We start from the raw sequence: 71,198 nt of genomic DNA on the forward strand, positions 1-71,198 counted from the left end.
CCATCACATGAATTGCACGTGCTCCATTTAATTTTTAAGAAGAAAAGAACATCTAAGTCAACATACATTTTATCAATCCAAGTTAGTGTATGGACTTCTCTTACGTAGTTAATAGTATAGATACATATTTAATTTATTTAAGTGAATTATTATAATTTATTTAAATATTACTTGTTATTTTGTTGTCTGTCTTTTTTATAAAAACACTGTTAATACGTGCCCAAAAATCAATTAATATGATTGAAAGATATAATTGAGTGAGCATATCTGCATTTTAGGATCAAAGTTTTTTCTCTCATTCAAGAGGCTCAGTTTCACTTGAATGAGAGCCACTATAAAGCATGAATAATCACTCTTCTGACGGGACCACTAACATCTCAATAGTCACCCCTTTTTAAAAAAAATAATATTTTGAGTATTTATAGTAAAATCGAGAATATTAGGTATGATAAGGTGTATATATTTATAATTTATCTCAAATACAAAAAATTACTTTCATACCACTATAAATAATTTACAACTATAGATATATCCATCATATAGGTCCCCCACTCTCAGATGAGTTACTAGAACTAGGATGAGTGAGTTGTCCGAGAGTAAGAAGTCACAAGATGTATTTAGGGTCTTGAGTTAATGTATTTAGGGTCTTGAGTTAAGTTGAAGAGCTATTTGGATTAATATTGAACAAGTAAATATGTCCAAAATTTATGACCCAAGCCTAATACTATTGTTGAAGGTAGTCCAAAGCGTTGGCACGAACAATGGGGAGGAGGTGGTCATGACCGCGACTAGTTGGGGTCCATGAGCACGCATGAGGGTGGAAAAAGGAGAGTTCAACCACTCCAACACTAAGTATTTTTTATTTTTTTTTTACTGTCACTCTCTATTAGTAGAGGTTATCTAGAGTTATGACATTTATTTTAGTCATTTTACTTCAAAAAATTTCATGTGTTTTGAGGGGTTTCGACGTTGTTTTCAAGAGATAAGGCTCCCCCACACACTAGAGGATTTTCATATGCTGTGGAACATGCGATGGGTGGCAAAGTTGATCTTCCTCTATCAATGATGGGAGATATTTTTATTTCTATCCCTACTAGGGTGTAAATTTTTTTAAAGGGGTTCGCTTCTTCTTGGCTTCGAGGTGGATGGAAAAAGAATAGACAACTCTTAGTTGTGGTGATGGAGCCCCCCAAAATCTTGATGAAGGTGGAGGGGCGTAGCGTTTTTTCTTTCTTTTTTTTTTTAAATAAATTTTTCTTAGTTTTGGGACTATATTTTTTTCGACTTTATATATTCAGTTTTCACATGTATTCGGAGTGATTAAATACTTTGAATAGCCTTTTTTTTTTTGACTTACATTATCGTAATAATGATAAAAAAACACAAACGGTTAGAATTTAGATTCATGTAAATAGTATTTCTACTCGAGGTACAAAAAATCAATTATACGCATAGTAAAAGTGAATATTAACAAAATAATAAAGGATTTATCGCCCTGCCAAAATTAAAGACTTTAAAAGATCTTCCCAAAAGAAAAAGATTGGTTGAGCTTATTGATCACAAAAATTTCGAGTTTACAAAAATAATTGCAGCTAGAAAATATGGACAAATAAAATTTATAAATTTCTATTGTCGATCCACAGATTTGAAGTGTTCTTGGATGTGGATGCATAATATACTCTGACTTTATGGAGCAAAAATATATCACCTTGAAATATGGTATTGAGACTTCCAGGGTTCAATGCCAAACAAGATGTAGGAACCTTTGTGGTTGTTGAGCTTCATTATGATAAAAAGCTTTTGGACACGGTCCTTTAGATTTACTGTTTGTACTCTGTACTTGTAGTAGTATGGTAAGGCCTTTCTTTTATAGGTGTGAGTGGGCTTAGGTAGCTTGGATTAATTTCTATTAAACTTGAACATCGTAAATTTTTTATATGAATCAATTTTTTAATGAGGCCCAAATTTATTATGAACTTTAGTTTGGACCACATTTTAATTGAATTATGAATTAATAATTTATTCTAAAATTTTGATTACAACAATTATTATTATCTTTTAAAGAATTTATAAAATTCCAAATATGGTATTAATAAAGCTTATAAATTAAAAAAAAATGTTATAAATTATTTTAAAATACTGATAATCTCATCGAAAATGCCCTCTAAGTCAAACTCATGGGGTCCTAAATCACTTTTGCCACCACAACTTCAACTCAATCAGATGCTGATATTTTATATTTTGTTATTTATTATATTTTATATTTTGTTAAGTATTCTTAATTAAATGGAAAAACAGTGAATTGCGTGGTCAAATTCCCTAGTAAAGCAATAGAAAGAGCCAATACACCTCATTTCACAAGTTGCCCCAACTGATCAATCACATGCTGATATATATATGGCATCATGAAAAGGAGATGGGCTCAGCTATATGTTGCTGTCCCCGCCACTTCCCGCAGAGTGCTTCTAATGATGCACCAAACATCTCCATCGGGATTTGGGCTTCAATCTAATATATTTTAATATGTACAAAAATCATAAATGAAACCAACAACATGCAAAATTAATAAAAAGTTTGGGGTGGGGAATTGTTGTTAGAAATTCTCTTTTTCTTGGTTTTATTTTTGTATTAATTGTTCTTCTCTCCATTTCCGTGGAACAAACGGATGAATTAAGGTGAATTCCTGAAATAAAGGCGGAGGTTAATGGACAGCAACTGAAGCTGATTGTGAGCAGTCCCGAGAGCATCGTCCATCCATTCACATTCCTTTTCCCCTACTTCAAATATTCATCCAACCAACTGCCTTTCACGTATTCAAACCCATCTAAAAAAACAATCATCCATCACAGTTTTTCCTTGTCTCTGTCTTTCTGTAATTTGTAGAAGAAAATAACAATGTCGTGGCAAACATATGTTGATGAACACTTGATGTGTGACATCGATGGGCAGGCGGGCCTCCGCCTTTCCGCCTCCGCCATCCTTGGTCACGATGGCGTTGTCTGGGCTCAGAGCTCCTCCTTCCCTCAGGTTCATCTTTTTCTTTTTGCTTATTTCATCTCAGCGTTCTGATCGTGATCGGGTTATTGTTCGTGTAAAATTTTATAGTTTAACCGAACCCTTTATGAATCTTTATGTGCAGCTGAAATTAATGAGATAATTAGTATGTTTCTGGTGTTGTATAGATGCATGATTTGGATTCATTTTATTTCCTAGGAGTGCTTTCTTATTGTTTGATTTATTGATCCTTAGGGTCCTGTAAATGCTGCATCTAACGTTGAATACAATCGGTAGTTAGATTATTGACGCATGCTCTATTTTCTTAAAAATGAGGGTTATGCGACAATCATTCATGCACCTTAAACATGAACCTCGGAGTGGCTTATGAATTTAACCCTTTTGCAATGTATTGCATTTACTTGTATAAAAATATTGTAATTTGTTGATCTTGTTTTAACATGTGGAAATACTTGTGCATTTTCTTGATTAATGCAAGTCCAATTTCCATGGATTTTCTGTCAATATCTCTCGCGGAACAACTGTTTGATCCTACATGACTGTGTTGTTAGCTATGTGTGGATGTGTCACACAATCGACAAATTAATACTAAAGGGTTCTATGAGATGATTTAACATGTTATTACTACCTGTTTTTCTAATATGCGGTGATTAAATCTATGTATATGCTTTATAATCTTACATCTTTTTCTTATTTATTGTGTGGTTGCAGTTCAAGCCAGATGAGATCAACGGCATTCTGACTGATTTCAACGAACCAGGTCATCTCGCCCCAACTGGTCTCTTCCTTGGAGGAACTAAGTACATGGTGATTCAAGGAGAGCCTGGAGCAGTCATTCGTGGCAAAAAGGTATTTCATTATCCGATTTATTGCTTGTCTAAGATTTCAATGTTGTATCTGCTTGATGTTTGTATATTTTCCCAGAACTCGACTGTCACGTTTTAAATTGATCTATGAAACTGTAGTTCAGAATTAACAATACTGTTGTTAGTGATAGGAGTAGACAATGGAGATTATGTCTGTTTCAAATGCATTGGCAATTATTTTTGGTTGGTACACTGCTGTGATTTGAGAAAATAAATTCCGTTCCTTAGAAAGTTTTCAATTAAACACTAGATACTAATCATGTATCATTTGCTTGATGTATAGTTCTGTTTTCAGCTACATTGTTTGTTAAACTCTGCTTTTATAACTCTATTATTACTTGCCTCCACATATCTTGAAATTCAAATCATGTCATCTATGATTTATGTGTAACTACATTAGCAGAACATTTTCTTACGTGCGCTTTGCACATTTCATGTGGTTAAATGATAAATTTGGATGATCGGGGCAGGGATCTGGAGGCATAACTATTAAGAAGACAGGTCAAGCACTAGTCTTTGGTCTATATGAGGAGCCTGTGACACCAGGACAATGCAACATGGTTGTTGAGAGGTTGGCAGATTATCTCATTGATCAGGGCCTCTAGGCTAAGATTACTATCAATTTAATTCTTCATCGATCTGCGATGATTAGTAGAGTATATTTCTTACGTATCCACTTTCTTGAAGCCGGCTGCGTGTTCTTCTGAGGTACGAATTAGGTGGAGTGGACAATAAGAGGAACGCGCGTTTTCAGTCATTTTGAAACTTAGAATTATTTCTATTGTCATGTACTTTACTTCTATGTTTTCTGTAGTGTTATCAGCTGATGAAGTTTCTCTCAGCTTATTTCCAGTCTGAACTAATCTCCATGATTCTGGTGAAGGCCTGAACCTTTGTAGCATTTTAATATTCTCATCATTGAAGGGCCATGAATGTAATGGACTTCTTTCTGATTTGTGTTAATTTTGTTCCTAATAGAACTTGGGATATTATTTTTTGAATTCATCCAGAAACTTTCCTTATGTTTGGTTTAACTTTTGAGTTGGACAAGTTCGTTTATATGTTTTGATGTAAAAATTTGGGTCAATGATGGAATACTCAAAAATATTATAAATTGGGTCATTTACACTTTATATATACTTTTTTTATGAGTATTTCTATACATTTATATAGATAAAAAAGTTCATTTTAAATTATGAATTTCAAAATTTGAAATGCAAATTGAATATTCTGCATTTTGGATTTTAATTTTAATTGTAGTTAGTCACTAAATAATTACATATTTGATAAATATTGTTAGTTGAAATAACAAAAGAATTACAATCTCTTTTTTATGTGTTCTCCCTTCCCTAAGGGCTTCCAACACCACCATATTCATCTCATACATCAACATCAAACCTTACCGCTAATCCCACTGTCATAAGGAGGTTATGGCAAGAATGATTTCTGAAGGTGTCATTAAAGCCAGCACTAGTCCCTTTTTCTCTCTGGTGTTACTCGTCGAGAAGAAGGATGATTCTGGGTGTTTTTGTGTAGAGTATAGGGCCTTAAATGCTGTCAATTGTTGGAGACCGGTTTCCTATTCCCACAGTCGATGAGCTTCTTGACCAGTTGTCCGGCGCCACTATTTTCTCTAAACTTTATCTTTGTGCAGGTTATTCTCACAAGACTGCATTCCGGATAATCCATGAGCACTTCAAATTTTTTCTCATGCCATTTGGTCTTACTAATGCGTCTTCTACTTTTCAGTCCGTTACGAATGATAACTTTCGTCCTTTTCTTTGGCAACTTGTGCTCGTTTTTTTTTTTTTTTTTTGACAACATACTAATGTATAGCTCCGAATGGACCTCCCATTTATCTCATTTGTTAGCATAGGGGGCAACAGCAACAGCTCATGTGTGTGCGGAATGCCTATAAAAGACTGCTCTAATTTTCATATCGAACACACTATTCATCCGAGTACTCTCTTTTCTCTCTATCTCTTGTGTGTTCTCTAACATTATTAGGTTTGAGCTCTAGTTTCGCTAAAAGACTATTAAGTATTGTTCAATGTGTTTGTGAATATAAGTGCAATACTAAACAAATAATAACCATCTTTTTTTGTAAGGAATTGCGTGGTACTCGGTGCACTTTTAGATGAGGCGTACAATTTTCAAGGCAATTAATTTTTCTGCAATTCGATTGGTGTGCAATTTTCATTGGAGCAAGAATTGCTACAGTACAACTCGTTTTGTAAATTATCTTTTAATTTATCGTAAAACAACAAATCTAACTGTTGCAGTTATTATTTTATTCCAACGTGGGTATTTGCATTCTAATTTCAAAACTAATTGATATATTCGATTATCAATTTCAAAATGAAATTATAATTATTTATGCAATTTTCCCAACAACCAGTACTTATTGGGCCGCAAATTTTGTATCTTTACTGATCAGAAAAGCCTTGGTGGCATGCTGACTCAAACAATTCAGACTCCCACCCAATGGAAGTGACTTATGAAGCTACTGAGTTACGATTATGAAATTCAGTACATCGATCGATCGAGAAAATTATGCGACTGACGCTCTTTCCAGCTTTTCTGCAGCCTTGGCCTTATTATTCAATTTTGTCCCATCAGCCACCCCAGCCATCCTCAATGAGTTACGCAACCACCCTCTATTCTCCAACTCGTTCAACCAATCCCTCATTTCTCACCTTAGCAGCACCCCAACATCACCAGCGTCCTTCTCTCCCCAATACGATTTGGTATTCTTTTGGGACAAGCTCTTTGTTTTCGAAGTTTCTCGTTGGTGGATGTTGGGATCACAAAAAATAATTCCTACAACACTTGTAAAAGTGGGAGTATGGTCGAATCCACATGGATTGGTATAAGTTGATTTCTTTAAGAAAAAAAAATAATGGGGGGAGATTTGATGATAAAAAGAAATAACTATGTAAGCTAGAAAACAATTGAAATTACCTGATGAAGATACGAGAGAGAGATTTTCTGGTTAAGGCCAGGATCATGCTTGATTTAACAAATGTAAATAGCAGATTAGATCTCACAACATATTAAGAATCAAACAATCACCATACCTTAACTAGAAAATAAGAAATTTAGCCGGACATGTTAATGGAAGAACACACTCAAAAGTGGAATTCCATTAACTCCGGTTATAAATTAAAAATAAAAGAGAGAGTGAATTAAGCAAATAAGGTATTCTATTGAATTCCACGAACAACGAACAACCTTCAAATGAAGAGACCCCCCTATTTATAATAAAAGTCTCCTACGAATCTAAACGTAGGGGGATAAGTACATAATTAATTTTAAAAAGATAAATAAATTATAAATAACATGTTTTAAGGAATCCTTTCCAAATTTAAGCATATCATTCCTTTTTCTCTTGTGGAAATCACTCATTTTCTTTTTTCACCCGAGTTGACCACTCTACTGAGCGTGGGCACGTTTAGTCAATCTTGCAGAAATTGTCTTATAATCTCCTTTTTCCTTTTTTTGATGCCTTCAATTCCGGTTTTAGCTTGATTTTTACCATCTTTGTCTCATATCTTCCCTTTTAGCTGAATGTGCAATAAAATCACATGATTACGAATGTTTTGGCTTAAAAAAAAAATTAAATTACTATAAAATCGTGACAATTGCAGAGTTATCACTGGCCTTCAAGAATAGTTTCTTATCGAGTTTCATGCCTCAGCTGTGGCATCCGAGCCACGTTTGCACGCCTAGCCACTTCGTTTTATTGGCCCAAAATGCTCAAAGATATCCAACAATTCATGGCCTCGGCTCTTCGTCTCAGAGCTTCCTTGCTATTTAGTGTCAACTTGTCCGCAGAATGGAAATAAGGTGGCTCATGTATTGGCTAAAAGAGTTGTTGGCTTTGCTGAGGGTTTATCCTTTCCCCTCGCTGTATCGTCGAGGTAAAATTATATTTTTGGTCCTGTAATTTAAAGTTGTTAGCACTTTTGTTACTGTAACTTATTTTATTTTATTTTTTTATGAATTTAATACTGAATATTTGATATTTGGTTCTTTTTTGGCAAATTTAGTCATGTATATTAATAAGTTTGGTCTTTTTCACACTATAATAGATCTTATTTTTTGTCCTGTAACTGTAGGGCATTGGACCAAAATTGTCAACCGGACTAAATTTGTTAAAAAAATGACCAAATATGATATGTTCAAAACTAAATTCGTCAAAAAGGACTAAATATTTTAATAGAGTAAATTACATAATCAAAAGTACTAATGACCTATAGTTACAGAATAAAAAATATAATTTTGCCAATTGTTGATTTATAATGTAAGGATTTGCAAATATAATAATATTAATAATAAATTCTTTTATATCCCCCCCCCCCAAAAAAAAAAACAAAACAAAACTACTACTATAAAAATAAATAATAAACCACAATCTATTGAGACTTGAATCCAAAATTAAAACAGTTAATTCATATTGCAAAAATTCAAAATGAGAATTCAATCAGCAATTGAATATGTTTCAATGGACAAAATGTATCTTTAATCCCATAAAATAAGGGTAATTTTTTTTTTGGTACCACAACTATGGTGGGTGACGCTTTTAGTCTTATAAAACACAAAATCACGTTTTTTAAGTCTTAGAAAAGGTGATTTTGGAACTTTTTAGTCCAAAAATCACATTTCTTTTAAATCCCAAACAACATTTTTTTAGTTCCAAAAGTACAACGCACATGACTTGTTGGGATTAAAAAGACGTGATTTTGAATTATATAAAACTAAAAGCGTCATCTATCATAATTATGACATGAAAAAAAATTCTATCCGTATTTTATGAAACTAAAAAAACATTTTGTCATATTTGAATCACTAAACTTTCCAACCAAAAAATGAGCAGTGAATCAACATTCCATCATAATAAAAAATTGAGAGATGGAGGGCATTGTGAATAAGATGGGATGCCAGATATCTGCCAGACTACACGTTTACTAATTTTTACCAACCTATTTTTTGTATCAGTAGTGCATGCATGTCTGTATGTATACATAGAATTTGGGTGTGACCAAATAATTGGATGGTATGGGATACAAATATTCCGCCACACTTCCATCCATCATTAATGCAAATTGCAACCACCATAACGTAGCCAGTGCGATAATAAGAATATAAAACCACAAACTGAATCATTTGCTGACCCAACCAATTAAAATTCATAGGATCCCATTCCTTACCTCATCAGCTTCTGTCACTACCTTTCGTACCTCAGCCTTCCTTAAAATTTCAGCTGTTTCGAAAGGGACAAGGAATCGGTGAAGTTGGGAAAAGGGTGTCGGAAAGAAAGGGCCTTGTTAGAGTACTGTTGTGAATGATGGTGTTATAATCTGACCATTCGTGGTTGTAACGTATAGGTATTTATCTCATTTTATGTGGATTATTAAATTATTATAATTTGTTACTTTTCTTAGTTATATATTGATGTATTGATTCAATTGATATAATTTATCATTATCTTTACTTGTATTAAAAGTGAGCATACGCTTGTTGGTATAATTAGAGACTAATTTAGTAACGGATACAAATTTTAAAGTTTTGTAATTTCAGAATATTTAACACTAGAAACGAAATATTTCCTTACTATATTAGAAAGGAACTAATATTGAAGACTTTGTAAATAATCTTGGCATAAAATTTGAAAAGTTCCCCTCAAAATTATACTAACAAATTTTTTTGTTAGTAAAAATTTTATCAAAATCAACAGCAAAAAAAATTTGATTTTAAAATCAACAACGTGTTAATTATCAAATAAATATTGTTCTTGATAAATTTGTTGTTATAGTAAATTAACAACGCATTCCACTATTTTATCAAAAAATTATATTATTGTTAATGATATTATTTCTTTGATCAGAAACACTATCCAGAAAATTTGTAAACAATTTGGAGCAAAGAAAAAAAATCATAAAACTAATTAAAAAATAAATTATAAATATTTAGAAACATGAGGGCATATTAATATTTTGTATCAAGGAGTCGGCGTGCATTATTTTTAAAAACATAAGGAGGTTTAATTGTCTTGTTTTTCTATTTTACGGGATTTTTTTTATGTCAAAAATTATTATATGAATTTTCTAAATAAATTGGAAAAGTTAGTTGGGAGATTCGTATAATTTTTTATTTTGATAAATTCAATTTAATAAATTCAGAAATATAAAATATTAATAAAAAATCACTAGTCAACTTACTGTTAATAAATAAAAAAATTAATATATTTTTAAGTTATTTAATGAGTCGCGGATTATTAAACCTAAGTTATTTCAAACACGCACGAAACCCACTCATCATATTAATTAATGCTAGATTTATTTTTTTTATTATTAGTTGTGAATAATTAAATCATGTTCATCTCATTTTATGATACTTATTTAACAACTAGTGCTCAAAATTATTAATTAAATAAAACTCACATTATCAAACTAGTTTGGAATTTATTAGCATATACTTAATTCAGTGTCGTTCCGCACTGTAACGACACGTATTATTTTTACCTTACATAAAAAAAATAAAAAATATCAAATACTCCACCATAAGAATATATATATATCTGTACTAATATAAAAAAGAACGAATTTCCACAGTCTCTAACGACGGTTAAAGTGCACCTAAAAAATGTCCTTTCAATAAAATAATTAATTTATTTAATTTTTTGAATTTTTTATTCACTGATAAATTATTTTTTTTAATATGATGTATCAATTTATACATTTTACTCTTATTTATGTATTTTTTAAAATGTGAAAATTTATTTATTGTATACACATAAAAACGATGTACCGTAATAATTAATATATATAAATGAAAAATACAGCTAGAAATGCATGCATGGTGACGTGGTGACAGTCGCAGTCTACCTGTATTGGGACCTCATGTGGACCATCTTTTATTTATGTTCCAACCCCCCCAAACCCAATATATCGCCATTTTCCCCTTATGATAATGTTTAAATAAACTCTAAAAAAAAATAATGTTTAAATAAAGAAAAAAATGAAAGGGAATATTTGAACTAAGATAAAACTTTTCTCTTAAATTTAAATTAAAGAATCAGCTTGTCAGCGTTCAGGAGCAGGGTTGAAAAATTAATCAAATTATTTATTTTTCGATTTGAGATCGAAAAATAAATGCTAGTTTTAGTTTAATTCGTTAATTTAGCAAATTAAATTCGAGCTTGATTGAATTATTAAAGATGTAATTGAACTATTCGAGCTCGATTCGGTTTTAATTCATTTGAACCCCGTTGGAACTCGATTTTGTTAATCAAATCAATTACCCAAACATAATTCTTGAACCCGAATAGATATATATTTAAACAAGCTTGAAAAATAATGTGTTCGACTTAATTCGATATTTTATTGATATAAGGGGGTGTTTGTAATAATTTTTTTTCTTTTATTTTAGTAGGAATGAATTGTCAAAAAATTGTTGTTATGAAAATTAGATATACTTGAAAACAAAAGTATAATAATGAAAAACGAGTTGAGGTTGGAATATTTAGAAAAAAAGAAGAAATTTAACATTTATTACAATTTACAATGACGGAAAAAAAATTGTGAAGAGAAGTTTTAACTTTCGACTTAAATGAACTTAATTTAAATTGTTCAAAAGCATAGATTTAAGTACAAAACATTTATTTTTCTGTAAAAAAAATTGTACATATACACTAAAATTTTCTATGCATAATTTTGTACTCATTCACATTTTAAGATGATTTATTTTATCCGTCTTATTAATTATTCATATTCTATCCTCTCTATCTTATTTTTTTTAATTAAATAAATATAATAAAAAATTTAAATTAATGACGCACATTAAATATATTTGGAGTATAGTACATACGAAAAAAGAGGTGCATGAAATATCGGGGCAAGAGAATTCACGAGAAGAGAAGCTGCAAAAAAACCTTCCTCGCAGTGCAGATCAGACAGACAAAAACAAGAAAACAGCTTTCCTCCATCACTACTCCCTCATTGAATTTTCCGCAATACCTCACAGTTCTACTCTCTCTCTCTCTCTCTCTCTCCCCCATAAACATTCATTCTTCTCCACAAGCAACATTTCTCAGAAGATGGATCCATGCCCGTTTGTTCGTCTGATCGTCGAATCATTAGCCCTCAAACTCCCTTCCGCCACAAAGCCCGCGGGCTCAGGAGTCCACCCCTCTACCACCCCCTGCTACGCCAAACTCAAAATTAAGAACTTCCCTTCCCAAACAGCCCTCCTCCCACTCTGCGTTGCTGGAGAGACGCCGGAGTCTTCAACTTCCCCCGCCGTATTCCACCTCGACCCCGACGCCCTCCGCCGCCTCGCGTGCAAGCCCATCGTTACTCTTAAGATCTCGGTCTTCACGGGCCGCATGGGCCGGACTTGTGGGGTCACGAGCGGAAAGCTTTTGGGCTCCGTCCAGGTGTGTGTCAATCTGGGTAATGCTCAGTCGAAGGGCTGCGTTTATCAGAACGGGTGGATGAAGCTTGGAGGCAGCGGCGGGGAGCAGGCGGCGACGCTGCATTTGACAGTCCGGTCAGAACCGGACCCCCGGTTCGTTTTCCAGTTCGGGGGTGAGCCGGAGTGCAGCCCAGTTGTTTTCCAGATTCAGGGGAATATAAGGCAGCCGGTTTTCAGCTGTAAGTTCAGCGCCGAACGGAGTAATAGGTCACGGTGAGTTTATCGTGCACTCGGCTTCCGCATTTTGAGCTAATGATTTGCAGCATGTGCTAAAGTAGGCCATGGTGGTTAAGTTTTGCTCCACCAGCAGGACAATAGGACCCACGTCACCCACCACCCCACCCCACCCCTGTCCATGAATGCAATCCTCTCTGGAATTCCTGGATTTTGATTTTCTTTCTCCTCGAAATGGATAAAATTTAATTAATTGAAACTCTCTACGTCACACACCAAAATATAAAAATTTCCAACTCAGTATTTTTTTATAGCTGGTAATTTATTTATTTACAATATCACTTAAAGTTGCTTGTATTTTTACACCCACCACGCGATATGTGTTTGTTAGTTAATTATTTGAGATTTGACTTTACACTTATCGGGTGAGTAGTTTAGCTGCAATCAAATTTGAATTTCCCATAGGAGGGATATAGAGAATTGCTTTTGTTTGGGATATTGTTTTTTGCATTTTATGTGATTGCATGATTTGATAAAAACAGGTTCCTCTTAGTAGCAAATAAACATATGTTGGTTGTCTGTTCACATTCTTGATATATTACATGCTATGTTGTGAAATAAAACGGAAATTTGACCGAAAAGATAGACAACTCTTCTCACTATCTGGTTAAATAGTTATGAAAGGACTAATGTGCAACATGTTTTAGAATCAATGAAGGATACAAAGAATTAAGACTTTTTCAATATATCTTTATCAAGTTTATAAGCTTGCTCAAAGTTACCTCCATCTTTTTTCTTGATATTTTTTGGGGTAATTACATTTATATTCTGGATATATGATCTATTTATATAAAGTATTCATATTTTTTAAGTAACTATAGAAACCATATCTGACAGCTAAAAAGTAGGAATGATTTGTATAATGATGTTGACGTTTATGGAGGGTGTTTGTGTAACTTTTTAGAAAAAGTATGGGTGGTTTATACAAATAATGTCGACTTTCTGGTGAATGAACGTGTAATTTTTCAAAAAATAACAATAATTTGTGTAAATAGACTATAAATTAAGGGGTGTAGATGTAATTATCCCCCGTTTTTTTCTGGGTTGGGGGTTGGGGAGGGTTTAATATATATATGCCGTATGTATAAACAAATTTTCCTAAATAAAATCATAATATGTTTTTCATAAAAGATTCCAAGTGCCGATGATGATTTGGTCAAAGAAGCAAGTATTAAGCTTTCAACTTCATCATCTCTAACGGCAACCACCATTGATTCCCTTAGCATGTGCAGATTGCAGAGTTTGTTTGCATCCTTAACTTTTTCTTATGCAAACACTGTCCATCTTTGCATACTTAAACCAATTGTCTTCCATGTAAAAATTCAGGTCTCTTCCTTCAGATTTCAACCTCAACAATAAAGGGTGGGTGAGAACGTTCTCTGGGGAGCGAGACAGAGTCGGAAGGGAGCGAAAGGGATGGATGGTAGTCATTTACGATCTATCCGGCTCTCCAGTTGCTGCAGCCTCTATGGTCACACCGTTTGTCCCTTCACCAGGATCCGACCGCGTCTCTCGCTCTAACCCCGGTGCTTGGCTCATCCTCAGCCCTAATGGAGTCTCCATTAGCAGCTGGAAGCCCTGGGGACGTCTCGAGGCTTGGCGAGAGAGAGGGCCCGTTGATGGCCTAGGTTACAAGTTCGAGCTCATAACCCATGCTGGCCTTACCAGTGGAATCCCCATTGCGGAAGGAACAATGAGTGTAAAAAAGGGTGGAAAATTTTGCATTGATAACTCAAGGAAAGACTCGGCGTTGAGCTTAGTGTTGCCAAGTCGAGGGTTCGTGATGGGATCGAGTGTCGAAGGTGAAGGAAAGTGTAGTAAACCGGTGGTTCAAGTTGGAGTGCAGCATGTTACCTGCATGGCCGACGCTGCCCTTTTTGTTGCGCTTGCGGCTGCCATAGACCTCAGCATGGATGCCTGTCGCCTGTTTTCTCATAAACTCAGGAGGGAGTTTAGCCTTGATGAGAAAGAGCTTTTCCTCTGAGATTTTATCAGAAGCTCTTGGAGAAGTCCTCTTTTTGCAGTGAAAACCATTGGCTTGAGGACCCTTTGGTTTGAGCTTGAAAGATGTGTTTTTCCCCTCAACGATTATGACAGTGAGCAACTGCAAGTCCTGATGCTGATTCTTCTTGTAATTAAACATCTCATTTTTGTGCATTTTCTACCTTTGGTGGGATCTGATTTTGTGAGCAATTTGTATTTGTTGTAAGCGTACTGAGGGCTGAAATTGTACATAGAGACAAACCGGATTTTTGGTTGCGAGTATTTATCATATATATTTTCAATTTGTTCAAATTGTGTTTTAGGTATGGAGCCCTTTCTTTATGGCTTCAGTTTATTTTGTTGTATGGTATAAATAGGTGATAACATAAATTGGTATTAAATGTAGGATCAAATTAAGTATGGATAATTTGGAGTCTGTTTACTTGATTGCGGTGGTGGGATTAAAAAGAAACTGGTGTTTATGTGGTAACCATTTTGTACGTGGCATATTCGATTATTGTGCATAAAAAATTTAAATAAATTAAATATCATTTATTAATTTTTTTATTATAGGAAAAATAATTATGATAATAATAAATAATTTTGAAATATAATATTTGAAGCAGGAGAAAGAGAAAATAAAATATTAACTAAAAATAAATAATTATTTAAAAAATAGTTTTTTTACCACAATAGATAGTGAGAAAAATGTCGAAGTTAATGGGTGGGAAAAAAAAAAAAGAAAAAAGAAAAAAAGCAAATTAGAAAAAGAAAGACACCAAAATGGTGCTCTCTTTTAATATACAATATATATATGGGATTCCTCTTATGTATGACCAATTGCCTGACAACAACGTTTATCCTTTCCTACAAATGCCATCAAAAGGAAACACATTTGTTAGTTAATACCTGTTGACGTTTGGGGCACGTATAAAACTCCTACTTTGTCTAATTGTTATTATTTTCTCACTATTATGGATGATTTTAGTAGAGTACTGTGGGTGTTCCTCTTTGATGTGGTTGAGATTTTTCTACTTAGGGATAAAATCGAGAGTTTTACATCGTCACAATTGCGCACCAGGTGAATTGCAATTTTCGAAAGAGGTGTTGTTTTCAAGAAAATGAATTCTCAATCAATGAATAGTAACCTCCCTTAAAAAATTAATATTTTGGTATTTATAGTAGTGTTGGAAGTTATATGGTGTGGTGGGTTGCATTTGCTTAATGTGTGTCTTATACATATCAAATTACATTTTTACCCTTATAATTTAATATATTTTTTTATTAATGCACATCACTCTTGCAACATAAATCTCAGGTTACTTCCAAGATTTCTTCCTTTCTTAAATCCATCAAAACACAATTTGGCATTACATAAATATAGTCAGATCAAACAATGGCTCTGAATTTGTTAATACTTGTTGCCATGATCTCTTTTAATCTCTAGGCATCACTCATCAACGTTTTTATCCCTACACACCTCAGCAGAATGGTGTTGTAGAACGTAAGCACAAACATTTACTTCTATCACCAAATCTCTCCTACACCAAGCCTCTTTACCCAGACATATTTAGGGGGATTGTATCCCACCTACTGCCTACCTTATCAATCGACTCCCATCCTCTTTATTACACTGGAATTCACCTTATGAACTTGTTTATCACAAACTGCCTTCTCTTGATCATATCCAAGTTTATTGGTGCCTTTGCTATGCCACTAACACATCTCCCCATAAGGATAAGTTTGACCCCATGGCTACTAAATGTGTTTTCCTTCAATTACACAAAGGTTACAGATTCTATCACTTGGGGGATAAGACCATTTTTTCATCTCGAGATGTTATATCCAAGGAAAACATTTTTCCCTTTGCCACTTCTTCTCCTATTCTTGGTCCCTATTTACCCCTTCCCGTCATCGATTCCCAGCCATCTTCCCCTACTGTCACCCTGCCACCTGCTTCTCCTATCCTCCACGAGCCTTCCACGAATTATTTCTCTCAATTGTTATGAGTTAGTTAGAGTTAGTTGAACAAGCTCTAAGTAATTTCCCACACATATCCAAAGTGGTACTAAGGATCAAGTTTGGAGGGAGAGGAATAAATCTGTACGAGAGATATTAGAGAAATATAAACATAAATGTATACGAGTTTGAGAGGTTTTAATATATTTGATTTTTCTATTTATATTAGTGCATGCAATATCTATATAATCGTATCGATGATGAAACTATGAAGTCAAAGGGTTGGAGCATACAATATATCGTCGCATTAGTATGCTTGATTGTGTCACGCATTTTAGTATATTTGTTGCCGTTTCTGGTAACAATACTATATGTCCTCAAACTTTTCGCTTGAAAGACTAATGCCAGCATGCATCCTACATCAGTTGTACACGAGAAACTTGCACGATTTATAGGCTCGAATGCCTTATCTTTCAAAATAAACAATACCTATTGATTATGTCGCATATCACTTCTTTAATCTGTGTCTATATTTATTTTTGAAAGTTTGATATTCGACGTAATCCGTTTTTAACTAATGTGGCATACAACTGGATTGATGTCTCACTACACCAGCTACTGTTCGCTTTGGCTTTGTACATCCCCGCCATCTTCAGTGCGCGAGATACATTCACTTTGATTTTGTATGTCCCTCGACGTCTCTACTTTAGGTGTATTTTTAAAATAAAATTGTGAGGTTCATACGAATTCAAAACGGACATATGTCCCCCATTTTTACTCGAGATATTTTTTTATGATAAGACAACACCGACACAATAAGACACCTATCGGATTACAAGCCTCGTCGTAAATGAATCACGGTTCTTGCATAACAAGAATCCAGCAATTGTTGTAATAAGGTGAAAGCGTGGACCTTTCTATCATACGTAAAAACATGAATGCAAAAGTTAATACATTGACAAATAACGTTCGTCTTATATTTCGAATTGCCCATCAAATTGAAGTTTCCGCGACGTAAACATATGAAAGGCATATTGGAGCATGTGCAATTTCTGGATACTTGTGATTGTCTGACGTTGAAACCCTTCGTGGTCGGCACGATGCATCTGAAACTATTCTGTCTCAAATGGAGGGCAATTTCGTACTTTTATATTTATTTTATTTCACGTTCACAGCATCTAAATCAACCTATCATACAACTTTGCTTTAAATGTTGCTATAATCAGATCTCATTGGAATTAAGGAAATTCTCATCAAGTGAATTATATGTTGTTGTTTATTGTTAAGGATATTTTGGACCATTTATTTTGAATGCAAACGATTATTTGAATGAGATTTGATATAATATCGTTGTTTGAAAAATTATAATTATTTTTTTATGTTTGATAAAATTATATTATTTTTATATAAATGTCTAGAATTGTCAATTTTCCTCCAGTTATATGATTTTTATTTTTTAAAAAATTATAAAAAAAATTAGATGAGATGCATGAATGAAGATTTTTTAAAATATGTAAAAGAATTATCCACTTAATGCTTAAAAAAGTTCAAAATATTTAAAAAATAAATAAAATTATTATTCATAGTTCACAAGGATTTTGGTCAGTTCACTATAAAAAAAAATGAATGAGAACCTGACGGGGACTAATGGATTGAGCTAATTGTTAGACGATTATTAAAATCAAATGGGTATTGGTAATTTACAGATAATGAGAGAGTAATTTACATAAAAGTTTTTACCACTAAATAAATATTAAAATTATCACTTAATTATTTGTAGGGTAATTTACATTTTATCATGTGAATTATGCTCGTTTTTACACTTTTCACTCGAAACCTTTTTTGTGTCAATTTACCATTTCAACTTTACGAAATTTTACACTTTGCTATATATGACCTTTTCTAATTGATTTTTGTGTTGAAAAAACATCACATGCTGTACATATATAAAAACATCACATCACATTACCTTTAAATATCATATGTTCACTGGATATGATGTTTTTTCGAGAAAAATCTTGATTGAAAAATAATTATAAATGACAAAGTACAAAATTTCATTAAATTAAGATGGTAAGTTGATAAAAAAAATTAAATATAAAAAATATAAAAATAATCATAATTCAAATCACAAAATATAATTGATCGTTTTTTAAAAGTATTTGGGGGAGTCATCAATTATTATACGCTTCATTATATTTAAACTCAAGAACTTATAATCTTAAAACCTACGTATACCAATATGATAATAGCTAGTTGGCAAGTAAACTTAAATTTTAGTGTTAATTACATTGACATTTATTGATATTATTAAAAATATTTTGCAAACTACAAAGTGTTTGGTAAACTATTTACGATAAAATCTTATAAGTTCTAAAAAAATAGATATTAAAAAGAAAAAGAGTTGCCAATTTATTTATAGTATCTTAATAAATTCCTTTAATTTGTAAAAAGATTAAAAAAAATATTTTATTTAATTTAGCATAAGTGTTATTTGAATGAATGATTTGGGAGAGGCAGGCAGCAATAATGGAACCCACGTATACAACCATAATGTATTGATAAAAAGGCCAAAAACTTAGGAGAATTAGATTAAGGAATCACAATCAATCATACCTAATATGCATTCATTACAAGATTAATAACTATTAGGTCCATTTCATTTACACATTATAAAATTACATGCTTATCCCTTCACTACCTCAACATCATTATCATTCTTATTCTACATATTTCTCATTAGAACAAAAAGTCAATCAGGCAGCGCTGGTCCGATCGGAGAAGTCGGAGGCCAGCCTCGAAGCTATGGCGGAATGGTACATGGCGTCGTGGAACGACGACGCATCATAAGTCATCCTCCGTAGCCGCTTTGCTTTCTCGTCCGTGAAAGATCCCGGGGCGAACCGGGTTTTCCCCGGCTTCGGCCCTCCAGCTCCGTCCCTCTTCTTCTCGTCTGGGTTCATGTAGTCCGGGTCGGAGGAGAACCCGAAGAGTGGGGCCCACCACTTCGGAGATGAGGTCCTTCTGGTCTGATCGGGTTTCCGCTCGTCGGCGGCGTTGATGCCAGCTCTCGCCACCAGTACCGGCCGAAACGGTAGGATTGCGGACGTCATTTTCGTAGGATGCGGGGATACCTATACGTATGTATGGGTAAGGTGGTGATGTATTTGTACTGAGGTAGCTGGGTAGAGTGTGTGTGTGTGTGGAGTGTGAGAATTTCAAGAGAAAGGATTTAGAGGGAATGGGGGAGGGCGTGGGCGAGTATGGAGATCTGTCTGGGGTTATGGGTTTTAACGAGGGAGATGAGGGGGGAGAAGGGCATTTTCGTAACTCGCCACCTACCATAGGGGGTAAGGGCAAAATCGTAAATGCTGGCAGTCACGTGACAACGAGAAGGTCTCCGTTGACTGGTGGAGACAGGGGGGATGGCCGGTCCGAATTTGGATTTTATCGAGGAGGTGTTTGTTATTTTAAACATTTATTGATTTTTTAGTTGAAAATAAATTTTAAAGTTTTTCTTTTTCTTTTAATTTTATTATTTTTAAATTATTAGATTAACTGAATTTAAACAAAAAAATAAAAATATAAACAATTTGTTATCTATTTTTATAACTTATTAATAAAATTATAACTATTAAAATTATTCTTACCACACACTACGAGAAAATGATTCAATAACTACGAAAGATTTGATTCTAAAATCTGTTTCGAATTAATTGACAAGTAAAACTTTCGTTATTAATCTATAATATAGTAAATAATGTATTTTAAATAATTTATTACTAAATTTACTAGCAAGTACATTTTTGTTGCTAAATTCATTAGTAAAAAAATTTCTCATAGTAAATAATGTAAATTAGTAATGAAAATTTTACTTGCAAACTAGCTCGACTAGCTCGACGGTAATTTTTTTTTTTATTTCTACTGACCAATTTTCTTATAGTGACACTCCAATTTCAGTTACATTTTATATTGGGATAGCTACACTATCCTCCCCTGAAGTTTAGTTTAATTATATGTAGATCTCCTGTGGTCTGAAAAATTACATACTGCACCACTTAAATTTGCATTTGTCTAACAAATAAGTCCTTATGTTAGTCAAAATTCATTGAATTTGCTGATATTAACAAAAATAAACTGCATGAAAATTGATATTTATGTGATTGACTTAAAACTGACTTATTGCAGGTCAAACAATTTTTTTCAGATTAAATTATTCTTATAACCGTGAAAATATACCTTCTTACATGCATTAATGCGTGAAGATGTATGAGGGTAATTTGGTTATAAAAGATTTATTTAACCTGCTATGAGTCAGTACTAATTTTTTTTGTTAATATCAACAAATTCAGTAATTATGACAACACAAAGACTTATTTGTTAAATAAGAGCAAAACTCAAGAGTACTAGATGTAATTTCTCAAATTAGAGGAAATTCACATGTAATTACACCAAATCTTAAGAGGGAGAAATATAATTATCCTTTTTATATTTTTCTCTGTGTATCTATACCACATTGAATCTATACTGTAGTTTATGTCTATCTATCTTTATCTATATTTTTTAGCTTTTCTACAGCGGTTTGGGAGAGTGTGAAGGGGAACCTCAGCAAGTGCCAGATTTTTCCTGCCCCTTCGACTCAGGCTTCTTATGGTACCCTACGTCCAGTGATTCAAAGGGGAAGATTCTGCATAGGGGCCTCTAAGAGGGCCAGATGGATCACCAGGCAACCTATCACCATTATGCTACACGCTGCACTTGTATTACCCTTCCTTTTCTAAGGGATACAGGGAACTCCCCTTCCTACCTTTGCGATATCTCTGTGACTGGGATGTGTACACGACTAGCTCTCTAATGTGAGAGTGGGAGGAGAATTTTCTCTTCCTCGAGATCTTTTTCGAGGTACGATATTGCCAGTGGACAGGCAACACTTATCTTCCTCCTCCTTTCAAGAGTTAACAGGGCACTTGGCAAGCCATCTTTCTTGGGTAAATATTTTCAAATCATTTGACTGACTCTCATCCGCCTCCTCTCCTAAAAAAACATAAAAGGGGTTGGACAACCATGTCGCATGCTTAAAATATGAACTAGCCTGGGAAAGGAATGCTAAGGAGGAGGCCGCCACAAAGCTTTCGTCAGGTGGAGAAAGAGCTGAAGCTCCAAAACAAGCAGATGTTGACCTTCTACAAGGAGCAAGAGGTAGTCATTCGTGAGGCTACAGAGGCGACGCATCTGTGGTTTCCTGACACAAAGCAAGTGAAGGCCTACATGGAGTCCTTCTTGGAGAGCTGATTGATAGTTTACAAGAAGTCTCCGGCTTCAGGATGGAGCTAGTCACAAAGTTGGTCCCTACTACTTGCATGGGTTCTCTACCTGCAAGAGGCAGTTTAGGGGTTAGAGGCATTCTAGATTCGAAAGCAAAGAAAAACTTGATTAATTTAACAATTTTATAAACTAAAATTGATTATTTTATTCTCAATAAAATCAAAATCCAGCCACATTTTTTGGAATAAATAGGTCTTTCATTAATCAAAATAGGTTTTTTATCAATTAAAATTAATTGAATTTATTATATTAAAAAACTGAGTAAAATATTTGATTTTATCATTTTGTGGACTACATTTATGACTAATTCATGACCTCATTATCTCCACCATTTTGGCGAAAACAATTAACTCACAATTATTGCATCACCAAGCCAAAATTCTTCCATCTTCTCCACCTGAAAACTCGGAAAAGCATTTCGTGGAACAAGCAACTCTTTTCGTCCGCTTTTCCGGCATGGCCTTCACTCAATGGGGCGTCGTTTTACTCCTCATAATCGTCTCCGTTGAGCCCACTTCATCTTCCCCATCAATAATCCAAATCACGCCGGAAACGGGGACCCTTTTGGCCAACGATGGAGTGTCCGGGAGCCGGAGAAGCTTGGACTTGTACTGCGAGAGCTGGAGATTCACGGTGGAGACGAATGATGCCGGCATCTGGACCCGGATTCCGAGGAGGTGTGTGGATTTCGTGAAGGACTACATCACCGGCGAAAGGTACCGGTCGGAGTCGGAGGCAGTTGCGGACAACGCGCTGGAGCACGCCAAAGCGGTGGGAGTTTCAGGCAATGGAAAGGACGCGTGGGTCTTTGACATTGATGAGACATTGCTCTCGAACGTTCCGTACTACGCCGCCCATGGATTCGGGTAGGGAACTTGTCGCTCCGTTTTGGTTTTTCGCTGATTGTTTCATTGGGAATTGATTTATTTGTAGAAATTGAGTTATTTCAATGCGTTGTCATATTGACTGCTCATTTTAAATAGGTGTTGTCTACATAATTAGTAGTTGTTTACATAATTAGTAGTTGTCTAAAAATGGAATCAAGATTGGAATTCAGAATTGGATAAATCTCACTCCGTTGTCTAGAACCAGTAAATTGCTGTCATGAAAATGGAATCAAGATTGGCAACTTTGACTATGTTGCTACTTCTATTTCTATATGTCAATTGCATTATATCATGTGTTGGTTTCAAACAGGCCCAATCTTCACTTAACGCCTTGATCCTCAATTAATGAGGTTGATCAATTTAGAGTACTGCTAGCTATTTAGGCTTAAAACAGACTGTAGTCTTTCACATGAAGGCGAAAACTAAGATGAGTGAGATAGTGAACTCAAACGTAGACCGGATTATTCATGATGCTACTCCAACCAGACAAGGAAGGATTAGTATAAGCTCCATTGATGTGTATAAGAACGTGGTGCCATGTAAACCAGATCAACAGAATAACGATAGTCAGTGGGAGAGGTTATTGCTTTAACTATTATCAATAGAGTATAGTATCTCCATCCTGTATCACCCATAGTTTGATCAGTTGTTGCTGCCCAGTTGAGTTGTCCCTGAACCTGCTACTTCCATGACCAAAATAAAGCTGCACTAACTATGCGCCTCGTATCTGTTACTCATTTTAGGAGTACTTCTAAAAATCAGCTGAATATTTTGTAGTTCAGAAAATCGTTTTATTTGCACTCTCCAATGTTACCTCCACAGGTTTTTTAGTGTCTTCTTATCAGTTGTTATTATGAATGTCACCATCATAACCACAAATACCGTTTCTATAACAGCACTGGGGGAGAAAATCTGAGTTTTAGTTGGAGTGGATGATCGTAATTGGAGAATCAGAAGGGTAGGGGGATTTTTCATGTTGGTGATTACTTGCTAAAGAGATTGATCCTCACTCGCTACATAGTACACAAACATAGAAGAGAGGGACTTTGGAAAGTTAAAATGCACATATCTGTATATAGCTGTTGGTGCTATGGGCGAAGGAGACGAAAGGTTATAAATTGTTCCTTACTATGTGTTGAAGTTAACACAGAAGAGAAAACGGGAACCGAATGTAAATCTATGGTTGCAAACAAAGGCATGAATTTGTACCTTACAGTGCGTATGTAAGCACTCCCAGAAAGTGATACTATTTTATTTGTACATTGTGTGATCATAATTTGGCTCTGTGCTTGGCTACCGACATAACAATATGAAAATCCCTGGTCAATGTAGCATCAGGTAAATCCAGAGTTGCTCCTCCTGGTACTTAAATAGAGTATACCAGAGTTATGCAATAAGGCCTGTAAGAGATGTTAGAGAGACAACAGTCATGGAAAGTGAGATTGAGATGGAAATTGGAATTCCAGTGGATGATACTACTTGATTTTGGTATTTTCTCATTCATATTCCCTCCTCCCAGGATTGCCTTTGGTTCAATCCATTGTCCAATCAAAACCATGAATCTCTAATTCATTGACGTTTGAAGTGCTATGAGGCTCATTCTCCTTGTCCAGAATTTGTACTGCCTAAAATGCAAAAACTGCTGAACATGGTGTTTGCAAATCCAAACATAAATGTAGTTGCTAAGCCTATGATATGCGATAGCTTGTTTTGGTGATCAATACTATAACACTCATGACTGAATTGCTTGCTTATAATCGATTTTTCTAACATTTTAGGATTTCTCCTTTGTTGCAACCAATGTGTTTTTAGCCTCTTACAACTTAAACTTGCTTCTTTCTTTTGGGCATAGATCGGAGATATTTGATGAACCTTCTTTCGATAACTGGGTGAACGTGGCTGAGGCTCCTGCTTTATTGGCAAGTTTGAGATTGTACAAGAACCTTCAGGAGTGTGGATTTACAATATTTTTGTTGACTGGTCGGAGTGAATTCCAGAGGAACGCTACTGTACGCAATCTGCAGTATGCTGGATACAGCAACTGGGAAAGGCTTATCTTGAGGTAAATAAGCTAATAACCATTTGGAAATACCAATGGTTTTGTGAGTTTTTCTGCACCTAATTTTTATGTTTGTTGCTATGAGAACAGAGCAACATCTATATGTGCACTTATGCAGAATTCTACTAAAACCTTATATTGCATTTGGATTGCTGGAGTGGGGATTAGGAATTTTAAATCCCTGTAAATAAATCTTTGGATTTGTTTAGACTACATTTAGATTGATGGGTTTGCATTTGAGAAAAGGATTTAGAGAAAGGATTTCAAATTATTCTATATTACAAGAATTTGAAATCCATCACTATTCAGAAAGTATAGCACAAATTTAGAGTTGAAAAATTTGAAATTCTTTGAATATAGAATTATCCAAACAAATCCGACTTATTTAATAGGGATTTACAGTCCATGATTTCGAACCATCAATTCAAATATTGCCTTAGGTAATTCATATTATTAAGGATTTCAAAACCTTCAACTGTCATTTTGAACTATAGCTTTGTTGGAATTTTGATGGTTTAAATTTTTCTAACATGGGGTCATTAAGAAGCCTTCCTGGAACATTCCATCCAAATGCAGCCTTATTTTTTCATACAACTAGTACACCAGCCAGTGACCTTATTTACTATGTCACTAAATTCAACTATGTGAGCTGCTAACCACTGATTTCTATGCTTGAAATAGAGGTGACGCTGATCAAGGGAAGCCAGCCTCCATCTACAAATCCGAGAAGAGAAAGGAAATAGAAGATGATGGTTACATAATTCGTGGGAACTCTGGCGATCAGTGGAGTGACTTGATGGGATTTGCAGTCGCCCAACGATCTTTCAAACTACCCAACCCCTTGTATTACATTGCTTAGTTGGAGAAAAGAGTTGCAGTTTCTTGATTGGCAATTCTGATTTGTTTGCTCAGTGTGTGCTAACAGCATGAGCCACTGATTATGCAAAATATTTCCAGATTTTATTTTGTTTTCCTCAACATTCGTGGCATTTTCTTGACTTGACCCAGGATTGTAATTACAAGTCAGGAAAGGTCACAAATTTAGCAGCTCTACTCTCATCTGCATATGAAGTAACAATTGTGGACAGATTTGCTACCATATCATCAAATTTGACTGTGATTATAGACATTTGGATTAAATGCAACAAATTCTCCTGTAAAAATACTAATAGATAAAAAAACAAACCAAAAAAAAAAAAAAATCCCTGAATCTATACTATTATAAATTAAATTTTTTTGGTGTACCAACTTCTAAATACTCAAAATTATTCTTTTCCTTCAAAAAATTACTAGAATAGTAATTCTAATGTTTTTTTAATAATCTTACAATTACAATTTTTTTCCTCTCAACTGTTGTTCCACGTTTCTTTTTCTCATAAATTTTTATATTTTTAATAAATTCATAATTATAATTTAGTCTTTTACTTGTTTCACCCCACTTTTTTTTTTCATCTTCTTGCACCAGGTTTTCTTTTTCTTCCCACATCATGATTATTTTTTTATATTTTTCATTTTACATTATAATTTTTTTATATACACGTAAAGACCATGTACAATGAGGATTAGTTATTATAAGCGATAATTACGCTCCTCTTTACTGAGATTTTGTGTAATTACATATAGACCCCCTATAGTTTGGAAAATTAAGTCTATCGCCAATGAGGTTTGCTTCCGTCTAATAAATAAGTCTATCTATTAGTTAAAATTCACTGAATCTCTCGTATTAACAAAAAAAACATTTGATTAAAATTGATATTTACCCTTGATTGACTAATTACTGACTTATTGCAGGTTAAATAATTTTTTTTAGGACTAAACTACCTTTATAAAGGTGAAGTATACCTCCTCACATGCATTAACATATGAAGATATATGAGGGTAATTTGGTCATAAAAATATTTATTTGATCTACAATAAGTCAATTAGGGGTTAATATAATTTTTTTTCTGATTTTTTTATTAATATCAGCAAATTTGATAAATTTTGACTAATGAAGAAACTTATTTGTTAGATATAAATAAATTTTAAAAACGTTAAATATAATTTCTTAAATTATAGAGAATTTAAACGTAATTATATCTATAATTATTTTAAAACAAAGAAAGGGCAATGGACAACTTTTTGGAGCCATGTGCACAGAGTTCCAAAAACATGGCCTCATTTGGGAATCTGCAACACACATACATACCTACCTACCTACAAGTGGAGCCATGTAAGAGAAAAAGGTGGTTTCCAATATTGCGTAATTATAACTAATTTGAAAGCGTTGTTTATCTACGTACATTAATAATAGCGTGTTTTGGTTTCTCTGACTTGTACGTTTTAATTTATTACCATTTATTGTATTGAATTATGATGCAATAAATAATGCACCTCAATAGTTTCCCAAAAATTATTCCACAAACCTTACAACCAATGACACTGACGTCCTTCACATCCTGACATTACCCCATCTAAAATTTAAATTTATTTAATCAAATTCAATCAATTACATAATAAATATAATATACTTATTATATTATTAATTATATAATAAATGTATTAGATCATAATGTAATTAATTGAAATCTAATCAAATTAATTCCATTAAGCGTAAGCCATACGTATAACATTGTTTCTCGATTGTATGATGACTCAGTTTGTTATATGGGACTAAATTTTTTGGCGAGCCAGGTTAGAAAATAAAAAAACAGTTTGTGGGCCTGATACATTTCTTGTGGTCTAACAGAACTTAGCATGCTGGGTGGTTCAATGGAAGCCACTTTCTCGTCCTTGAATTTTTTAGAAAAAGATTACTTAAAAAAATATTAATATCAAATATTAATATCGTTAATTTTTTTAAATAATAAAAATATATTTATAATCGTATGAAATTTCAAGAAACTCAGACATAATTTACCAACAATTGCCCGACAAATCCACTCTCTATTCACGTGTAATAATGAAATTGCAACCCATCAATGTACATACATCATTGCTACTACACTACACTACACTAGCCTTTATTCATTTATTTATTTGGAGTAGAAGCTTCCACTCGAATCATGTGCACTAAATTAATTCATTACATTAGTTCCTAAGCAACATTAATCTTAGTTCAAGAATTATGATTAAGCACGCTCGCCTTGTCTTCTTCATTCAACACTCTGATTTTAAAAGGGTTTAACACGTGGCTCCACAGCAACATACTTTCCATAAATAGTACTAAATACGACAAATTACCTGTGAAAATATTAATAAATAAATAAAAAACTTTAAATTGAACCTCATGAGATTAGATATAATTATATAAAAATTCGGCCCTCCATCTTCCCTCTCCTGTAAAGTTACAAATACACCCTATTGAGAATGTAATTGGAATTATAAGTATATTATCTATTCAGAGACAAAATTTTATTGTGACATTCCCTGAGGACTTGAGGTACATTACACCGTTCATGGAATAAACTTGTAAATTTTAAAAAGATAGGAAGTGGTTATATAATTAAGCTTTAACTTTTTCAGGAGATATTGATGTAATTTACCCTTATTTTTATCCAAATGGACGTCTCTTAAAATCTTCTATCAAGAATATTATATCAATTCACATTTAAAATCATTAAATTTTATTTAAGAAAATATGAATTGCGATTAGTTATTTAATTTTATTTTGTTTTTATATATAATTAAATTAAAATAATAAAAATTTAAATTAAGGACCTGCGTTGAGTGAGCTTCCAGTATGTAACTTCTTTTTTATATTCATTACTATTTTGAATAGGGAAGAAAATAGAATTAATTAAGGGTAAAGAACCACATGATCTTACCTTAATAGAAACAAAATATAGTAGGTAACAATAGTTTGTGTGTTTGGAGTAGTGTAGTACCTGCCATGTCTTATCCATAGACAGCTCCATACAGATTTGCTGAAAATAATAAATAATCATTACTTGTGTTAATTTTAATGAGAGACAGCCAACACTAACCTGTTTCCCCAAAAAACATTGATCACAACTGTAGTCCCTGTTACGCCCGCCCCCCCCCCCCCCCCCCCCTATGTGGTCGATGATAGGTCATGGAGATGGAGTTTTGGTGGTAGCTTGTGCCCCCAATAATGACCCACAAACAAGAGCCTGCGCTGAAGGGATTCTAAGGCAACTGAGCCCGCCGCCTGGAACCGCCGAGCAGTCCGGCTGAGGTCTCTGCATTTCCTTCCCAGGAATGCAGTTCAGGGAGAAGTCAAATCCCACAGACAATTTCTCACAGTCTTGGCTGAACCCGGAAAAGAAATTGGCCGCAACTGTCAAATTGACCAGGTTCCTCAACGAGCAGACTAAATCAGGCAGCATACCGGAGAACTTGTTGTGTGCCAAGTTGAGAACTTGGACGTCACTCAAACAGGACAAGGAATCAGGCAGATGGCCTGTCAGTGAATTGGAACTGACATCTAAAACCTGTAAATCTGTCCACATTCCGACTCCTTCGGGTATGCAGCCTGTAAGCTGGTTGTTGAGGAACAAGATTTCCTTTATGCCCATGTAGCTCAGGCTGAAGGGGATTGCCCCGGTGAACTTGTTGTTGGCCAAGTTGATTACAGACGCTGGAGAGTTGCCTAAGTTCTCAGGGAGTTCTCCGTCAAACAGGTTGTTGTTGAGGAAGATTGCGTCGAGTTTCTTGTTGAATAGGTCCTCAGGAATTCGGCCCGAAAAGCTGTTGAATCTGAGGTCCAGATAGAGGAGGTTTGGAATGTAGAGAGTTGGGGTGGGAAAAGGGCCTGAGAAGTGGTTGTTGCTGAGGTCAAGTTCAGTGAGCGATGACAGGTCTCTGAAAGATGAGGGGACAGTGCCGCTGAACCTGTTGCTGTTGAGGTGGAGAAGAGACAGATCAGTGAGAAGAGAGAGTTCTTTAACCAGACTCCCTCTCAAATTGGCATGGTTTAGATCTATGGCCGCTACAACTTTGCCTGTGGGATTTCCCATAAAATCCGTGGAATCAGAGCAAAACACTCCTTTGTAAGAGCACACATTTGGGCCAACCCATGAACTCGTAATGCCGAGTGGATCATCCGTGATTGCAGATTTCCAGGCCTGGAGAGCAGTGTATGCATTGCTGAGCTTTGAATCTGGTGAACCAGAAGGGGCTGCCGGAGAATTGATTCCTCCACCAATCCACACCCCACCACCTCCACCTCCACCACCGCCACCAACGCCGCCGCCAACTCCAATGCCGACACCCCCTCCACCAACAATGAGAGCAGCTTTTGTGACAATTATCGGGAGGAAAAACGCGAGAAGCCAGCTATTCTCCATGTTCTGCAGTGATATTCAAGCTTCGGCCTATTTGATGGGGTTTCTTGTAAGCTTGTACAAATTAGGTTGCTGCATTGATGAGACAAGGACGGTGTGGAATGAGTGTAATTTAATGTATATATATAAGAGATTAGCTTGCTTGGTTGAGTGCAGGAACACACACAGTGCTAAACTAAGTGAAACAAAAGTGTGCGGATTGGAGTGGATGGTTTGGCCCAGCATTGATGGCTAATCATATTACTATTTCACATTCTTTTTAGAAGAAAAGAACAGACCTCACCTCTATGACTTTTCTTATTTCTATCTATTTACTACTTGGTAGGCTTTCTTTTCTTTCTTCTCTTTTTTCTTTTTTTAAGTAACAAGGATGAAAATTATTTATAGGAATAATTACACTCTCCTCCCCTAAGGTTTGATGTAATTTCACGTAAATCTCCTACGATTTGAAAAATTATATCTAGCAGTTCTGAGGTTTGCTTTCGTCTAACAAATAAATTTTTGTTAGTCAAAATTCACCAAATTTGTTGATATTAACAAAAAAATCAGAAAAGAATTTTTCTTTATCACCTATTGACTTATTACTGATTTAGAGCAGATTAAATAAATCTTTTTATGATCAATTTACCCTCATATATATATCTTCACTTGTTAATGCATGTGAGCTGTGAGGAAGTACATCTTCACTGTTATAATGGTAGTTTAGTTCGAAAAAAAATTATCTGACCTGCAATAGAAAGTCAGTTTTAAGTCAATCAAGGGTAAATATTAATTATCATTCAGTTTTTTTTTGTTAATATCAGCAAATTCAACAAACTTTAACTAACGGGGAATTTGTCTGTTAGATGGAAGTAAACCTCACTGGTGTTATATGTAATTTTTCAAACCACATTGGATCTACGTGTAATTACACCACACCTCAAGGAAGGGGAGTGTAATTATCCCTTATTTACATTAGTTTATGGCGTGGAGATAGGAATTTTAAAATTTTCATTGTCATGTGCTATGTTTGTTAACTTTTTCAAATAAAAAGTGATGTAGATATGCATTCTATATCGATCAATCGCAGATGATGAGTTTTAGGTAACTTATAAGTTCCAAAACCTCATTTTCATAGCGAGGCAGCATGAGGTTCTTACAAAACCATAATGGACTATATCTCACATTTTGGGAAAGAGCTTGACTCATAAGCTTCAAGATCTCCTCTCCATAGCGAGGCACAAAAAGGCTCGCATACAATCAGAGTGGACAATACTCCGTGCTATATAGAGGAGCTTGAGTAAATTATAAACCCCAATAATTTCTCTCCCTAGGGAGATACCCTGAAACTCATATGAAATTAAAGCAAATAATACCCCACACAAAATGAGTACAGAGTGAGTCATAAGCCGCATAAATCAAAAACTAAAATAATAAATTTGCTGCACTTTGTGGAAATAGAAATTAAAATCAAAATATCGTAAAATGTCAGACCAAAATAAAGTGAATTTATCTTATATGGGACCAAAAAATTACATTCATAAATATTTATTGCGATAATGTATTGTTATTTGCATCTTAAAATGCACACATTTCAAAAGGAGGGCATGTTGAACTCTTGTTAGTAATTATTCACATAATTAAAGTTTAAATTATTTTCATCAAAAGTAAAATTTAGATATCTTATAATAGGGGAAGTGACATTTTTCGTCCTGTAACTTAGGGCCTTTTTATTTTTGGTTCCATTGATTATGGAATTCTTACTTTTAGTCCTGTAACTTCTAAAAAACTAGCACTTTTGGTCCCATGACACATTTTCATTATATATTTTAACAGAAAATGCCACGTGCTTAGCATGTGATAGTTATAGCCTTTACACTTTTAGTCCCATATGTTACAAGATTTTCATTTTTAGTCCCATAACTTTAAACAAGTAACATTTTGGGTTCTATACACTTAACGATCACGTGACCATTTTTGTTAAATATCTAAAGAAAAGTTGTCATGGGACTAAAATTGCTCTTCCCATGGACAATGTAGTAAAAGAATAATTACACCTTTCTCTTATGAAGTTCGATGTAATTACACTGGACCTTTTATAGTTTGAAAAATTATATTTAATAAGCCGACATTTATTTTCTTCCAATAAAGAGTCTAATTACCTACATAGACTGGCTTCTCTTCTTGCCAAGTTAATATGTTATAAACCATATCCGTATCACAACATCAATTTGTTGCATTATTGGTTACTCTATTATTATTCATATTAAAATCTAATTGAACTATTTGATGGAAAATTCTTATTCGAACCAAATTTAGTCGAATCAAATCAATCACAAAGCAAGTATATCATACTCGTTATGTGATTGGTTACTTTTTCTGAACTGCACACCCATCACACAACAAGTGTATTACAATTGCCATATAATTTATTTAGATTCGATTAAATCGGGTTCGAATTAGAATTTCTCAATTTTGATATTGTATTTGCATGATTAGTTAAGTTGACAACATCACAATACCAACTCATAGCAGTACATAAAGCTTGTCATTTCATTTTCATGTCTTCACACTAGAAACTAAGGAAATAAAACAGAGAACAAAAGCTGAAAAAGGGGCACACAAAGTCTTCATGCGTGAATATCATGAGGCTTATAATATATGAAGCTTGTGATGATTTCACTAAAGTACTCTGAAACTTTTTGATGGATGCCCTTTAGCATATTTACTATGTAATATTAATATCAATAGGCAAAAAAATTACTTAAATATTTAAATAAAGAATTTGAAAGCGATGTTTATTGGAGTCCAATAGTATCATAAAATATTGAATGATCGTCTAAAAATTTTAAAATATTCTAGGAAAGTTAGTAATGAATTTGGCGAGAACTTAAACAAAAATATATAGAGAATATGTTAAAAAATACAATATTTAATCATAATTAATTATTATGATTAAAAATAAAATAATTATAGCAAATTATTTACTATGGTCATGCAACGGTTGTCGGCCGTGGTATCCGCGAGGCTAGTTAAAATATTTGCTATGGCTAAATATTGTTTCCATGACAAATAACTTTTTCTTAGTGGAAAACCTATATTTTTGCATCGGTTTTATTCAACCGTGTTCAATAAAAGGTATTTACAACGGTTTTTAATCCATAGTTATTAAAATTGTAGCCAATAATCCTTTTTTTCTTCTAGTGATAGGAGTTGGTTGAGTACGATCTCCATGTACCCAAATTCTAGAAAAAAAAATCTAGTTTCATAGAATTAGATTGATCGAGCTCTATGATACATTATCCACGTCTATGCGAGCAGGAAATAAAGTTGCCATATCAATAGGTGAATTGTCTATATAGGTGGAAGTTGTTACATGTTAGGGGCCAGCTCCACCTTATCCCGGAATTTTAGTTGGTGGGGTTACTTCATGCTGACGTGTCTTCAAACAGATATGTCATTTGAGGTAGAAAGTGTTGTTGACGTAATAACTGAGTTGGTTGGTTCGCCACAAAGCTGTAAGTGGGCGTGAGCCGAAGTTGATTCATCAGTTGAGCTCGATGTTGTATTTTGTTCCTTAAGCCTTGTGCTCTTTTGACAAGTTAACTCTAAATTAATTGAGTTTGAAATCTTGATCTAATAAAAAAATAAAAGAAAAAAAATCACTACAACAAAAATAATCTAACTGATTAAATATAAAGTGATAATTTTAAAATAGTAAAAAAATATATCTTAATTGACACTAATTATAGACTTATTAAAATATAATTACTAGTGACAAAAATTTTACATTAAATTGTTACTATAAATAATTAGTGACACATATACGGTGACAATACGAATATAGTGATAATTATATCGCCACTATCTTATCATTATACGTACATCGCTAATTGTTTATAATGATAATTCTTTAAAAAAAAAAAAAGAAGAAATTGTCACTATTATAACCATTAAATAACTACGGTAACAAAATAAAAATTATTACTTAATATATCATTAATGAAAATTTTAGTCTCATCACTTAATTTGTTGATCTCTTTTTGTAGTGAGTTCTTACCATATATAAAAATTAAGAATAACTAATATGTCCCATGAAGCATCAAATTAACAAATGAAGATGCAAAATCATCTTAATAGCACTTAAAAGAATATTACAAAGTACGTAGAGAAAGTGGAAAAATAGTTACAAAATTGTTTTTTCTAGGATACACGAAAAATGGGACCAAAATCAAGAAAAATTAAAAATTTCATGACTTATTTGCTATTCTAAAAAGTTAAATGACTAAAAACGTCAAAGTGCGAAAGAAGATAGAACCGAAAATTTGCTTCCATGCAAGTAGAAATTGACAAATAGGAACAAAAGTCCCAAATAAAAAAAAGCCCGTGCGCAGCACATGCTTTTTTTCGACAATATTTGTAAACTCCAGCAACTGAAGGAACAAAAATATGGAAATTAAAAAGTTTTAGAACCTAGTTGATGTCCTAGAAAAAATAAATGATTAAAATATAAGACGAAAATTGCATTTAAGCTATACTATTAATTAACTTTATTTTTTAAAATTAAATATTTTGATTAAAATAAAGAAAATATATCTACTTCCAACCAACCAAACTTGATCCATGTGATCTTGTCTTAGAGTCACCATCATTTTCAACCAATCCAAATTAGTCTACCCCACCTTTTAATTGCCACTGTATTTTCAATTAGGTCAATTGTTAAGTAAATACTAAACATTCAATTTTATTTAAATAATAGTGGCCTAACTCGATTCTCTTTATCTATATGAAATTTGTATTGGTGAGTTATTTATAAATACCCTTATAATAATTTATTATTCTAAAAACATATTCTGATTTTTGGCGGTGAAAAAAGAAAAAAATCGACAAGTAAATGTCAACAGAGACATTTTTGGATTGATTTAAACCTAAAAGTGTAGTGTTATGGCAAACTTGGGATATTTGATTGATGATTGATGAGGAATTTCATCATTGTTTGGGTGCAAATTACCTTGAGTCATGAGTAAGTATGATGGCCATCTTCAACCACTGCTTCTGCAGCCAGATTATGAATTTCAGGATCACTTATAATTAGGATAAGTTCATGTACAAGATGTATATGTTATATATAAATAAATACATAACTAAATGAATTTACTACCAAAAAAAAAAAAAAAACTAGTTATACTATAAATGACCATAGCTTAAAAATAGTAGTAAATCGATACTATTATTTGGGGTTAAACAAAATCAAAGTAAAACCCAAATTGCTAAGCCTACTTCCAAGCCAATAATTTTGAGATCAACCTGGCCATCATTCAAATCATTGTCAAAAGTGCAGTTCTTTGATTTTTGCCCGATGAGGACCGTAATAAATATCTTTCTAATTTGCCTATCTATATGAAACTCTCTGGGAATCCAATTTTGGTTTCGTCTAAAATTGGACGGAAAAGTAAAAGTATAAGACAAAAAAAATAATTTTTATTTTTATTTACTATATACCCATATATATATCATATATATATAAGGGTTTAATGCAATGAAGCAATTTACCCTTATAAGGGGATAAATTGTTTCATTTAAAAAAAATATAGGGGTATAAATTACTATATTTTAAAAATACAGGGGGTAAGTTGCTAATTTTTTTTAAAGGAGGGTAATTTGCACATTTACAATATTACGGAGGGCTAAATTGCATCTTTTCCATTTATATAATTTTCCTCTGAAATTGTTTTTGGTATCCACAAAGGTACTGATGTTTGAACTCGAATCGTTAGTTGAAAATATTGTTAGTAATTTTTATTTTATTTAAACTATAAAACAAATGAAAGATATTCATTTTGACTAATATATTTATTAATAAAAAAAATTCTTATTCTTATTCTTATTTGATAAATATTAGTATCATATTAATTTATTTATTTTTTAATATAAAAATGAAGAAAAAGGTTATTTAATAAAATTATACAAATTAATATTTTCTTCTCAATCTGTTTTCCTCCTACCAAATAAGGAAAGTATTTGAAATCTACTTTCCTTCCAACATACCAAACAACTTGGAGGAAATTATTATTCTTCCTCTCTCGTTTCACTTTTCCTCCTTCTACTTCTCTTTTCCTTTGATTTGAAAGTGAAAGTATTATTAGACTTGTCAACGGGTAGAGTATTATCCTATTCATATTTAAAAAATTATTTTGAATTACATATTCATATCTTATTCAATGGATAAAAGGCCCTACCCTACTTTAGACCCATGAAATTAAATGAGTGTGTATTGGTAGGGTCTAATATTCTAAAATACCCATGAGTATGGATAATGACTTAATACACTAAAATATTTATTTATTCATTAATTTAGATTATTCCATTCTTAAATATTTAGTAAATCAATAGACTAAATTTATTTAATATTTAAAAAAATAAATAGTATACAATTAGTTTATTACATATTTTATTTATAATAATTACGTAGTGAGATTTTGACCAAATATGCTAGAATTGTTCATGTTGATTCCGTCGTTGCTCAAAATTAATTTTATGATCAAATTAAGCAAAACTTAACTAGACATTTAGGAAATAAAGAATTACGAATTAACTGAATTTAGTTAAATTTGAGTAATACATGGAATAAATAAATTTTGTTTGAACTCAAATTATTTAAAATATATCAAATCAAAGTTGAATACAAATACAAATTTGAATGAAACTTAAGAGATCTAAATGAAAGTTAGATATATATTATACTTAATTTTATTTATTTTACCAACTCTTCTCGATTTCATAATAAATTATATTTATTGGTCTATTATTTGGATAAGTTTAAAATTTTATTGCTATTGGTCCGTCATTTTGACAAAATCAAGTTCATTATTTAAATTTTTCAATTTGCACCTATTGAAACTTAAGTAATTAGTTTTAGTTTATTACCGATGACTCATGAACATTCACTAATAAGTTAATTTAGTGACACACATTGTCTGACTTGAATGTAAATTTAAATCTATATATTTAAATTTATTTTTAATCCAACCCATTTCGAACTCGTTCAAAGTCCAATCTAACTAACCTATGTACCATAGATAAAATTATATAAGTTAAATAAATACGTCGTTAGTGTATCACTTATGACAAGAATAGAATCAATAGATCTTTCAACATACTAGCCGTACATATGACACGCTTGTTAGGATTATAGACGTGCTCTTTACTGATTTTGGAGGATCCCTTGGTTTGATGGGGCCTCGACTGCTTGAACCGTGTTGTTGTATTTCTCTTTTTATCTATTTATGCAATTTACCTTTATAAAAATAATAAGTTAAATAAATAAAAAAAGAGAAAAATAGAAAAAGGACAAGTAAGTTAAAATCATAGGGTAAAAAGTCAATTGTTAAAAAAGTAAGTAATTAAAGAGATTATAATTTTGTAGAAAGATATTTTAATCAACACATAATTTGCCAATCGAAATTAATTACTCTGGGGCCCTCACATTTAATGGGTAGTGTAGATAAATTATGAAAAAATAAATGGTTTAGATAAATAGAAAATTCTTTTTTTTTTCTTTTTTAAGTCGGGAGTGTTTACCTAAATTTATTTATATGATTTTTTTCAAATTAGTATTTTTTTTAAAACATTTTCTTTAAAAGATGAAAGACGTAAAATTTATTAGATTTTAGTACGGGTAAAATACATTTTGCCTTCCTAAACTAATTAGTCATGTAACTTAACTAATAAATGTAACACTTACCTTCAACAATTAAATTTTTAGACAATACTGCCCTTATATTATATATATATAGTTCAAAGAATTTTTTTTTTAGTAATTTTGTATTTTAAGTTTAATTGAAAAATTTTTAATTGGAAAATATATCTTTTAATTTATAATAAAATAAAATATAATCAGTGAGTTAAATAGTTTGATTTTTTTTTTAAAAAAAAAAACTCAAAATTAACTAACAAATGAGTACATCAATACACCAAAAATTTTCATGAAATTTTTTTTATTAATTTGGTGATAAAATTAAGTTATTAACTATTTATTCTTTTAGATAACAGATAAATAATTAAATATTATTTTTTTAACATATTTTTCTTTAAAAATATGATAAAATATATTTATTCATTTTTTTTTCCCTAAAAATGTTTAACTTTTGGTTAAGCATTTATATATTTGTCAATTTCTTTTAAGAAATATATATAACCTGTTGGTTATATTATATTTATTGTGTATCTACTATTTTTATTAATTACTCCACTTTTAATTTAAATTCTTCACTTATTAAAAAAATAATTAAAAAATAATTTGATGATGATTTAATATGCAAAATATTAAAATATATTAAAAATATTATAATTGTTCAAGGCATGAGTTTATGAGTTTTCAAATATTTTAGGAAAAAAGAAATTTTCGTCCTATAACTTTGGTCTGAATTCATTTTGGCCATTCAGTCTAATTTATGATTTTTTTGCTATTTTGATGTAAATGATAATAGTTCATTATAATGGTCCAAGTATAATATAAACAAATATTTTTTTAATAAACTTAAACTTTTATACCATTTTAGACAAGCATTAGCTCTGAGATGCAAAATGAATAGAATATGAACTAAAATTTCTCTAAAAAAGTCGTGTAGGAGTAAAATTGTCCGAAGTTGGGTCAAATGATTAAAATTAAGCAATTCTAAAAGTTATCGAACTAAAATTAAAATAAATAAATTTAAAAGATTAAAATTAATAGCAGATAAATTTAAAGAACCAAACAAATAATTTTTCCAATATTTTATAAGACTGATTAAAAAAACCTTATAAACTCATTCAAACAAAATATTGATAAAATAACATTTTAATTATCCTATAGTTGATTAAGTTTTTAAATTTGAATAAATTACATATCACATAGAAATCGCGCAACTACTTGTTTGAATATATTTGATGAGACCAGACAACAACAATAAAAATGAAAAAAAAGTTTCACTCTGGATTGATTTTTTTTTTTATTTGAAATAGGAACTATATGATTATATTAATATCAAATTATTAATACAATTAAGTCCCAAACAAATACCAACACGTCTAATATAATTCAAATTTATAATCTTGAATTTATTTATATAATATTAATCTTAGCAACTAGATTAAGATACCTTTAAACACTTTAAGTTTAATTTAATTAATATATTTATACTATATAAAAAAAATATTTTTTCTCTCATAAATAGCGGTTATGATGCCCCAATACCAATTTTATCGCTATATCAATTATATCCCTAAATTAATTTTCTTTTTTTTTGTCGCTTACTTTATTTATTTATTTATTTTTAAAATATAATGTATTGATTTTATTTTTTTATTCATAATATAATTTAAAATATAAAATATTATTTATTATATATACAAAAAAAAAAAAAAACGTGCCACCACGACGATTAATAATTTAAAAAAAGAATGATAAATTCAATTGCAATATAATTGATTTAAAATTTATTTTGGATAAGAAATTTAGACAAAAACCAACCATCCGATCTAATAATCTATCCAATGGTTGGAAAAGCATTTCTCTTGATAAAATAAAGAAAGCACAACTCCCGAGCTTGTTGCCCCCACTCGCACCCCTCTTCCTCTTTTTGACTTCTCTCGCTCACCTCAATCCATCGAACTCTCCTGCTTCTTCGCGCACACTCCCACTTCTTGATTTCCACAATCTTCGTCTCATAATGGCTGAATCATCCCAATTCCGACGAACCCATCTCTTGATCATCGCAATTTTTCCTTGATTTTCACCATTATTCACAAATCCCTAACCTATAGCTCGCCTTTGGATGATCACCCGCATTTGGTCTGTTGATTCGATGGATGTAATTTCATTTTGATTGAGGGCTTTAATTGATCGTTTCTATCAGTTAGGTTTTGGGTTCCTGTTTCGCTGTCAATTCTCTCGCCAGATCATTTAGTTTGCATATTCCTTTCTTGATTGTTGATTGCCATGAAGATCGAGGAACTGGATGATTCCACAAAGAGTATTGTCGAGAGCAAGACCAGTAGTGATAAAGAAAGAAGGCTGATCGAAGTTCGGGTTGATGCGAAAAGGGCTTTAGTCGGAGCTGGGGCTCGGATCCTATTCTACCCGACCCTTTTGTACAACGTTTTCCGGAACAAGATTCAAGCTGAGTTTCGCTGGTGGGATCAGATTGATCAGGTATAACATCTGGACACGAGATACCTTATGTGGGATCAGATTGTTGTTTGTTGTTGATAATTCTTTTTATCAGTTCACTATATTTAGTTTATATGTAATTACTCTGTTTAATTCTTAGCATCAGCATTTATCAATTTATTTTACTAAAAAATACTTTTTCATGCTTATCAGCAGCAATCTATTTTTCATTAAGTTCTTAATTATATATAGTTCGAGGGGTTGGCATCTTGATCAACGTTTGGTTTGATGCTTTTTGAGTTGAATTTATGATGAATCCGATTCTTTCCTTGATGTTATCCTCGTCATCGTGGCCTCTAATACTTTTTCTTTGTACTGTATTTGAGAAGATTACATAAAGTACATATGCTGAGTTTGCTTTCGTGATGAATATTTAGTTTCTTCTGTTGGGGGCTGTTCCATTCCCAAAGGATGTACCTCGTTTGAAGCAGCTTGGAGTTGGTGGTGTTATTACTCTGAATGAGCCATATGAAACTCTGGTGCCAACGTCTTTATACTATGTGAGTGGTTTTGTTTCTCTTTCCTAAATTGATTTCAGTATTTTGGGATTATTGTTTCGTGACTGAAGCTTGCAATTATGTTCTCTTTTCCTGAAAACGGCTATACAAGTTCCATGAGCTTTTGTTGCAAATAACAGCAGCATGAAGCTCAAGGCGGGTTTTTGAGAATATTTTTATCGGTATCCTAAGCTGGTTGTTTGGATGGAACTGCTGCAACAATATATCTATACATATATATATTACACTCCCTTCTTTGAAGTTTGGTGTAATTTCACGTACACCCCTTGAGGTGTGGAAAATTACGTACGTGAAATTACATGCAACACCGCTGAGGGCTGCTTCTGTCTAACAAATAATCCTCTGTTAGTCAAAATTCACTAAATTTGTTGATATTCACAAAAAAAAATGAATGAAAATTGATACACTTAAGACTGATTTATCGCAGGTCAAACAATATTTTTGGGACTAAACTACGAATGGTGAAGATATAACTCCTCACGTGCATTAATGCATGAATATGTATGACGGTAATTTGGTCATAAAAAGATTTGTTTTGACCTACTATAAGTCAATAATATATTTTTTCTATTGTTTTTTGTAATATTAGCAAATTCGGTGAATATTGACTAACGGAGGGACTTATTTGTTAGACAGAAGCAGACGTTAGGGATGCTAGATGTAATTTCTCATACCACAGGGGAGGGCAGTGTAATTATCCACAAAAATATTGTGTGTGCGTGTCTGTCTGTGCGTGCGCATGTAAATTGATGAAGTTTTCTCAAAATAATTGCCACAAGCTGTTGAGAGATCAGACTGTGGTCATGATTTTCCATTTCATATATAGACTGCCAATGAGCTGCGCCATTCTTGATTGATCTTTAGTGTTTGCAATGAATGTTTTATATGTAACTTCATAAATCATTTTCCGCAAAGCATACGGTAAAGAAAATGAAAATTCGCTTATTTTTCATCTTCAAATCATGCTTATGTTGCCTTGGAGCAATGACTCTCCCATAGCAATTTAAGACAACAAAGTAATCAAAATTAAATGCAAAGATGAAGTCTCTTGCTTATGGCTTATACTTTGAGGTTTCTTTTAACTGTTTCTTTAGCCTAGAAAAAGGAATTGTAAAATAGTTCTTCATTGAGGCTGTAAGTGGTTTGGACAATTGTGGACTTCCGTCCATGGTGGAATAATTAAAGGATTAACATTAATTCTTTTGTCAGTTTTTCTTAATTGCCTTACTCTTGCATTTTCAATTTTCAGGCTCATGGGATAGACCATCTTGAAATCCCTACCAGGGATTATCTCTTTGCTCCTTCTTTTGTGGACATCAACAGAGCTGTGAATTTCATTCACAGTACGTGGTTTTGTTTAATTTTGGTCTCTGTTATGTTTGTTTACTGCATGATAGTACAATCGTTGTCAAACAATTGTATGTTAATTTCATCAGTTGTTGACAATTCCTTTTTGGTCGCAGGAAATGCTTCTATTGGTCAAACAACATATGTCCACTGCAAAGCGGGGAGAGGAAGGAGCACAACCATTGTTCTCTGTTATCTGGTGCGGTCCAATTTTCTGTGTAGAACATGTTATGCAGCAATGCCTCTGGTTAATTGCTGACAATTTGACACTATGATTTTCAGGTTGAATACAAGCATATGAGTCCAGCTGCTGCACTTGAATATGTCCGGTCTAGACGACCCAGGGTGCTATTGGCTCCGTCACAATGGAAGGTAAACAATCATTACATGAAATTGCATATTGGGCTTAATTTTTGTTCTAAGCCACTTATTCATTTGATCAAGGTGGTTTTAAGGTTTCTCAGCTTGATGTTCTGCTTTCAGGCAGTTCAAGAATATCAGCAGCAGCATATGGCTTCTAAAGCAATTTCTGTGTCCGGAGATGCTGTATTAATTACAAAAGCAGATCTTGAAGGATATGATAGCCCTTGTACTGACGACTCTTGTAAGGAGCTGACGGTTGTGCCCAGAATGATGAGGAGAAGGCCAATGATGGCTCGGTTATCCTGCCTCTTTTCATCTCTAAAAGTTTCAGGTAATTATGGACCAGTTATGAGACAGCTGACAGAAGCGCGTGCTTGCTGAGACCCTTCTCTGAGCTGCTACCATGTACATGGTGTATGATGCACACAAGCTTATTATAACTGTTATAAAGTTTAGTAGTCGTGTGACTATGAGGTATATGAAGAATAAAGTCAAAAAGAAGACATGACTTGAGGTAGATCCATTTTCAACATTGTACATAGTATGGGTAAGATATGACTTGTAGTTCCTTTAGTATATATTTGCATCAGGTTTTCCTTTTACATGGTTCTCGGTCTTCAAAATGCAAATTTCCAAGGTACGAACACTAAGAATGATATAAGTGGATGAACAAGTGGGTGAACATAGAATAGGTAGCGTGTTCTTATAGGATCTAGTTGCCTTTATTTTCTCGGTGGTTCTGTTTTTTGGATATGGCAGATCTCCCCATCATAATTCCAAACGAGTGGAAAGTGAAAATTGTCAAACATAAGGCAGTTTCCAGTTGAGTTTTTAGCACTATAGTAAAGCATTTCAAACATTGTAGCTAAAATATTACTATCTTACCAGCCCTTAAGTCCCGTGTATGAGTAATGTATTGCCCATTACATCTTACCGAAAAATCAATGTACTTGTAATTTCTTCCAATAGTCTTTAACTGTGCTGGCATGCCCTTTGTTATATGTTATAGTTTGTCTCTGTAGCGTCCATGTTAATAGTTATGGAGTTCTCACCATAGTTTAAGGGTGTTAAACAGCAAAAGATTGGTTCATGGCTGGTAGCCAATTTGGGAAGCAATAGGTCGTCTATGTATATGCAGCCCACCAAAATCACTACCTGGAAATTTGTATCAGTGCTAAAAAATTACTAGAACTGCTCCATCCCTCATCATCTTCCTCAGGAACAAAATCTTTTCAACATCAACTGCTGATATTGCTTCCGTCAACATAGTGATTTGGTCGTCAGTCCTCAGGTCTCTATGTCAGTGTCATGAATTCAAAGTAGAACTCACTGTCTTATATGAGTGCATTATAAGAAGACAGTAGCTATGATGGTAGTTGGCTTATAGTACTTGATCTAGTAGAAGTTCGAAGTAGAACTCAATGTCTTATATGAGTGCATTATAAGAAGACGGTAGCTATGATGATAGCTGGTTTATAGTACTTGATCTAGTAGAAGTTCAAAGTAGAACTCACCGTCTTATATGAGTGCTGGTTTATAGTACTTGATCTAGTAGAAGTTCAAAGTAGAACTCACCGTCTTATATGAGTGCAGACGACGGTAACTAGCTTATAGTACTTGATCTAGTCGAAGTTGGATTTGTTCGTGTCTCTGTGGGGTTGCCATAACCAAGTAGGGTATGTCCCAATGGATTTTGGCGAAAGGAGCATTCCTCGAAATTTAGATTTCCGTAAGTCAGGTCGCCACAACGAGTCTATTTCCGGCTCAATTTTTGTAACACGGACTGTTGATACTGCTAATATTAACTCCCTAATTGCCAAAAAAAAAAAAAAAAAACAAAATCCAATATATAGTTGGTTGAAATATCTAAGCATGGGAATTTTTGTTGCATGGCGCTCATAGAATTCATTTATCTTGTAGAAAAACACGACATATCAGATTCAGTTTGTGCTTCCATCCATAGCAGCTTCTGGTTCGTGTCAAAATCCTAAGAACCCGTCCAGACCTGCTAAATACTTCGTGGGTTGGGTCTCAATCAAATTTCAAACTAGAAAAAGTTCAGTTGGACGCAATCAACAAATTCATATTTATTTCAAACGTAATATTCGTACACGGACGAATCCTAGCAACCCGACCCATTACCCACAAATTTCTTGGCTCACGTCTCTCTGAGAAATGTGTTATGTTTTTTTTATCTTTGTAAGAAAACAAAAATATATTTGAATTAGCCCATAATGTTATATTTTATATTATTAATGATGTCAAATCAATACGTTTTTATTTGCATAAATTCTATAATTATATTTTCATCAGCCTGAAATTCTCAGTGACATCAGATTAATGCATTTAAGAAAAAATTATGTTATTAATTTAGTAACTTAATGATTGAAAAACTCGTATAAGCGTATGTACAGATATACAAAAAAAGAAAAAAGAAGAAAAGGTTAAGATTAGCATGAGAATAATGGTAAAAAAAATTGGATAAAAATCTATATTTACCTTCGATTGATTTATTATTATTTTATTCAAAGTCATATAAATCTTGTTATGGCCAAATTATCCTTATACATCTTCACACGTTAATGCATATGGTAAGGTAGATTTTCACCATTATAAAGGTAGTTTAGTTGCATATTTATTTGACCTGCAATAGGTCGCTAATAAGTCATTGAGAGTAAAAAAATTGATTTATTCAGTTTTTTTATTTAACACGAACAAATTCAATAAATTTGACCAACAAAAAGGGACACATTTGTTAGACGGAAGCAAACATTAGGGGTACTAATTAAATATAATTTTTCAAACCACATGGAGTCTATGTGTAATTAAATCAAATCTTAGGGAAGGAGAGTGTAATTACCCCTTTTCGCAATTCAGTCCTGCAACTTTAATCTTTTTTTGGCCAATTCGGTTAAAAAATTACATATGACTCGCACACAATTCATTTAAATTGCAATTCATTTAGATATGGCATGTTTTGAATGAGGTCCCATCTATGTCTGTGAAAGAATCGAAGAAAAGGAGGTAATATTCCTCATACCACTACATATGTAATTCCTTCTGCAACTTCTTTAAGAAACCGAATCTGAACAACTCGGAAACACACACTGCTAATACTACAGCAGCTTTTAAAAGCATCCAAAATCTTCCATAAAGCCAAAGAAATGAATATCAACTTTATACCACATCTCCTTCTTTGTTTTTTTTATATTGCATGTGGAAAGCGACACTTCTCTGCCCACTCGTAATATACGCCCATTATTCCTTTTCCTACTTTTTCTAAATTAAATCGACTTATTTTTTTCTTTGAAACATACAATCGACTATGTACAATAAATTTATTTAAATAATAATTCTACACTTTAAAAAATTGTTCCATCGGAATGAGGACTGTTGAAATATACTGACAAAATGTACTTGAGAAGTCGAGTTGATGGAGGGAAACACATTAAGGCAAAATTGCAAATTTGGTCCCGTAGAACAATTAAAAAAAATTAGTTTTGTTCTTTATGGGTTTTTAGAATAGTCCCATGTTCTATTACAATTGTGGTATGGAAAAATAATTTTAGTACTTGAGTCTTTAATTAAGAATCCTGAAGGGATCCAGAATTGCTTGTTCTTTCCTTCACTTGGAATCCTGATTATTCTTACATGGATTGCCCCAACGACAACAATTACGTAAAACACTTAGGTTGCCTACACCATAATATTTTTGCCATATTCCCCAAGGATATGTATATCCTCATGGAGTAGTTGAATACATTTGCCAAATTGGATTGGATTTTCTATTGCAATAAAATTTTGAAAAAGGAAATAAAATTTTGGAAAAGAAGATTCAATCTGCTAATAAAATTCCATTAATTTAATGTATGAAAATTTATAATTTAGTCTTATAAGTATAAGAGCATGGAAAATTTGGTCCTGTTGAAATTAAATATTGATAATTTGGTCCTGCAATTCAAAAAGTGGCAATTTGAGTGCAATTCTGATCGAAAATTCATAAATTAATTAAAAAAGTGTATGTGTTGCGCACATGTCGTCACGCTATTATGGAAATGTTTGATCAATTTATGTATTTTTGGCGAGAATCATCCTCAAATTGTTACTATTTAATTTGTGGGATCAAATTGTTAAAATCGATTTCAATTGAACAAAAATTGTCAACCCCAACCACAGGATTAAAATTGCTACTTTCAAATTTTTTTAGGGATAAATTACTAATCAAAAGCCCAAACAATTAATTTGACTAATAAATGGGTCACAAATTTGAATTTATTTCAAAATTGGGTTTCATAAATTTCTAAGATAGATGAATCTCGAATGAAGTACAAAATTATTTCTTTTTTAATTGATTAATTGAACCAATACATATTTAAATATGAAAAATTTAAAAAATGATCAAATGGTTATAAAATCGGATAGAAGTGAGCTCAAAGCGAAAAAAAAAAAAAGAAAAGAAAAGAAGCAAATACCAATCATTTGATAACTTTAAATCCCATCTTCTGATGAATTAATGTCACAAATTTGGTAGCTTTTATTTTTTTCCTAAAATTTAATTTACAACTCTATTTGACATTGAATTTTTTGGGAAATTTGCGATCACAGTCCTATAAATATTGAAATTAGTTTTGGTAATTTAGTCTTGCAATTAAAAAAAAATGGCAATTTGACGACAATCCTAATCGAAAAGTCATAAATTAGTTGAAAATTTCCAAATTAGCGTGTCACACCCACAACACATGCAATTTTCTGGCAAAATTGCATAGAATTATCTTCAATTCTCGAATTTTGAAAAATCACGAGACCAAATATTTACAAAAACAGATTCGTACAGAATCAAAAGTGCCCCATACAGAGAAGATCATATGTTTGTGAGGGATACCTCAAGCCTATTACTTGGAATGAAATATGTACAAAGTATATTTTGCAGAGGTACTACTCAGAATCCCTCTTGACAAATATCATCACTTCACTTCAATATATATATTTGTATATAGCAAAGGTATTGAAGTGGATTTCAACCAATAAGCAGCATCGGATGCTACTTTGAGATGTATCCTTTCATTGAATTAGCCAAAAAGCTTGTGGATGTACGTACGTACTTAGCTTATATATACCTAATATTCCACATTTCCAGAATCAGTAATTTTCAGACAATTCATTGAAATATTTGCAATAATCATTAATAGTTCAGTTTCCGCGAATCAAATCGAATCGAATCGAAAGGAGATGTAGGAGGGGAGAGTAGTACTCCTCTGGGTCGGGTGATTCTGATAGATTAGGAAGCTTAATTAATATTTAATTTATAAAACTTTGTACAACACATGTACATGCATGATGATCTGGTTCTGTCTTTATTCCCCTTAGAAACTACGTCGATGCAGCTGCATGTTTATTTGCTTTTACTACATGCAGCAAAACTATACATACACCTATAATATATATACACACACATGCACACCCTATATATATATATATGCATGCATGTCCCCCCCTCCCCCCCCCCCCCCCTCCAGAGTTAAGAAAAGCATATCTACGTACAAACAATTGGCAGAAAAAGCTCGAATCTGGAATCGAATAATTAAAGCAGTTTTAAAGAACATAGAGAAATGAAAAGACTATGCAGTTAATATAGTAAATGAATGGATCAAATAATTTTGTCACTGGCTAACTTGTTTACATCCTCAAACTTATGTGGAATACGGAGGTGGTACTACTTTTGTCCACTCAAATTTTATTTTGACAATAAACGATTTGTATCTTTTTGAAAAAAGTGGCACATTTGTCGCCGGAAATTGCTAATTTAGCAAAAAATCCCGAGATTAGCTTTTCATTCCACAAATGCAATTCGAGTTAAATTAACTTTCTTGGAAGATTCACAAACATACGAGAAACTTAATAATGATAAATTATTTTAGCAATATTTTGTAAGGGGCTGAATGAGAAATTTTACGAAGATCGTCCATTTAATTATAGACCTTTGGTTAGATCATGACGTCTGTCGACCCAATATTAAATTTCAGATCCAACTTTGTTTTGTCAGGAGTAAAATTGTAATTGTCACAATGCTTTATGGGTATACCCTAATATAAATAGTTGATATGTGAATTTTATTGTGATTAATTTGAGAGAAAATCCTAGTAAAAATCCATCTTAAGCAACTGTGGACATGGGGGAATTTTCGGACCATATAAACCTGATATCTTGCTACTATATTTCATTTTCATATTTTCTGCGATGTTGACGATCTGACAAGAAACAAATTATTGATGGCGTTATAGATATTGCATGGAGTTACAAAGGTGCATCTTTGTTCTCATTATGTACCAGCCATCGATTGAGTACTAGGTACAAATTACGGGAGTTGTCTTGATCCAATTTTAAGACATACATATAGTCAAGATTGATGATTCTCTCTCCAAAATTATTTCCAAACAGAACATATATATCGTCCACGGGCGTTAGTGAAATGATGTTTTGTGAAATAATTAATTATTTTGAAATTAAAAATTGAGAAGATTATAGCAGTCACAAGACCAACTTTTCCTCAAAGAAACCCTCGTATCCAATACTTCAATCAATTAAGTTCAAGTTTGCTACTATATGCATGCCTTTCTCTCTCTCTCTCTCCTCCCTATCTCTCTCTAAATATATATACATATATATGTGTGTGTGTCTTCATTTACTTAATAAAGAACAAAAGTGAAGTGAAGAAGGGTTTCGGAGACAAGCAATGAGTTTGCTCGAGTGGTAACAGTCGATAAAGTGGCCAAATAGTAGTAGTTTATTCTTGTAAAAGATAAGTCGAGGTTCAAGTTCCAGGAGGTGTTCGGAACTGGCTTTGATCCTTCTTTAAAGAAGAAGGGAAAAAAAATAATAGTAAAGTTGTGACCTTCCAATTAAGTGATTGTAAATTTGAATTCTATGAATATGAGAATAAAATATACGTATTTTTCATCAAAAGAATAAATAAAATTCAATAAACATGATGTATTCGTTCATGATATATATTAGCATTACGAACAAATCAAGATAACGCGATACAAAAACATTGATATCATAAATTGCAAAAATATTTGATCCATCCTAAGTTCACTAGGCAGAATCCCATAATTATGTTTTTTTCTCTAATTGGCATACATGCATGATAAGCTCATAATCTCTTTGAAGATCTTCTCCAATTAAACTGCATGCAGTGCGACAAAATAAAAGCATCATGGTAGTTAATAATGGATGTTATTTCAGGACAAGCTGTGCATAGTGATAAAGGGAAATTAAAGATCTGGTGCTCTTTCCTATTAAGTATTCCCATACAAAAAGATGCTATAAACAAATTAAAGTTTCACTGTGCTTTAATGTCTGTAGTGCTTTTTCTTGTAAAAAAAACAAAAACAAATTATACAAAAAAAAAAAAACTAAAAATTGAACAAATAATTGTAATGGAATAAACATATAAAGATGATATATAGTAATCATCAGGGTGATGATTTTCATGCAAGAAGAATTTTGCTTTGGAAGGGTTTTGGTCTTGTGTTTGTCAGAAGGAGAGCAGCTTTTTCTTTCTTTGCTTCTCTCCCTCTCTCTTTCTCTCTCTCTTTCTCTTTCTCTTTCTCTCTCATCTTTTACTCCTTTTCTGCTTTCTTTCTCTCTTTTCCAACATGGGTTTTGTTTCATGAGTTTGAAGCTATCATCAGGACCTGGAATTTAGAGAAAAAAGATTGGAAAAAGTAGAAACAATATGTGATGACATGGATGCATGCATGGATGGTCCCTCCATCAGCACTTAGCTTGTCTGAAAACAACTTGAGCAAGGCTTCAAGAGTAGTAATGATAAAGGCAATGATTTGGTCTGTGGAAGTACTACTGTCATGTTTTTCCATTCCTCATCTTCCTTCTCCTCCTCCTTTAACTACTCATCTCTCCATCTGTCCGCTTTGTTTTTTATCCATGATGATCCGGGTTGTCCGGGTCTGGCCAGAAGGTGGAGTACTTCAGCCATTCTGCCTCCTGTGGGTTTCCCATCGATGATTCCTGCATTCATCAACATTTTTCATCACTTCTATCAATTAACTACCTGTTTCCAGCTTGTTCACTGTGTGTTGTGTGTGCTCGTCCAGAGATTCTAACTCGAATCAAGTTCGACGGTATTTTAGAGGGTTTTTATATAAAACGTCCAATAAAATGTTGAAAAATGTTTGGTGATTTTTTAAGAGAATGAGTTTATAAGATCGAAAAATAAGAAAATTGAAAAAAAGATGCCTGCAGCTTATAATTTCTCTTTTTTTTTAGAAAAAAAATAAAGAGTTCTCAACTTATTTTGTAATTAAAATCTTAACACACTTCTTCAAGTTTGACGGTATAAATTATAAAATTATCATTCCGGTATCATCTTATAAGCTCCAAATGGTATTTTATCCGAGCACTCCGAAAACTTAAGATCAAAGGTAAATTATATTGACACATCCTAAAATTAGGTTAAAATAAACAAACACCCCCTATTATAATTGTAATTACAATTACGCTTCATATTAAAATGCAAAATTTATACAAATATCCCCTCAAAATATTACACTAACACCCTTCAAAAGGTATAGCTGTAATTTTAAAAAAAAATATGAACATTTATATAATTTAGCATTACCTAAAAAAATATTAATATAATTTACTCAAGATCAAATGTCATATAAGATTAAAAGATATATACTTATATAAAATATTCTAGATAAATTTAGCCGAACGCACTTTAAATCACTATATATATAAAGAAAAAAGACGAAAACGAAATTACATTTGTGGTGTAACTATTAATTAATTGGGATTGATGAAAACTGAAATATATGCATGCAGAAGAATTTGTTCTCTGGGAAGGTGGTAGTATATATGTGGGAGTGCGTGCATGGTTATCGAGACATGAATCGTAACTGAAAAAACTGTCTCTTTCCTGACAATTCTTTATTTTCCTAGGATGCCACAGGGACAAAAGTTCTGGGCTTACCATTTCTTTCTCTTTAATTCTACTTTTTCTTTTTTCTTTTTCCAAATTTTTTATTTTAGGCTCATGGATATATAACACTTTTTCAGTCCTTAATTACAATAATATTCTTTAATTTGTACTAATTGTTGGTGTTCTATTCGTATATATATATATATATATATATATATAATTAGCAGCAACAGTTCAAATTAGAAACAGCTTTGCAAAAGGTTTTAGCTCCAATTTATCACTTTTATTCGTTCAAAAGTAGAGGAAAAGAGGATTCTTGTTGCAGCTCCCACAATACATGGCTTTATGTAAATTTTGCTATCTATCTATCTATCTATATATATATATATATATATTATTGTCATATTATGAGGTTTTTTGGCCACAAAAATGCAATATTTTTTTTATCATAAGAAAAAACAAGGGATACGAAAAATTATATCAAGAAGAGGGAAAATTGTTTTTTTCATTCCATAATTCAATACATTTTTAGATGCATTATTTACGAAATTCTAAAAGATAGTCCCATAACTTACAAAAATCTCATTTTTAATCTTAGCGTCAATATGAAAAAAAATCATGTGCAAGTCACATGGCCGTTATCTTTTCAAAAAGGACGAAACACATGACTTGCACGTGTTGTTATTTTTTCCCATAAATCTCCTAACAGAAATTGGTAAGATAGACTGAAAGTGAGAACTTTCTAAAATTATGGGACTATTTGTTAAAATCTCATAAAAAATGTGACTAAAAGTGTACAAAATTTAAGTTATAGGATGAGAAAAACAATTTTCCCTCAAAACAAAAGGAGTAGTGCTATTTACATTATTGACATCAGGAATGGAGCTAATTTTTTAATTTTGGAAAGTCTGATTAACTAAGAAAAACGTTGAAAATTTGCGACTAAAAGCACTACAATTTAATAGACTACTAACGACCAAAAAGTAATTGATGATATTAAAATTAATTTTATATATTAAGTTATAAGAATTTTATTTTGTCGTTATAAAAGTTTCCAAAATTTCAATAGGAACGTGTAAGTAAATGTCATTATTGGAATAATTAGTGATAAAAATTATCATTATAAATAATTAGCAATATATGTATAATAATAATAAATATAACTACCACTATATATGTGTTGTTGCTATAAATGTATGCATCACTAGTTATCTATAGTGTCAATTTCATACACAATTCATGTCACTAATTAATGATTATATATTGAAATAGAATTAAATACATTTTTGGTTCCGTAATTTAAATAATTTAGCATTTTTATCTTTTAATTTTCTAGATTAGCATTTTGATCCTATATCTCTATTTGCGATTGCAATCTTTTTTTCCATTGAAGCTCACCTCCAGCAGTGAGAAGGGTGAATTGGATCCAGTAAAGAAAATGATTTAAATCACAAAAACTAAAAAAATATAGGACCAAAATATCACCTAGGAAGTTGTAAGACAAAAATGCTGGAAAAAATGAGCCAATAGGAACAGTAGCTTCAATTTGAAAAGGTCGTGTAAAATGCATATGCATTTTTTCGGTGAGAAGGCTGAACTCCAGGAAAAAAAAGAACCGAAATCACGAAAATTAAAAAGATGTAGGACAAATCGCTACCCTAAAAAATTAAAGAATAAAAACACCAAATGACTTAAGTCACGGAAGAAAAATATATTTAAGCCTATTGTAAAAAGATCAGAACTATTGTCGTCACTCATTTTTTATTTATAACAATTTTAATATTATCACTTAATAGTTTGTGACTAAAATTACAGAGTCGAGCCTCCTCAACATCTCGAACCTTTTCATATTATTGGAGAGAAAGATCACATTCGGCTATATATGGAGAACATCTAAACACTGGATTGGAAAAGAAAAAGGAGATAAAGTAGAGAGGAAAAAGAAAAGGGTTCCAACACCTCTATCTCTCTTTTAGTTTTAATTCTAATAATAATAATAATCCTTAATTAATTACTTAGATATTTAAATATATCTTTTTCTTTATCTTAATGTAGTCAAAAAGGGTGAAAATCAAATAATGTATTTAATACTTACTTCTTTTATGTCAGTTGATGTGCATCCCATAATGAGTTCCTCCAATCCAGATGCAGACCTTCCTCCAAGTTTATGATGCTGTTGTTGCTGCTGCTGCTGCTGCTGCTGCTCAAAGACAATAATATTGATACTACTTATTCATCATTTACTACAAGAAAACAAAAGCATAGTACTATAATTATTCATATGATCATGTATTGTCTGCAAAAAGACAGGGAGTTATGATTATTTGTAAAACAATATAGCTGGCACACAAAATTTCAGGTTGAATGGAAGAGACTTAACTCTCGATTTCTGTCACTCTCATTTGACTTAAGCCATCATTATCAATCTCAAGCTGCATGTAGCTACAGTTTGTGGTTATAATTTCTTTTTTTTTTTTCAAGAAAATGTAGGCTTTTTGCTCTTAATTTATCTTGTTATAATTTTAAATATGTGCCTCACTAATCAATTAAGGCTGCATGTATTCTTCCGTTTGGGTTAAATGCAACAGAATTCTCTATGAAAAAAAAAGAAAAGAAAATAGGTAAAAGAATTCCAGCAAAAAAAAAGAATAAACCAATTTTCTGAACTTTAAAAAAGAGAGAAATACGACTCTCTGCTACGGGAGGTAGTGGGCTTTTTATTAAAAGTTCAGCGGTCAAATTGTATTTTTTTTTTATTTACTAAGTTTTTTGTGCCTATTAGTATTTTTATAGGGTTGATTAAAAAATATCTCCTAAGGAAAGAAAAAAAAAAAAAAAAAAGGTAGCGAACTTCTTTTTTAAAAGTTCAGGAGGCCGTATTGTCTTTTTTCTTTTGTTTAGAGAAATTTTGTACCTATTAGTGGTTCTAGGAGAGTACAGTACATACAGCTATTTTTATCATTGGGAGTAAGTTTTTTCATATATATACATTTTTATTTAATGTTAAAATCAAAAATTGAAAAAATTGTTTATAAAGTTGGAGAAAATTATGGGATGCTTAATGTGATTGGTGAGAATGTACCTGGAAATTTTCAGGAGGGAGGATGATTCTGGGGACATGGAAGGAGTGATCTTGATCAAGAATGTTAATGGATGTGTGGTGTAGGGGTGGCGGAGAGATAATGGTGGAGATGGAGTGTGATGGCCTGCTTATGTGAAATGCTGTAGCTGCAGCAATCTGATGACTATGGTGATGGTGCTCATGGCTCACGTGATGCTGTCCGATGTCATGCTCATGGCTCACGTGATGCTGTCCCATCTCACGCTCTTCGCACGTGCCTCCTCCTCCTGCTTCCCTTGCAATTGAAGTTTCCCCAATATTCCCAGCCTGCGCAATTAACCCCACTAATCATCAGTTATCTCCCCCTCAATTAATACTTGCCTGTACTTAAATTTTTTCAGCTTTGAAAATTAATATTCAGTTTTTAATGTGGTTCTGGTGGGTGAACTACTAATTAATTAAGCTAATTTTAATTAGCATGCAGGCTGTTATAATCAAGAAAGTCTCCTATACTTTTCATGCTTTTCCCATAAGCAACGGAAATGTGGAAATTAAGATGTTCTTTTCCTTCACTGTAATTAATTACAGCATATATATAACAAAATTCAGCAATTACAACAATATAAATTTCGACTAAAATACCTTTAATTCAAGTGCAAAATATATGAAAGTGTCTGAAAATGCTACTCAAAATAATGCATATGTGATCTTCACGTAAGACGTTTCGTCGTTGCAGAAATGCAGATGACGAGCTAATTTCAATCAAATAACATGCATATTATCATATAATCGACTGTTAAACAGTCGATTTTCGCGCAAGAAGTTAGGGAAAATTGATTATTTTCATACCTCATCAAACGATTTTCGGAACGGAAGGAAGCTGAAATGATCAGCTTTGAGTTGCTGGATGTCGATGGCGCTGTAACTGGGAATCGGAGCAGCAACGTTGACAGGCGGAGCTGCTGAGAAGTCGTCTCTTTGAGTGATGTTCATTTCCTTAGAGGAACCGCTCACGCTCATGCTGCCGCTCACACTCACACTAACTGTTTCTCGTCGTTCGCTGTTTCCCTCTCCAGCGGCAGTGTTGAGTAGAGCAGCACCGCTCCTGTCAGACCAGTTGCATTGTCTGGGCTGAGTCTGGTAGAAGATCTTGGACACGACGAGCTCTCCTTCCTTCTCCTCTTCGTGCTGCCCTAAATGGTACTGATGCATCACCCAATTCGTCTTCTCCGGCTTCCGATTCTTCCCAAAGTTGGTGTACAGAACCAAGATTTTCTTGCACCCTTTCTGCTTCCCGTTCACCATCACCGGCCGGGTCTTGCCCGTCTTGTGCCACCGCGTCTCCCCGCCTTGCAGGTCGCATTCGGTCTGGATCTTCCGTCGTTTCCTCGTCCCGGTCGTGTAGGCCTTGGAGGGCCTGTGGAAAAAGTGCCGACTCAATCCATCTCGTGTTACTCCTGGAAAAAAAAACCAAAAGAAAAAAAAAACACAAAGATTGGCATAAAAATCAAAGTTAGGTTTACTTAGGTACAACCAATGTTTCCAAGAAAACAAGAAACCCTAAATTGTAATTGTGCATGGTCAAGAAACACACAGTGAGTGTAGTTCTGACCTGGAAGCTTTTCAGGATGCGTGTAGCAAATCCCATCTTCACCTTCAATGGTAGGAATGAACTCATCAATCAAGGGATGGGATTTCGATTCTTTTCCTTCTACTTTAGCTTCGAGGTGATCGATCAACTCCTGGTCCGTCGGGTCAAATTTCACTCCGGCAGGTAGACCTACCCAGTCCTGCACAAAACCCTCATCAACTCCATAAATTAACAATCAGAACGAGCACACACGCATCAACATTAAAATTAAATTATACTAAACACATAAAATTAAATCAAATTTTATAAATGACTGATTAATGTATAAACATGCCCTTAATTGCTGTTTTATTTGATTCTTGATTGTGAAAAATTCTTGTATATGAAGGCAAGAATATTACAAATATATTGGAAATTCAATTACCCGTACCGGCTTTCCTTCGAGCATGTGTCCGCAACCAGGACACTGTTTGGATCCACATAATTGATGCTCCTCAAGCTTCGCATCGATGAGCTCAGAACTGCTGACAGATCCCAGCTGATTACTCTTATTCATGACTAAAACAAACAAGGCTCCTATTTTTGTAGTATACGGATATTGTATTATTCATCAGCAGACAATAACAACTTTAAGTACTCCAGCATCAAGAACCCGAATCAAATCCCACCTTCTTGTTTTATTTCTCCCAATTCAAAGTCGCATCCACGCTTTACAACTTACATGTCAAGAAATCTATCAGAAGCCCTTCATCAATCATACGGTATGGTATACGGTCCAAATACTTCTGGAAGGAAAAGCAATCAGTATACGTATTCCAAAACCAAAAAAACTAAAAGAAAATCAATAACTATTAGGGAAAAATTAAAGAAAATCAGGTTTCAATACTACTGTGCATGATCGTGAAGAACCCTCAAAGATTTCATCAAAAAATCAAAACTTTACACACAAAATTCAATCTTTTAACCCCGTTTCAATTATTCTTGAAAAGAAAAGAAAAGAGGGTATATATATAAAAAAAAATATGATTGAAAGAGACAAATAATTAAATCAAATTAAATTAAACCAACGCTTGAAAGAGCTATATAGGAAATATACATATACATATGTTAATAGATAATCTTGAAGAAATTAAGGAGGTGGCGATGAGGACGAGAGAAAGAGAGGAAAAGAGGGAGAAAAAAGAAGAAAACTGAGGAGGTGAGATTGAGGTATAAAACCTGCTTTAACCATGGAAAAATACACACCAGAATTCCCTTCCCGTCTCACTTTAACTGAAACAGCCAGTACTAAGATAAAGGAAAAGATACCCCCCCCCCCCAACACCTCACCCCACCCCTCCCCTATATCTCACCTTTAACTCTTTGCTAATTTCAGCATAGCAATATGTAGACAGTTTTTCTCACTGTGTGTTTTCTTGGCCTGTGTTGCTTGTCTGTGTGTGTGTGTGTGTGAGAGAGAGAGAGAGAGAGAGAGAGAGTTTTGGGGGGTTTTGATTCTAAGGTAGTAAGTTTAATAAAGCTCCCTGTCTAGGGGGGAGGAGTAGTGAGTAGCTTTGTATGTGATGAGATGAGAGGGTGTTGTCTTCTTGACTGGTAAAGCAAAAGGTGGGAAACGGCCTTAGCTGTTGTTTTAGCCTCACACTCAAAAAGAATATTACAGCAACCCCAACTGTTTTTTCTCCTCACTATAATCTAACCCCTAATACCACATGCTGTTTTTTATATCATTATACTGTTACCATGTATTTAATTCATGCGTACACGATATATATATATATATATATATATATGTATTTTTATGTGTATGTATATTCACAATTGAAGTTTTAATTTCTTCTGTAATAACTAAGGATAATCACGTACTATATTGTTTGATTTGACACAAGTTATTGAATATTAAAGAGTTCCGAAACAAAATTTATTTATTTTAAGTTTCTTTTTTTCATTTGAGTGATTTATTAAAATTATTACGATTTTATTAATTTTGATTATGAACTTATTTGTGTAATATCGAGCGGCTAACTCATTTGAATTAGATATTACTATGCTTATTATGGGATTTGATTTTCTTATTTTAAATTTTATTGTATATTCTAATATTACAATTAATATATACACATCGTCTTTATGAATTTATGTAATTTATTTTATTTAATCCCACTTATGAGACGAATTACGTCTTCAATAACAAATAATAAAAGAATACTAAATATTATATACAAGTGAGTATTAAAAGAACACCCCCACCCCCACCCCTCCCCCCTCCTTCCCAAAAAAAAAGGATAAAGGAAAAGTAAATATAAAAAGAAATAAAAGATATAAAAACAGGAAAAAGAAATGAGAAAAAATGATAGGAGGTCACATGGGTTTGGAGGTGGGAGTGGTGATGATGATTCTTTTGGCATGAATGTTTTTTCTAGAGAGAGAAATTAAGGTGATGAGAGAGAAAGGAAAGAGTAGTAGTACACAACATTGCTTGATATGCAAGGCAAGTGAGCAGCAGCAGCAGCTATCCCATCCTCAATGGACCACCACCATCCCCCCCAATCCATATTTAATTCAAATATTTCCCTAATTATTTAATTAATTTAATTAATACTACTATCAAACAAGACTTTAACTCTAAGCACCCCATTCATTAATTTAATCCATTTTAAAATGAGAAAAAGACATACATGCATATATACATATATATTTATATTTCACATAAAGAAAAAATTCTTTTACATGCCGTTACGTTATATCTAATTACACAAATACTTCATGCCTTTTGCAATGGTACGTCATAAACCTTGAGATCGTAAACAAGTACACCCACGATTTAATAGTAAATTTTTTTTACGCAAACACCACTTCAATTAGGACTATCCCTGCAATTTTAATTATAAACGATATGGTGCTTGTGTAATGAGACTTAATATCAGAGAATGTTGATGTAATTAACTTATATATATGTATAATTATTATGTCATCCCAAATTTTAATTTTTACTTATTTGAATTTTTGGGACATGAATTTGGAAACATTCCTACGTTAATAAATTACAATAGGCTTCCCTGATTGTTTTATAATTACAAATATTTTTTTATTATTTGAAAAATTACAAATACCCTTGTGAAATTAACAATCATCTAACAAATATTCACCTATAATGGGATGCTATGAGAGGGTATTTGTTAGAAGATCATTAATACCAAAAAAACATTTGTAATTTTTTAAATAAAAAAGTAATTATAATCATAATAAATTTTAAGAATTTTATTGTAATTTATCCTAATATATATATATATGATCAAATTGGTGCACATGAAATATTAGACCCCACCACTTTGTGGTCCACTTGACAGATTTTCATGCAATCAAATAAATTTCAAGCATAATTCATGTTTTATTATAATGTATTTTTTAAATTTCTTTTAACTATATGGTCAATGAAATAAATGATGAAGGTCCAGAGCAATGTTTGCAGACAACATATATTGATATGATTATATTTGGTCATGTGTCTGATTTTGTTTTTTCATGCAGTGGGTAAGAAATTATTTCGATAAGTGTATTTAATTTAAATTTTTATTATATTTATTGATCTAATAAAATATAAAATAAATCACTAATCAAATTTTGTAAATAAATTAATTTTAACAGTGCATGAATAAAAAATTATTTGTATAATTAATTAATTAATTAAAAAATAGTTATTTGCAGAAGAAACAAATATAAATAAACATGTATATGAAGACCTAAATTGGCTATAGTTCACTTTAAGCTTTAGTCTAACAGCCTCATTTATGAGAATTGAGACATTTGTTCCATTTATTTTAGAAACTTATAAATAATACATAGAAAATGTTTAATTTATATGTATCAATAAAATCTAAAGGTTTTAAATAAATAAAATATATTATAAATATTATTCAAGACGGGTTTCAAGAAATACATTCAAAAAATAAAAGTCCTATTATATCTAAACCCAATTAAAGTATATATGAATTGATATGTTTTTACAAAAGACGCGACATAATAAAAATGTATTTGAATTAAAATGTCTTATGATTATTTTTTTTTGTACGAAAAGCTACGACAATAACAAAAATGTATCTGAATCTGGACATTCTTTGATAATTCTTTTCACAAAAAAAATGTGATATTTTGTAATTACTCATTATCGTATGCAAAAAAAAAAAAAGACAATATTTTCTTGGAATTTATGATCCAATTTTGCAATAAATTAAGAGAAGAAAATACACAACCAAACATGATCTGACAATTTAAAATCATATACAATTGAAAATGGGGCTTCGTAAATTAAATACGTATCTATTTTTGAGATAAATTTAATTAAATTATGTAACCAATAGTGATCTGTGTGGTGCAGCAGTTATAATTAATAAAAAAACCTGAGAAACATATTTTCACATAAGTGTAATTGTGTCTGATGATGACAAGTATGAGTTTTTGAATTTACATTAAAATTTGATTAAGTTAGAAAGAAAAATAAGCTGTTGCAGCAGATGTGCGACTGTGAGCCCACATATTGCTGTTGTAGTAGTAGTAGTCTATTTTCATACTCCACATGCCCCAATAATCATCTTCGCATTCTGTGCATCCCAATTATATATATATATATATATATATACATACATACAGATTATGAGAGAGAGAGAGAGAGAGAGAGAGAGAGAGAGAGAGAGAGAGAGAGAATGTGGTGTACCAACCAAAGACATGGACAAACAATCTTTTTAACAAGAAGTTCAGCTTTTCCCTCTATTCTCTCTTTCATCATCTTTTCTTCTCTTTGCTAGCTGATACTTACAATAATTATACAAAAAAATTATTATTTAAAAAATTATAAATACTTTAAGAAACATTCCTTTATGACAGTTCATTGTATGAGGTATCTGTTACGATATTTGTAATTTCAGAGAAAATATTTATAATTTTTCAAATGACGGTAATATATTTGTAACCATAGCAACTCAAGGGCGCTCGTAGTAATTTACACTATATATATGTATTTATTTTTCGAAAGGTAAATTATATTAATATATTTCGAGGTTATGTCTAGTTACACAAATTCTTTTTTTTTTTTTTTTCATTGCTACAAGTACACCCACCAGGAGGTGTTGATCTAATTAGTTAACTCAGGAGAGGTTTATGTATGTTTTTGCTCAAACGAGGTGTTGATGTAAACTACAATTGTAAAAGAGCATATGATGTTTGTATAATTAGACCTAAATGTAGGAAGTTTTGGTGTAAATTTTCTATTTTAAAACTAAATTATTAAAATTGAAACAAAGGGGTATAATTGATATTTTCTAGAAATTTAGGGGTTGAATTAACAATAGACCAAACATTAAGAGACAACAGTAGAAATAAATACGTAGTTGGAGAGAGGAGAGGGAAAGAGAGAACAACTGCCACACCGGACATTCTCATTTCTCTTTGTCCAAACCCAAAATAATGTATCCATAATTACATTGATTTTGAATGGTGGCGATTGCATTTGCACTCCAACTTTCACTCAAAAATCTAATTTTGGAAAGGGAAAAAACATTGAAAACATGGAAAGTCAAAAACATTACTTTTATAATAAAACTTGTGGCGAAATTGCAGTTTTAATTCCATAATTATAGGAGGATGGAAATTTTCGTTTTCTTGAAATTCGAGTCGACTATTAAACCTTGCAATTTTAAAAAAATTGACATATATTAAGGACAAAATTAGACAAAAATTTCAAATCTGGCCGAAATTTAGCGTATAAGCCTCACGCGGACCTTAATAAAAAGAATATATATAAAATATTTATGTATTTTAATTTAATTTTAGATAATATTAATGTAATTTACCCTAAAATAAAAAATAATAAAATATTGAGGTTGAAGAATAATAGAGAGAGAAAGACATGGAGTGTTGGTTCCAATGTGTTGAAGCAAGACAGGGACAAAAGTGAATTGTGTGTTGGGACATAGAGTTGATCATAGGAGTGCACATTTTGTTCCCATGAGCTATATATGTATGTTTGTGTCATTTGGTAATGGTAATTAATTTGGTGATGATTAGGCATGCAAACCCTCTCATCATTCCCCCAAAAAGTCACATGAAAACCATGCTCTCCCACTTTTTGGCCTTTTCCTTCTTTCTCTCCTCTACCTCTTTCAATTGCCATTAATATTATTATTACTATGATTAGCTAAATAAATAAATAAATAATGTACACTCCCTTTAATTTAATTTTGCAACAACTCAATGGGTTCCATTATAAGTGAAGTTTTAAAGATTACAAGATTTGTGGGTCTCGAGACATTTTGAATAATTACAAATTAATAGAATTGGACCCACGTAACGTACGAGATTCTGATTTTTCAGTATGACGTGAAATTGAGTTGCTGTGGAGATGAAATTGGTCATGGCGTAAAGCAATGGCATGCACAGAAACAACATAGCTAAAGGGTGTTTTGCAGTAGCTATGTTTTGTTGTAGGAATGAGTTGTAAAGAAAGTCGGAGATTGAACAGTAGCGAAAGTTGAGAGTATTTTTAAAAGTAAAGGTGAAAAAGGGGTTAAGATTAGTAGGGAGATACTTATATATTTTGGTATAAATAAACTTAATTTAAATAGTTCTAAAGTAAAAATTATCAGTTTTAAAAAAAAAAAAACTCTTTTAAGCTTATATTCAATAATAAACTTAATTTAAATAGTTGAAAGTGGTATACGCACCAAGTGGAGGTTTTGCTCTAATGCAAAAAAATTTTATGATTCAAAAAGTGTCATTCAATTAACCTATTTAACTTTCAAGTTTTTCATTAATTTGATAAATTAAATTTATTTTTTAAAAAAATATGATGTATCGTTTTATATATTTTATTTTTATTTATAATACACCTTAAAATATGAAAGATTGTATATTATATGCAAACAAACTAATGTAATATGACAACTAGTAAGTATTTATTTCAAGAAATTATCATCACCTTAAAAATAGGCTAATATTTGAAACTTGGTTTTGAAAAATGGGATTTGTTTTTTTTTTTTTTGGAAAAATTAAAGATGGGTGAGAAATGAATGTCTAAATGTTGTTTCTTAATAGCCTTCTTTCCTTTGTCCAAATCCTACAAGAGGATAAGATATTGAAGATTTCGTTGATGGGTTGGGTATGACTTTTAGGCCCATTGCATGGTTAGGTTCATCTAATGTGGAACTTTTCTTTTTGGTTCTTTCTTTTGTTCTCTCCACTATTTCTGTTTTGACCCTTGCCCTACACAAACTCTTTTATCCCTGTCCTAATTCTCTATATATAGTTTTCTCTAGAAATGACATATATATATATATATATATAAAGGATAACCATGCTTTTCTCTCTTCCCTCGAGGTTTGATGTAATTATACGTAAACTTTATGTGGTTTGAAAAATTATGTCTAGCACCCTTGAGTTTTCAAAATATTTTCAGAAAATATCATTCATTTTGAGAAAATTGTGCATAATTTTTTTTTTCAGAAATTTAAATTTGCATATTATTGTGTAATTTTTGTGTAATTAGGGTATAATTGTGTAATTTAGGCAATTATTAAAAATATTATTCTGTAGTTATTGTATATTTGTGTAATTTCTGTAGTCATTGTGTCATTTAGATCATAATATGTAATTTTTGTAATTATTGTGTAATTGCATAATTTTTTAAAATATTGTGTAATTTGAATCATGTTTTGAATTTTGGTAATTATTGTGTAATTGTGTAATTTCTGTAATTTATTGTGGAATTTGTGTAATTGTCATAGTCGACTGCCTCCGCTACCGCCCTAGCACAGTCTTCGACAGACCCCCGGCGCAAACAATGACAAAATGGACGAGGCTGACGAGGAGAGTCTAGATTAGATTTTAATTTTATAATCAAATAATAATAATTTGTATTAAAATAATATTTTTTTAATTATTCATATTTATTACATTCCATTATTTTATATTTATTCAATTAATTAAATTTATAATTATAATTAATTAAAATAATTATTTATTATAATTTATTAAAATACATAAATTAAATTATTTATTAAAATTTATTAAATATAACATAAATAATTTATAAAAATTTAATTATAAAATAAAAATTAGGAACGATTTTAATAATTGTAAAGAAAATATTACAAATCTAAACAAAAAACCATTCATAATACTAAAACAGTTTTAAAATTTTTTTCCTAAAAAAAATTGAGCATTCCTAAAATGGTTACAAAAAACTGTTCCAAGCAAAGATTGACAGTTCCTAATACTATTTGAAAAATTGACCACCAAATAATTCCAATGACCGTTCCTAAATATATCACCAATAAATAAATACAGTTCCAAAATTCAGGCTTCAGTATTATAAAGACTGTTCGAAAAATAACCCAAATTAAATTATAAAATCATTCCAAATTTTATCCAATCCATTCTAATTGAAAAAAAAAATATATTAAAATACAACATTAGGAACGATCAATATCAATATGTTACAATGTTCATTCCAAATTGGAATAAACGGTCACCAACCGTTACTAAATATTAGTAACGCCGTCTACAGCGACGGTTCATAAACCATTCCAAAATCTAATATAAAATAATTTCTTCAATTCGAACCATGTTAAATGACAAAAAAATCATTCATAAACCATCCCAAATCCCACATTTTTTTGGTAATGCCAGAAACATCACCTATTTTTAAAAAAAAATTACACATATACTCTAAAAAATATCAACATTGTTACACAATAACCCTTATTTGTTGACTATTATGGATGATTTAATGTAATTATACAAAAGACAAGGGTGATTTGTGTAAACACCATAAATTAGAATATGTTCCTTTAATTTATTATTGAAAAGAGCACCATAATAAGGATATAAATATTTTCTCACAATAATAATAAACGTTCAAGAGATTCTCACTATTATATATTTAATCATAAGTTGCATTAATAATATTATTTTATTCCCGATATATTACAGTAAAAATCAAACGTAAATGAAAGTATAATCTCAAAATAATTTTCTTCCACTGATATTAAAATAAAATAATTACTAACAAATTTTCTACTACTAACAAATTAATTAGGTAGACATATGATTAGTCTATATTTGTAGTAGGATATATTTATCATTATCTAAGTAATTTAGAGGTATTAAAACTCTTAGTTAGTCTTCTTTTAATAAAATTAATATTTTTATAACTAATTTTTATTTATTATTATAAAAATTACTTAAGTAAGAGTATGAATGTCTTTTCACAAAATAGAACAAAGACATAAAAGATTCACGTTTTTATAGGACAAAATGCATAAAATTCTCATGTGTTTTAAAAATCGGCTAAAACCCCCTTTTTGTTTTAAAAATAGGCTAAAATCCCCCCTTGTGTTTTTTAAACGTAGCACAATCTCTCCCTCTCCGTTAAATCTAACTAACGATGTTAATTTTTTTTTTTTTATAAAATGACTGTTACACCTTTACTTAATACATATATATTTTTTATTTTAATGACCACTGAATCTTTTTTGATCAAATATTAATCGTTAAATCTAATTAATTAATTTCAACAGTTAGATTTTATAAAAATAAAATATCTAAATTCAATAAATTATTTAACTTATATTATATATAAATAATTTAAAATTAAAAAATATACTATTATTATATATATAAAAAAACGAACTACCTAAACCATCATTTGCATTGCGGTGGTGGATTCTTCAAACTGTCGGATCTCTATAAATATTTTACCAAAATGAGTGAGGTCGGTCTCATTAGAATCGTCTTGAAGAGACGAGTTTGATAATGGTGGTTTGCGATCAAGATTCGATCAGACAACGATAAATCGACAACAAATATGTTCAGCGGTTGTGATTTGAGCCTACTCTTACTGATTGACGAAAACTCAAATTGAAGGTATTAAAATATTCCTGTTGAAGAGAATGGTACCGTTGACAGTTGAAACTTGTCTAGATGGTGCCGAAAACTTAAAGACAAGTTTCCGACAAAAAAGGGGGTGAATCATTCAATTTTTTCTTATTTCTTTTTAATTTTTTAATTAATTTTTATTAAATTAATTAAAATATATTTTAGTTAATTAAAATAATTTGAATAATTATAATAATTAAATATTTTAATTAATTAAGAATAATTATAATAAAGTTATTGTAATTAAAATATATTTTAATTAGTTAAAAATAATTTTAGATTTAACAATTAATAATTATAAAATTATTTGAATTGAAGTATAATATAATTTCATATTTAATATTAAATAAATTAAATATAATTCAATATTTCAATTTATATTATAAAAAATACAAAAATAAAATAAAAACAAAAAGAACATTTTAATAAAAAACACCTATGAAAAAGATAAAAAACAGTTAAAAAATACCCCACACGCACAAAAAACACGTATAATGCACCTTCCATTAATTACTAACCGAATGGGTGTTTATTGTTGAGTTTTACAAAACACAGGAGGGTTTTTAACTTATTTTTAAAACAGAAAGAAATTTTTAGCCGACTTTTTAAAACACAATGGAATTTTATGCATTTTGTCCCACTTTTATACATAGTTTGAATATAGATATAAATATAAATATAGATATATAGATAGATTGATCAACAATAATACAATACTTGTATGTCATAGTATAAAATATTGCACAATTTTCCACTAAGATTTCCACGTGAAGTAATATCTTGAATTCTATGTCGCAGTATGCGACCATTTATCATTTTAATCCAGAAAATTTTGAAGAGTAAACCCTCAACTTTTATGCCTCATAGCAATTCGATATTCCAATTATGGTGTGCCTAACAAGAAGGGCGACATCAAGCTCTCCAATTAATATCCATGTAATGCCTCCAATATCGACCCTTATTACCATTTGAATATCTGTCAAAAGACATCTCAAATTCTTGAATTGCTGCCATCAAAGCCGATGTCTAATCAGAGCCACACGAGGATCACTTCACTTTGAATGGAACCTCCTGCTTATTGACTCGTAGCTTGGCAGATGAAGCACTGATAGATGAAACGGGAAATGGGAAGTACCAGAAGTTTATAAATCATATGCACGAAATAACATGAACCGGAAAATAAAGCTTCTGGGAAATGTAGTTACCATCTCCGTAAGATGCCATGGTGAGAGGAGATGATAAAAGCTTTTGTGCTGTTTTAGCAATATCTTGCCTTGTGATTTCATCAACAACCTTCAAGAAATGCCCCAAGGGAGTCCTACAGACGCAAAACCAAGAATGGATAATTTATAGTTAGCTTAATGACCTAGTTTCGGCATCTCCAGTAGATGGATATACAAACACCATTATGTAAATCCAAGTCTGTGGGGGCAATAGGCATCGGATCTATGGGTTGCACCAAGAAGCAATGTTAATTGACGTGGACGCACCTCTCTCCATATGTCAAAATTTGTTTACCTATATCTTCTGATACAACCATCTGCAGTAATAGTCCACAAAGTCAATAGAATATACAAGCAGAATCATAAGAGAGACGGGTCATTTACGTTTGGGGAAAGAAAGTTTTTCATGTAAAGCAGAATCACATACTCTGGATTCTAAGTTCATCAAAATGGCAGACTTTGTCGACTCTTTTGCACGATCCAGTTGTACCTTGTCAACTGCAAAACAAAGAAGACAGCACAAACAGGTTGGAGAAATGAGTTTGGCAGAGAAAAAGAAGCATCACTGGTAACAGAGAACGAGCAGATTTTCAATAAGAAGAATTCTCTAATCCACTCAAATAGCATAGGAGCTCCACTGGATAAAAGGGAAGCAGGATAGAATATTATAATCAATTCAAGAAAGACTTGCATTTAATAAGTAGATCCAGTGTTTAAGATACATGAAAGTACATAAACCAAGTCAATATATTGTTTCAGGCTCAACATCCATCAGAAACACAAGCCATTGATGAAATGGCCAGCAATCATATAAAAGAAGGAAGTATACTAAAATTCATGGCAAACCTTGTCCTGGAGTTGCAACAGCAATGAGTTCTTTAACAGCTATATCAATGGCATTTATTGCAAAATCGGATTCCTGAATTCAAATAAGTGTCTTCATCACTTCTGATGCAAAATTGACAGTGGACAAAGTAGGAATAAAGCAATTCCTAACATCACCTTGCAATGTGCAATAAAATTTTCTCATTTGATCTTTTATTTATCCTCAAACATGACAATTTTCTAGACATTGTATCATAAACAGATAAATGGAAACAAATGATCTACTCGGTTGTCGACTTCTGTACATTTAAACAAACATCTAGGGAAATATTAACAGAAAATGCTCTATGGTGTAGAGAGCATGAAAGAGACTAACTTTGCCAGGAACTTATGTTTCAGAATAATGGAAATAGACAATCTAATTAGAAGTATTGGATTACTCAAATAGAGATTTGTTATTTAGATGGATAGGCATCATAGATATTCAGACATTGAAGATATAGCCAAAAATGATACCCATATGGCAATGCAAGACCCGTGATGCTTCCAAATGCAACATCTAAAAGTGTTCCAAAACTATGAAATCATCATGACTCAATGTCACCATAAATCTCAATCCTAAAAGTACATAATAGAACAAGATAAAATTAATATCCCCATGCAACAAAGAAAATAAACTTCAGAAACGAAGAAAGAAACCTAATAGAGGAGGCCGTCAGAAAATTTGGAGGTACTTACATCACCAACAAGGAAAAAAATTTCCTTCAATTAGAATACAAAGTGTACCACAGTTCCTACTAATTTAGTAAACTATCAGTATTTTTTCTCCTCACATCTGCAATTCATTATATCCTTCCACCTCTAATTTAGTAATTAAATGCAAAATCCGATCTTCACTTCCCCTCTGCTGGGGCCTGGAGGGTGGTTGGAGATGTTATGGCAGGAGAAACAAAACTTTCTAAGATCAGCCGGAACCTTCTTTCTAGCTTTGTTTAATAATCAATCAGCCTCTAATAGCCCCTTAAATTTGAAAAATTGAGGCTATGTTGCATGTTACAAGATACACACTTAAAATATTTAAAAGCACTGAACACTATAATAGGATAGTTAAACATCACAAGCCAAAAATGATATACAGAAAGGGCAAAACAATGTATCTGCATTGTGCTGAGAGAGAATATCGAAGCCAATCGATCGAAATCAAGTATAGGAAAAAACAAGATTATAATAACCCAAACAATACTGCAGCATTACAGATAAGTATAATTCGATGTACTAGTTTCCTCTTTCCAAAAGTTAAGCAAAGCTGGAAACCTTACAGTGGTAGCTTGAATTCCAAATAATCCAGTATGATTGTAAATGCTGTTAAACGCAGAGAAGGATTGAATCTGGGGGTGCTCGTTCAGGACACGCAGATCTATGTACCAGTAAAACATATAAATCATTATATAAATATTTGCAGAAGTTCATCCAAGCCCTGATTAAGAGAAGGCAATTATAAAATAAAAAATGGATAAATCATGAAAACATAAAAGCATGAACTCATTGTTGTGGAGAAAAATTAGGTGTTACAATGTAAACACAGATATGGATGCATATCCATACACATAGAGTCAAGATTCTTGCTATACATGAATTAAGTCCTGCATCAAGTTTCATTGCACAATGAAAACAATGTTAACTCACATAATCTCGAGTACATCCCCTTTCCAGGACCACCAGCTGAGAAAGATCCACCTCCTCCCATTAGCATCTATGAGGTAGATAGAATCAGCAATTTCTTATAAGATGACATTCAAACAAAACGATATGAAAACTAGATTGCAATAAGAAAACTAACATTAATTACTTGATAACAGAATTAGATAAAATAAAGAAATCAGAGTCACGATTCACTTGAACTTTAGGGGAAAACAAGAAGTGAATGAATGAGCGAACCTGAAGAACAGTCAATATTATGGCATCCTTTTCCTTCAACCAGCCACCAGGGAGCTCAAATGCTAGAGCAAAGTGGGTTATCTAACATCATTTTTTTTAAATTAAAAAAAGAGGATATGTTATTGTTAATGATCCTAAATCATCTTTAAGGGAATGTGAATTGTACAACAATGTAATCAAGGATTTTTCTGATACACACCCCTGAATCACCTTGGCGACGAAAATCGCCCCCTGTATAAACTGGCCTTGGCTCCGCGGGACGAGAAACATTCGGGAGGTCAGAAAGAAGTGGTTCTGCATATTCCAACAACTTATCATGGTCAACACCTGATGCTGCAAGGACCATCCTGGAAGCAGTATAGTGTTCCTAAAGAACATCATAAGCAATTAGAACAAATAATATTTTATTACTAAAATGGAAAGAGAAAGAATATAATGATGGTAAGGTAAAAGAGTAAGAAAAGAAAGTGGAATTATGATTTGGCGACTTACAGCAACAAACTCCTCCAGAACAGTACTGTTCAAACAGTTAATTGCAGATTCTAAGGCAAAAAGAGCATTTGCATAGGGACCAGAGTAGCCAGTTGAATGAATGGCCTCCAAAAGCAATTGGTGAGGGTCTCTGAAGCTGCCATTAATATCAGCACTCACCTTCTGGAGCTGTAATGGGCATCGCATATCTCATTGCAGAATTAAGAATAGGAAAGTATGTCTCAGAAGCAATTTGAATGGAGAAGGCACTAGGTACCTGTTCCTTGACTTCCCAATCCAAAAACGCGGGATTTCTGACACAGTCAATAAGGAGCTCTACCATTTGAGGAACATAGGTTTTTAGTGCATTGTATGTATAGCTCATATGCTCCCGAGAACCCAATGCAGTTACGTTTCCCCCAATTGCCTCAATTTCTCTTATAATACGCAAGTGACTCCGGTTAGTAGTACTTTTGAATGCCATACGCTCCAACAGATTTGTGACCCCATATGAAACTGGTCTTTCATATATTGAGCCACAATCCACATATAAGCCAATTGACGCTACAGGGTTCTGATCAACAAAACTTATTACTACTTTGTTTATACAGAGAACAATAATGATTTTTTCTGTGAGTAAAAATGTAAAAACACGGAAAATAATCTCATACTGCTGCCGTTTCAGAGGCAATCTTGAGACCATTTGGAAGTGT

The 71,198-nt window shown here is 32.3% G+C and overlaps 8 protein-coding genes across 15 annotated transcripts in view; 4 read left to right on the forward strand and 4 right to left on the reverse strand.

Annotated features, from left to right (window-relative positions):
- Positions 1–2,520: 2,520 nt before the first annotated feature.
- LOC105162033 (profilin-3) lies at positions 2,521–4,886 on the forward strand. Its single transcript, XM_011079935.3, has 3 exons — positions 2,521–3,027; positions 3,727–3,864; positions 4,352–4,886. Exons 1-3 carry the CDS (start codon positions 2,896–2,898, stop codon positions 4,484–4,486), a joined length of 405 nt encoding a protein of 134 aa, XP_011078237.1. The 5' UTR covers positions 2,521–2,895; the 3' UTR covers positions 4,487–4,886.
- Positions 4,887–11,765: 6,879 nt separating this feature from the next.
- Positions 11,766–14,885, forward strand: LOC105162032 (uncharacterized). The gene is made up of 2 exons (XM_011079934.3): positions 11,766–12,569; positions 13,917–14,885. The coding sequence occupies exons 1-2, from the start codon at positions 11,980–11,982 to the stop codon at positions 14,572–14,574; spliced, it is 1,248 nt and encodes a 415-aa protein (XP_011078236.1). The 5' UTR covers positions 11,766–11,979; the 3' UTR covers positions 14,575–14,885.
- Positions 14,886–19,170: 4,285 nt separating this feature from the next.
- On the reverse strand, positions 19,171–19,813 carry LOC105162031 (uncharacterized). The gene has a single exon (XM_011079932.3). It carries the CDS (start codon positions 19,643–19,645, stop codon positions 19,289–19,291), a length of 357 nt encoding a protein of 118 aa, XP_011078234.1. The 5' UTR covers positions 19,646–19,813; the 3' UTR covers positions 19,171–19,288.
- A 2,370-nt stretch (positions 19,814–22,183) lies between these two features.
- LOC105162030 (acid phosphatase 1) lies at positions 22,184–25,890 on the forward strand. The gene is made up of 3 exons (XM_011079931.3): positions 22,184–22,723; positions 24,597–24,806; positions 25,485–25,890. The coding sequence occupies exons 1-3, from the start codon at positions 22,314–22,316 to the stop codon at positions 25,660–25,662; spliced, it is 798 nt and encodes a 265-aa protein (XP_011078233.1). The 5' UTR covers positions 22,184–22,313; the 3' UTR covers positions 25,663–25,890.
- A 2,627-nt stretch (positions 25,891–28,517) lies between these two features.
- On the reverse strand, positions 28,518–30,355 carry LOC105162163 (uncharacterized). The gene has a single exon (XM_011080132.3). It carries the CDS (start codon positions 30,089–30,091, stop codon positions 28,856–28,858), a length of 1,236 nt encoding a protein of 411 aa, XP_011078434.2. The 5' UTR covers positions 30,092–30,355; the 3' UTR covers positions 28,518–28,855.
- A 9,287-nt stretch (positions 30,356–39,642) lies between these two features.
- On the forward strand, positions 39,643–43,107 carry LOC105162029 (phosphatidylglycerophosphate phosphatase PTPMT2). Its single transcript, XM_011079930.3, has 6 exons — positions 39,643–40,259; positions 40,655–40,777; positions 42,045–42,138; positions 42,259–42,341; positions 42,425–42,514; positions 42,626–43,107. Exons 1-6 carry the CDS (start codon positions 40,047–40,049, stop codon positions 42,884–42,886), a joined length of 864 nt encoding a protein of 287 aa, XP_011078232.1. The 5' UTR covers positions 39,643–40,046; the 3' UTR covers positions 42,887–43,107.
- Positions 43,108–49,763: 6,656 nt separating this feature from the next.
- On the reverse strand, positions 49,764–57,695 carry LOC105162027 (NAC domain-containing protein 75). Of its 8 annotated transcripts, none has more exons than XM_088880896.1 (7): positions 57,454–57,695; positions 56,532–56,883; positions 56,123–56,300; positions 55,360–55,967; positions 54,532–54,837; positions 53,545–53,652; positions 49,764–50,536 (listed from the first exon to the last, which is right to left on the reverse strand). In XM_088880896.1, the coding sequence occupies exons 2-7, from the start codon at positions 56,655–56,657 to the stop codon at positions 50,447–50,449; spliced, it is 1,416 nt and encodes a 471-aa protein (XP_088737022.1). In that variant the 5' UTR covers positions 56,658–56,883; positions 57,454–57,695; the 3' UTR covers positions 49,764–50,446. The 8 variants fall into 8 exon arrangements, with proteins under 8 accessions (XP_088737022.1, XP_088737020.1, XP_088737025.1 ...); XM_088880894.1 differs by having other exon boundaries at positions 56,532–56,886; XM_088880899.1 differs by having other exon boundaries at positions 53,545–53,634; positions 56,532–56,886; positions 57,454–57,694.
- Positions 57,696–66,858: 9,163 nt separating this feature from the next.
- The window catches only part of LOC105162026 (mitochondrial-processing peptidase subunit alpha), a 5,622-nt gene continuing 1,282 nt past the window's right edge, over positions 66,859–71,198 (reverse strand). The window contains exons 2-13 of the mRNA XM_011079925.3: positions 71,157–71,198; positions 70,763–71,059; positions 70,507–70,674; positions 70,214–70,381; positions 70,015–70,095; positions 69,763–69,829; positions 69,396–69,493; positions 68,098–68,170; positions 67,679–67,749; positions 67,519–67,568; positions 67,234–67,346; positions 66,859–67,133 (exon numbers count right to left, since the gene is read on the reverse strand). The exon at positions 71,157–71,198 is cut by the window's right edge and continues 189 nt beyond it. Coding sequence (XP_011078227.1) covers positions 67,081–67,133; positions 67,234–67,346; positions 67,519–67,568; positions 67,679–67,749; positions 68,098–68,170; positions 69,396–69,493; positions 69,763–69,829; positions 70,015–70,095; positions 70,214–70,381; positions 70,507–70,674; positions 70,763–71,059; positions 71,157–71,198 — 1,281 coding nt within the window. The 3' untranslated portion in view covers positions 66,859–67,080. The remainder of the gene's footprint in view (positions 67,134–67,233; positions 67,347–67,518; positions 67,569–67,678; positions 67,750–68,097; positions 68,171–69,395; positions 69,494–69,762; positions 69,830–70,014; positions 70,096–70,213; positions 70,382–70,506; positions 70,675–70,762; positions 71,060–71,156) is intronic.

This window comes from Sesamum indicum, linkage group LG5 (assembly GCF_026168435.1).
Source record: "Sesamum indicum cultivar Baizhima isolate 11 linkage group LG5, ASM2616843v1, whole genome shotgun sequence".
NCBI lineage: Eukaryota > Viridiplantae > Streptophyta > Magnoliopsida > Lamiales > Pedaliaceae > Sesamum > Sesamum indicum.

What these genes read in the sequence shown, in the direction of transcription:
- LOC105162033 (XM_011079935.3), top strand. Translation starts at nt 2,896, where the DNA reads ATGTCGTGGCAAACATATGTTGATGAACACTTGATGTGTGACATCGAT. An exon ending in AGAGCTCCTCCTTCCCTCAG is followed by an intron (nt 3,028 to 3,726) that starts GTTCATCTTTTT and finishes GTGTGGTTGCAG; the next exon opens with TTCAAGCCAGATGAGATCAA. An exon ending in CAGTCATTCGTGGCAAAAAG is followed by an intron (nt 3,865 to 4,351) that starts GTATTTCATTAT and finishes TGATCGGGGCAG; the next exon opens with GGATCTGGAGGCATAACTAT.
- LOC105162032 (XM_011079934.3), top strand. Translation starts at nt 11,980, where the DNA reads ATGGATCCATGCCCGTTTGTTCGTCTGATCGTCGAATCATTAGCCCTC. An exon ending in GAACGGAGTAATAGGTCACG is followed by an intron (nt 12,570 to 13,916) that starts GTGAGTTTATCG and finishes GTAAAAATTCAG; the next exon opens with GTCTCTTCCTTCAGATTTCA.
- LOC105162031 (XM_011079932.3), bottom strand. Translation starts at nt 19,645, where the DNA reads ATGACGTCCGCAATCCTACCGTTTCGGCCGGTACTGGTGGCGAGAGCT.
- LOC105162030 (XM_011079931.3), top strand. Translation starts at nt 22,314, where the DNA reads ATGGCCTTCACTCAATGGGGCGTCGTTTTACTCCTCATAATCGTCTCC. An exon ending in TACGCCGCCCATGGATTCGG is followed by an intron (nt 22,724 to 24,596) that starts GTAGGGAACTTG and finishes TTTTGGGCATAG; the next exon opens with ATCGGAGATATTTGATGAAC. An exon ending in TGGGAAAGGCTTATCTTGAG is followed by an intron (nt 24,807 to 25,484) that starts GTAAATAAGCTA and finishes TGCTTGAAATAG; the next exon opens with AGGTGACGCTGATCAAGGGA.
- LOC105162163 (XM_011080132.3), bottom strand. Translation starts at nt 30,091, where the DNA reads ATGGAGAATAGCTGGCTTCTCGCGTTTTTCCTCCCGATAATTGTCACA.
- LOC105162029 (XM_011079930.3), top strand. Translation starts at nt 40,047, where the DNA reads ATGAAGATCGAGGAACTGGATGATTCCACAAAGAGTATTGTCGAGAGC. An exon ending in TGCCAACGTCTTTATACTAT is followed by an intron (nt 40,778 to 42,044) that starts GTGAGTGGTTTT and finishes TTCAATTTTCAG; the next exon opens with GCTCATGGGATAGACCATCT. An exon ending in AGCTGTGAATTTCATTCACA is followed by an intron (nt 42,139 to 42,258) that starts GTACGTGGTTTT and finishes TTTTGGTCGCAG; the next exon opens with GAAATGCTTCTATTGGTCAA.
- LOC105162027 (XM_088880896.1), bottom strand. Translation starts at nt 56,657, where the DNA reads ATGAATAAGAGTAATCAGCTGGGATCTGTCAGCAGTTCTGAGCTCATC. An exon ending in ACATGCTCGAAGGAAAGCCG is followed by an intron (nt 56,301 to 56,531) that starts GTACGGGTAATT and finishes GGTTTTGTGCAG; the next exon opens with GACTGGGTAGGTCTACCTGC. An exon ending in TCCCTCCTGAAAATTTCCAG is followed by an intron (nt 53,653 to 54,531) that starts GTACATTCTCAC and finishes ATTGTCTTTGAG; the next exon opens with CAGCAGCAGCAGCAGCAGCA.